Genomic DNA, 72,089 nt, shown 5'->3' with positions numbered 1-72,089 from the left:
TCACTTCATAAATATATCAAATGTCTTATTTTTTGGCATACGCTCTAAACAAGAAATTTTTTTCTTCACAACATTATTTAAATCAAAATACTAAGATCTCTCTCTAAAAAAACAAAAGAAAAAAGAGTGGACCGCTCATGGGGGAGCGGTCTGCTTGTGCTGTGACCCGCCCGTGGGCCTGGCGGTCTGGTGGCATTTTTGGGCCGCCCATGGACCTGGTAGTCGGGGCATTTATAAAAAAAAATGAAATCGGAGGGCATTTTTTTTTTTTTTTTTGTAGGATATTAATAAAAATGGCCGTCATATTTTTTACATTCTTGGATATTCATGGACACAGTGAGTCACAGTCAAAGAACTTTCAATACGAAAAAAATATTATTACAAATTTTAGAAAACAGTAAAAAAAATTATACCGAATAGCCAATCACCACACTTATGTTAAGTTATTTATGATTTTTTTATTTAGATATCGAACACCATAAGTAATGAGGTCTGACTATATTTAATGAGAAATGGATGACTTGAAGTTTTAAATAGTATAATTTTTATTGGAATTTAGTACTGAAAGTAAGCAGTTAACTTTATAATTTAAATACGACATATTTATAAATTTTGAATATATTCGCTAAGACTTTGTAGGGCATAACAATTTAGTTATAAGTTGGCATTTTTGACAATACATATTCAAACTGCTAGAAAAGTAATGTTTCATACAATGTGAATATTATTTGATATTCTATCAAAAGCTATTAAATATAGATCGATGAGTTTTAAATAACTTGATGAACGTCAGAACTTATATTAAATTTATTATATTTTGTATGTACAACATAATATAGTACAGATTGTGTTTTAAATACGGCATATTTTGACAATTATCTTATTTGTAAGCTAATATGTTGACAATAAATCCTCACCTTTAAGTATCCTCTTCAAAAATAAAGGAAAAAATGCTGATCTGTACTGCTATGCGCCAACTGGCAGCTAGGATTAGACTAGGGGTGTCAACGGGTACGACATTTTCATATATGTACCTGTTATGATAATGAAAAAAAAATCTTTATCCTTAACTGTCTTTTCGAATACGGTACGTACGGGTCGGGTAAATGAATAAAATTTTTTCATAACATCTTGATTTGTGTTTTCGATAAATTATTTTTCAAAACAAGAAAAAAAATAACGAAGACAACTAATTTGTATTATAAAAATTTAATAAAATACAAGACTTTATTATATCATATATCATCTTCGTACAAATATATTGTTAGTTTGTAATAATATAGAAATTAATAATACGATAAATTTATCATATATGTTTTGTTCATGAATTGAGTGATTAATAAAATATCATTTTGTTGCCCTGAGTATTATTACATTTATGAATCATTTCGAGTTCATAACTGGAATTGTGAAACTTCATAATATAGATGATATATACTCTTAAAAGTCTCTAACCGAGATAATTAGCAGGAACACTAATTAACCGTTACAAGGTTAGTATGTGGATTAAAAGATGGTTAAGTTTTACAAACCATAGACAAGAAATGTCATTTTAATCACATAGATACATGTTCCAGGAACATAGTATTTGACAGACCCCGAATGAAATATTAAATGGAATTGTGTTCGTGTCATTAATGCTTTCTTCAGTGTTAAGTTCTACAGTACGAGGTATTCATCTTTCCTACTAAAAGATGTGTATGTGTGAGTGTTATTTAACATTGTACGTAAAAAACAGCTATAACGGTAGCACTTTGGTATACATAACTTATGCTGAGGAAGAGATGGTTTACCAAAAGTACTATTGTCTCTCGTATCTCTATACGAGTTATAGTATAGTTAGATTATCTGCATGCGGTATGATAATAAGAGTAATCATATTTGATAATCTGCTCAAGATCAAGAAAAAATTAAGTTTGCAAGGATGACGCACACCTACATTGAAACCGATCTGATCTGATGCTATGAGACAAAAGAATTAATACGAGTAAATAGTTTACTAGATCATAATATTGTACAGTACATCATTGATGACTTGAAATGAGACCACTAACTTTTAGTATATATAAATATATACTTTGTTACCCTAGTGCTACTCTGTCGGATTACAAGCGTATAATCCTACTGTGTAGTAGTGTCGGGTGTCGATCCATAGGGATAGATCTTAGTAGTTTAACAATAATAACACTAGTCTAGGTTCTTAGACTTTATTTGATACGCGTGAATACTAATTAAAATAAATAATAATAATAATAATAGTTGTAAGTTGATTTTACAGTTTACTTTGGCTAATTTATAGGTGGAGATGCTAATTGCGGTAAACCAAGTTTAGGGAGCCTTTAGGATTTTGGACGAATTCCTTCTAATTAACTCAATACAATATTTATGGTACTTATGTCTACCCATATACGGCACTGTCACTGCCCCATACGGCCTTCTGTCACTGTCGTATGCGATATAGACCACCTCGCAGAGCAGAGCCGCATACCGGTACTATTATTCCCCACGGATTACTTGGGTTCGGTTCTATGTGTATTTGAAAGGTTCTCTGAATCTAAGGTCGGCTTGTGAGGGACAATTCTGATTATCACATGATATAATGTAATTAAACCACTCACACCAATCTAATTAATTATATTCCCCTATTACTCGCTAAGTAATAACCCTGAATCCTATTCATTACAAGTAATAAATAAATTCCTAATTAAACCTCGAGATGCTATCTAATCTATATCCTGCCAAGGGAGCCCACTGGGTTCGAACCCTAGTCTTTGAACCGCGGTCAGGCCTCGTTAACCGAAGTCTTTATAGTACTTACATGTAGCCCCTCTCACACCGAGGTACAACGACTTACAACACTTATTAGTATGTGGAGGACACTGGACCATCTGTAGACATAACTATGTATTCAAGGACATATTTCAATAGCATTCTAAGTATAACGAAATCTCAAATAGACATAAAAGAAAAATAAATATTATAGTAAAGAGCAATTAGAATTCATTACATCCATCCCTAGAGAGGAGGAGTTTAGCTACTCAAAGCCATGACAAAATAAAAGAAGTAATAAAAGAAAGACATAACCTAGAACCTAGAGCACCTCTTCCTTAGAAAACTCCTTCTTCTTCCGCTTTGGACTTCGAGCGCCTCTTCTTCTCCACGACTCCAAATATTTCACGCAATATTCTGCTCTAAACTATGGACTTACATAACTAAAAGATGCACACTAATTCCTATTACAAGAGGGGTTTATATAGCCTAGCCTAGGGGTGAGGAGTCATGGAGAACATGGAGATCATGGGTGCCAAATATAGCATAAAATGCTATATTTGGAGCGCTAAACTAGGGCTTCAAGGTGAGGCAAAGCCTGCCACATCTAGAGATTCGTCCTTTTAGAAGGTTATTGTTCAAGGCCTGAGATTTAATCCAAACTAGACAGTCCATGGTTTCAATCCGTGTGCCCCTACGGCACAGGCATTTATGCCGCATGCGACATAGCTGAGGCCGTAGGGCACTGTACTTAGCCGAATTTTAGTGAATTTCGCCATGTTGCATGTTATGCACTTTGTGTGAGGTGTTTGCATACTCCATGTGTTGCCCTATTTTGACGTCTTCTTCAGAATCGGCCTAAATATGACATTTTTGCTCCGTTTTCGGCTTAAATTCGCAACTTTCTCCAAAACTTGCCAAAATAGCCTAAAAATATGTTTGCGGTGAATAATTCGGGAAAATGGGTACTTTGCATACACATTTCTACCATTTTTCGTACTAAAAGGTAATGATTTTCGCTATATGTTTTAGCGTTATTAAGCATCATCTGTGTAATTGGATGGTCATAATGCATTTTTTCAGATGCACCTTATGATTTGTAGAAGTTAAAACAGTTTTAATTCTATTTACCAACATAACACAGATCCTATCGGGTCACACCGTATAGGAGCTAATTGGAGAATCTTATTGATTAATTATAAATTGATTATAATTAATAATAAGATGATTAATTATACGTGATATAATTAAATTATAAATGCCATGTAAAAATGACAAGAAAAAACAAATGTTAATTTATAAGCGTACACGGTACGTTGTATAAAAGTTACCGAAACAACAACTCAAAGAAATATAATTGTTCAGAACAATTATATATATTTGATTTGGATTTTAAATGTTAATTATAAATTTAAATTTTGGTCCTAAAGTCCATTAACATTAAAGTCTTAATTAATAATTAAAGCCCAAACTAATCAAAGCTTATTGGGCGAGGGTTAAATGGTCATTTCACCCCTAACCGACCTTGCCAAGGGCATTTCGGTCATTTTCCAAACTGCCACAATAGGCTATAAATAGAGGGTGAGGGGTAGAGAGAAAATTTGCTAATTCACTTGTATCGTATCAGATCGATTCGATATTCTATTTTATCTTTTTCTCGGTTTTTCTCCCAAATAGTGTTTCGGGTTAGAAAAAAAAGTTATACGTAATTCACGTATAATATTTTGGGTTGTTGAATAGTGTTTTCTTGAATTTCGTGATATTTATGTTTTTGCTTATTAGTGAATCAGAATAACCGTAGATTTGTGAATAGTGTTATTATGCCTTTACGGTGAACAGTGTTTTTGCGAATACCGTGGTTTATGATATTTCTGGTAAGAGAAATAAACTGATCTCCGGTTAGTCCTGGTGGATAACTGATAGAGGCATCAGACGTCTGGTGCTTTGAGGCGAGTTGGTCTTCATTTCAATTGTAATTTGGAAACAAGGTATAAATGTTATATTAATTTATTTAATCATTAAATAGATTTAATTTTTAGAAATCAATAAAGGAGTAGATCTTAAAGCATTAAAATGGTTCTTGCAATGAAAGACTGGAAAGTGACACTTTCGATGGTCTTTCCGGTACACCCCTTTTAATTCACGGCTTGAGTTAGAAATAAAATTTTTGTTTTACGATCTTTCTGCAACTTAAGTTTAATGGCATTGGGTAGCCTCAAAAACCCAACACATATATAATTATATATATAATTTTATTTTTAAAAATTATCTTATACGATAACGGATAAGATAATGAAAGAAATCATTACCTGTATTCGATAAGATAAATTTTTTTTTATCTTTATCCGTGTTTTCGAATATGAAACGGATCGAGTAAACGGATAAAAGCGTGCCATTGACAACCCAAAATTAGACATCTTATTTTTTTTAATATTTCATCAAATATTACAGAGAAATTGGAAGGCTGTGGAGCCATCCAACGAGAGCATGCATATTAGGTGAATTAATAAATTCAATATTTCCTAATGATCACCAAGTAACGACGGAAATTTTTATTAATACCCTAAAAAAAGTTTCTACAAATCTACCCCGCATTTGTTTTTTGTTTTTTTAAATACTCCAACCGCCCCTATATATTAATAAAATAATATATATGTTTTTGGATTTCTTTGTAATAAAAATAAGGTGAAATTTCATATATTCCCCTCAAAAACTTCAATATTACGTATTTCCCCCTCAAAAAATTATAATAACATATTTACCCTTCAAAACATTAGAAACTCACATATTTACCCAAAATCAATAAACTAGTCAAATTTAATACTTAAAATTAAATAAACAATATTAATTAATGAAAAATGACTAATATGCCCTCCATCCCTTCTTTCTCTCCTCTCTTCTGCTTCTCCAAAACCTGGCGCTAAAAACTCACTCTAAAATTCTCCTCTCTCACCATAAATTTATCTTCCTATCTCACATAAATTTCTTCTTCAAAGAAAACTTAATGCCTCGCCCCTCTCGCATATGGCATCATCACCCCAATATCCACTTATTCCGAGCCTCCATGATATAATATCAGACTTGAATGGCCAATCTTTACTTGCTCCGCACAGTTACGTGGACTTGGTTGCAAGTAATCGCTCGAGACCTAGATGGGAGAATATGCCTAATTCACCTATTATCGAGTAAGTACTAATTTAGGTTTTCAACGATTTCTCTGATAAGTGCCTTGCCCTTCTCTGATATCAACATTTTTTTTGTTATTTGAGTAATTTCATCTATTTCTCTTATATCCATTGAAACATAGTAGGTATTTTTGTGATTTATTGTTTTAATGTATATCATAATAGAGGCCTCTGACATACATTTGATTTAAGGTCGTATTCAAAATGCAAGCAATTCTATGGGAATATATTGGGCAAATACCATTTTATAACTCCAATCTTGTACTAGAACCAGTATAACATAATTTCTTCATAACTAAAAATAAAAACTGAGGAAAAAAAATAGGAATTTGTGTCGCACATAAGGTGTTTGTGAAAAAGCCCAATAGAAATTGTAATAAAAAGGGGCTAGCATTACATAGGAAAACTAAATCCATACACTTGCAAATCATCAAGATTCTGGTTTTTATTGACGTAGATACCAGTATATACATGTTTATTGTCTTTTTTAAAATTAATTGTTGGTTCATGTTTATTGATACAAATCATTGAACTTGTAGAACTATACTTCTTTTGTAAAAACTAACAATATATATTTTTTAAATTAGGGGACGAGAAAAGAATTCACAAGCACGTCAGAGTAAGAAGTCAAAGCCGTGTGATGTCATGAGTTAATAATGTTTGATTGTCTAATAGTTGTGATGTCTACTAATTTTTGGTTGTGATTATGATTGCCCATACTTGCATTTTATATGTTTTAAACTATGGATTGAAATGGTTTGATTAATTATTTTTCACAAAGCATACAAAAAAATATGCATCAGGTGGTTTGTTGTTTTCCGAGCAAGTATCCTCGCAGAATCTCACGTTTCTCATTATTTGAGTAACTAATTTTAATATTATTTTTTGGATTATTGAGAGGGGAGTTATCTAAGTATTAATTAAGGAGATTTGGCGCCAGGTTTTTGTGGGAGAGATTTGTTTTGGCGCCAGGTTTTGGAGAAGTAGAGAGAGAGGAGAGAAAGAAGGGAGGGAGGACATATTAGTCATTTTTCATTAATTAATATGATTTATTTAATTTTAAGTATTAAATTTAACTAGTTTAGTGATTTTGGGTAAATATGTGAGTTTCTAATGTTTTGAAGGATAAATATGTTATTACAGTTTTTTGAGGGGGAAATACGTAATATTGAAGTTTTTGAGGGGGATATATGAAATTCCCCCTAAAAATAAATTTAAAGATATCGACGAATAAAATTCTAAGATTTTCGGTGAAAAATTATGACAAAAAAAATATATGTTATTAGACTTCTTTGTAGTAAAAATAAATTTAGGGATATCGGCGGATAAACTTCTAGGGTCTTTGGTAAAAAATAACCATAAAATAAAATAATATATTTCTATTTAAACTTCTTTATAATAAAAATTAATTTAAGACTATCGGTGATTAAATTTCTATAGTCTTAGTTGAAAAATTACAACAAAATAAAATAAAATAAAATAATATCTCAAAAATTTGAATTTGCATCCTCTGAGATATTTCAAAAGTTTGAGGAAAAAAAATTAATAGGGCCACACTATGATAATGCGGCACTATTTACGGGTCCGCATTATCACGCGGTCCTCATTAAAATGGGGCTGTATTTCGATTTTTTTTAAATATAATTTATTTTAATTATTTTAACGGAACAATCATGCTTTGTGCGAAATTTAGAAAAATAGCCTCCACCGATACCTAGGATGGTGGAGTAAGAAACCCATTTTCTCTACCGATCCTAGGGATTGGTGGAGCCATTTTTGCACCTCACCACAACATTGCCACAGAATGCCACAAAAGATCCCATATTTAGCTGCACCGATCCTAGGGATCGGTGGAGCCTTGATTTACAAAATTCCGCCCGACATGTTCATCTCTCCCTTACAAAATTTACAAAAATTTTGGGGCTACAACGATCATAGAGATCGGTGGAGACATTTTTTGAGGCTCCACCGATCCACATAACCGATGGAGGTATCTGGTGTGACCAACTGTGCAAAATGCTATGGCAGGATGAAAAAATAGCTCCACCAATCTCTAGAATTAGTGGAGGCTATTTTTCTAAATGTTATACAAAGCGTACTTGTTATATTGAAAGTTTTAAAAGTAATTCTATTTATAAAAAAATCTCCTGTGTTTCTATAGTGCTACTGTGATAAGTTTTGAAATTTCTCTTTAAATTTGATTATATTTTTTTTTAAAAGAAAAAAGAAATCTGAAGTTGGCTTTTAGACCACACCAACCTCTCTTTCATGTCTCTCTCTCTCATGCCATTTCCATTTATTGACCAGTTGGAATCCTGTCAGTAGGTCTGATAAAATAGTTACAGTGAGAGAAGGAGAAAAGAATGACTTGGCAAAAAATTATGGGCCTGTTTCTACTACACAGTACTGTAGTACAGTGTCTCTCTCTCAGTTCCCAGTCTTTTGGGCTCTTACATCCCACGCTTTTGATTCTTACTTCTCTTCATCTCTTGGATTTTAGTGCTTCTCTCTCACCTCCTCTCCAATTCTCTCTCATTCCTTTCCTCCTTTTCACAATTCCAATCCCGAGCTCTGTTTCTTGATTTCTAATTCTCAATCGTCAATTCCAACTAACTGTTCTGGTTTTCTCGCTAATTATACAAAAGCCATTTTGTTTGATTTAATTTCTTCTCCTTTTAAATATTCTCCTTTTTTTTAGTAAGTAGTCAATCGACCACTTTTTCAGTTAACTGAAACAAGAAGAACATATTCCCTTTATCTACTTCTCATACCACTCTTTTCTCTTCCCTCCTTCCCTTTATAGCAGCTCTGTCTCCTCTTATTTGGTTTGCCTCTTTCTAGCCAGAAAAATAGAGCAGAGCTAATCTAAAATGGAATGGGAAACCGGTACCAAAATGGCCTCTAATTGGGACTACGCTACAGATTTAATGCCTCAGAGCAGTTCTTCTAAACTAGAACTCACGCTAGGAGCCATTTCTGATATCCGATCAAACCAGATAAACCCCATTGTGGGTCTCACGAACCAATCTCCACACCTGACACAACCGCCGGCTCTGTCGAGGAGGTCAAGGGACAGAGAGGTCTTTTGTTTGGTGGAGGGTTGCAAGGCGGATTTGTCAAAGTGCAGGGACTATCATAGAAAACATAAGGTCTGTGAGGCGCATTCAAAAACCCCTGTTGTGATGGTAGGAGGGAAGGAACAGAGGTTCTGTCAGCAGTGCAGCAGGTAATTTCTTAATTTCTTGGGTTAATTTGCATAAATATCTCTTGTTCTGATCTGTTATTTGGTTAAGAGGTGCAATACAATGGGTCTATTTTTGGCAAACTCAGGATATTTCTGAAAAAAAAAAAACAATTGTTTATTTTCTTCATGTTTTCCTAGCATGTGTTTTGTTTTGTTTTATTCCTCAATTTTGTTAGTGTGGGGTTAATTATACGCTTTTGAAGCATTGTGGTAGAAAACATCTGGCAAAGTTTGGGTCTATTTTATCTTAAAAAAAAGAGTTGGTGCTATGAGTGTGCGTGTGTGTGTGTGTGTGGATGGTGATGGTCTTCATCTCTGTTTTCCAACTTGGTAATTATTGTTATCTCTTTTGGAATAAAGTTTCACTGGAGCCCAACCTTACTAGGAATGATTTCCTTGAACTACATGTTGCTTTTATAGTTGTATTATATCAATACTTAATTGTACTTTCTTTGTCATGTGGTGTCCGCTTTTTTAGGTAAAAGTTAAATCGGCGGGGTTTTTTTTGCAATTTTTTTTTATCAGAAATTAAGTTATCCTTTTTGCTTCCTTTTCTGCTGATTGGTACTTATCCTCTGTAGTGATTTCGGTTTTGTAAAAAAAATTGCCCGAAACCTTTTGAAGGAATATATCCATATTTTGTGGTAATAATTTGATTGGAATATTTTTCTTTGGTTTCATCTTGTCAGAAGTTATTGGTCCCCTGTGCTTTTCTTAAGTTCCCAATTTTCCCATACTAATGATTTAAATCTCCTTATTTAAATACAGGATAAAACCACAATTTGACTGTCGATTAGACAACAATCCATCTACATATATAACCATTATTTTGAATAGATTTATCATGTAACTGTTTCAGCTCTTTGGGAATTAGTGCATTTGATATTTCTCACATCTTTGTTACCATTGTTGTTAGTAACATTATTTTTGTTGATACCTTGATATTATAATTATGAATTATCATTGAATGAAGAGAAAGTTCCCAGTTGCCTTAGATGATGCCCCTTAAGAACTGTTCAGTACTCTTTATTGCTACTAATTATTAGGCTTAATATGCTTTCCCTTTTGATAATAAGCCAATTGCCTCTATCAATTGAAAATAGCAAAATTAATAACTTTTTATTACAAATGGTTTAAAATAGGTTTCATTTGCTAGTTGAGTTTGATGAGGTGAAGAGAAGCTGCCGGAAGCGCCTTGCTGGCCACAACCGCCGCCGAAGAAAGCCACCTCAGCCAGACCCTCTTTCTCCTGGGGGCATTTTTGTAAATCACCATGGTAAATCATGATACTGAGTTAGTGACAATCACTCTAGACTCTAGTCTTTTTTTCTCTCTCTCTCTTTTGTTGCCAATTAATTTTTGATGACTACATTATCAGTTAAAGTATAGAATTGGATCCAGTACAGAAGTACTGTACCAGTAAAATACATACAGTACTAGTACTGATATCACCAGTATTCGACCATACCATCCTGGAACCGAACCATCAATTTATCAAAACCATGTCAAACAGTGTTTCTGCAGTACCATAAGGGAACATAATAGTCTGGTACAAATCATCTACGTCAGACCAGTACTAGAGAGAAGGAATAGAAATGTCAGTGTATAGAGCTTGATTAGAAATGTCATATTTTCAATTATTTCACCTACATATTTATCTTCGCAGGGGCAAGAATGTCATCGTATCCGCAAATGTATACCTCTCCTAACATTACACAAGAGTCCACCAAATGGAACTCCATGCAAAATGGCCATAATTCAACAATTCGAAACAGCTTATTCAGTCAAGCCAGTGTGAATCTCGGAGCACTACAAGTGATGCATGATAACCTCCATACCGGGTCAACCTGGCAAGGAGCACCTGAATCCACTTGTGCTCTCTCTCTTCTGTCATCTACTACCTCTGTTGCTATGTCTATGGGTCAGCAGCTCAGCCCGCAGTTGAACTTGCACGAAAACGAGTTTCGTGCAGGTCTGAATCCAATGCATTCCTCAGAGAATGTATCTCTTGTTGGGTTTCGGTACTGTAACGGGTTGTGTCCATATCCTGTTGGGGAAGGTTCTGAGAATGGCTCTGCGCATAGCCTTCCCTTTTCATGGCAGTGATAGTGGTAGTTTTCTTTAATTTGAAATTAGGAATACCAAATTAAAAGGTCCTTTATTAACCGTCTCTCTTGTCTGGTACATGCCATTTTCATGTTTCACATGATGGCTTTGTTATTTACCAAAGAGGGTCTTCTAGTTTAATTTTATTTGAGGCGTTGTTGTAACAAACTAAGTTTTAGATTAAATATTTCATCTCTCTTTTTGCTTTATGAGTAAGTTCTATTGAATAGTTTTTCATCAAGTGTTTTAATTCCATGCTTTTTATGGCATTTTTGGAACCATTATCAAGTCACCAATTTGATAATTTCTGTTTTAAATCAATCACCTTAGGTTAAATTTGTCCTATCAATTGTGAAGACTTGATTAGTCTATCTAGTCTATGTTTGAATGAACAAGTTTTGAGTTCTCTACGCAAAAGTTGTCTAAAGACTAGCAAAGCACAAGTCAAAATAGGGTTGTACTTTTGAATTGAATGCAATGCAGTTAGTTTGACAAAAAAAAAAAAAAAAATCTATTGAGAAAAAAGGTAAAACATTTGTTAATTAGCAAGTAGAAATTCGTGTTACTTCAAAACAAGAAAGAAAAATGTAAGTAATATTTATACTATAGTAATCTTAATCTATCCTTGTATAAGCTGTCTGTTTTGAAGTTCAATTATCCTCCTACTAACAAATGTATGTAACCAACATCACTTGCGAGCTACTGATGAAACACCTTCATGTTAAAAGACCATTATGCCCTTTGTAGCAGCATCTGCACCTCGGCCAGCATGATCTCTCAGTCATATCTGCCATTGCTGCAACCTCTTTGCAGCTCTGAATTTCATGAATTCTTGTAATGGCCTTTATGCGTATTTATTTGGGGCAGGAGGATCATAATCGATTCTGTTCATACCGTTGTATATGGATATCCCTTTTAATTAACAATACAAACTTCTAAATTTATAGGTGACATTTCATTCATTTTTCTTATTTTTTCTTATGAGGATCAAAGTCCTTCAACTCACTTCCAATGTAGGTCCTGGATTTCAAACACGTGATTTTCTACATAGAGAACAATACATATATCACTAGACTAGACGTGATTATTTACATTTCATTTTTGTAAATGTTACTTGAGCAAGATTCAAATACCTCATGTTTTTCATGCCTCACTCGATTCGAACCGCTCAACATGATTTCCATATTAAAATGTGCTTGGAAATCAAATTATATATATATTTTTCAAAATTGGATACCATTTTTTAAGGAGTAAGGCTACGGTGCTATGGATTGTATAGAGGGTTATGGTGCTACGACTCAATATTCAAGTTTTCAAAATCCTAACGGTCGATCCAAACCGTTCATCTTGTTCTCCATATTAATATTTGTTTAGAGACCAATTTTTTCATTTTTTTTCATTTTTTATTATTTTTTTAGACAGGTAGAAAATCAAATATCTAAATGGTGCATAATTTTTTAGATCAAGTGATTTTTTACCTATCTAAAAAAATAATAAATTTTTTTCAAAAAATGTAAAATTTGGTCTCCAAACAGATTAATATGGAGAATTAGATGAATGGTTCAGATTGATTGTTAAGATTTTGAAAACTCGAATATTGAGCTATAGCACTACAGCCCTCTATACAACCCATAGCACTGTAGCCTTATTCTTTTTGAAGATATGTACAAAATTAATCATTGTTTTTTAAATTATGGACTATCCAAAAATAGTAAAAATTTTTTTAAATTTTTTCAAGGTTCTAAATAGCAATTATTGCGTCATTGCGGAAAAACTACATAAAACAGCCATAGCTAGCTATTTAGAACTCTATTAAAAGAAAAACGGTTAATGAATACGTGAGGCATTTGAAACTGACATTTTTATTTTTACCCATTTTTAAAAATATTTTATTAAAAATAACCAGAGTTTAGCCAAAATTTTAAAAATGCCCAACCCGTAGAAAAAATTCACGGTCCAAAATTTTAATTCGGAACCGTGAATTTTTTCCATGGTTTTTAAAAAAAAAAATACCTATTTACTATAATATAATATAGTAAATACATATATGTATATGTATATACTAGTATCATGCCCGTGCGTTGCAACGGGACTGTAATTTCATTTATCCTTTTACATAATCATGTTTGATGCATATATTTGTATATTTAAGAGAGGGTTTGAAGTTAATCCCAAATATAATAGATGCATCCAAGGCATAGAACAAAGTGGTGACAGTAGTGGGTTTTCACTGGTACTAAAGTTATCTAATATCGTACCGGTCTATTGGTTTCCAGTAACGTAGTAACAATATGAGAGCACCGCAATTAATGCTAAAAATTCTTGAGCCATGCAAATTGTTGAAAAATAACCCATTTATATGTCACTTTAAAACAAAAATAACCTAGAAATTACAAGTAAATTAAAATCAAATTATGTACAATTTTCTATCCCTAACACTGATCAGAACACTCTAGTTGGAGTTGAATTGATTTCAATTCAATGGTATTCAATAGAAATGATTGTCAATTGAATTTTGTTAATCGGAATGAAAATAAAAAAGAATTGGTACCATTTCTATTTTTTTATTGGAAAATCTATATAATAGGAAGGAAATAATTTTACTCAAATGAAATTGACACCTTTTCCTTTTTCTTGCTTGAGTGTTTTTACTTAAGAGTAGACCTGGTGATTCACAGTAGATGATACTGTAACTGGTACACTATCTTCTTACTTGGCCGATCGGCCATCTAAGCATCTCCCAGTACTAGTAAAGGCTGAGAATTTTGGCTCCTCTCTGACATCTTCTTTTGCTGAGATTATAAAATAAATTAGACAGAGAATTATAACAGGAGACATCCAAATTGAGTTGCATGTCAATACCGATGAATTGTTAAAACTTAAAATAAGAAAATTAACCAAAATTAAGAAAGTCAAGATGTAAATTTTTGTTAAGAACATATTCATTACAGTTCGGACTTAGAGATTAAGGCTGATTGATAAAGGGTAAAAATTTTCAAAATCTAATATTATGCCTTCACCATTACACCTATATACCCCTAATTCTTTGTTCCAAATATCACAGATGCTGAGTGTCAGTTGGAAAGCGGAAACAAATGTTGAGTACATATTTGAGTAAAACATTATACATAATTTACAATAATCTTATAATGATTTATTTCCCCTCGCATAATCAGTAGGAGACTTTTTGAATCTTTGATCGTTGCTATTTCAATAAATAAACACAGTAGATGCTTAAACATCAAGATGAGGCACATCTATTAAAAACACATGCACATAAAAATAATTAATAAAAAAAGAATACTGAAAACTTCCACAGAACCATACCGGCACACCATACTGACAAACCATACTGAAAATATATGTATATGCTCAAAAATTAAAAGCACCACTTTGACACACAGTACCTGCAGGGCCAATAGGATCAGCAGACTTGGTATGCACTTTACACAAGAAGCTCCTCAGTGTCTTCTCCAACCTACAATAATGTACCACATGGACATTATATTGTGAGAAACTTTTAAAATATGAACCTTCAAAGCACACAAATAAAAATATATATATATTTGAGTACTGGAGGAAAACTAAAAGGATTTTCAAGAATTATAATGACACTTGTGCCCTTTAACTTATTTTTGAGAAAAAAAATGAATAAAAAGATTATAACATTCATTTCGAGCCAGTGCTTAGAGACTTCAGTGTTCGCTTTTCAGTTTTCACTACCTTCTTGAATACCAGCGCCTACTGGTACATGGTTAATTTGCAATTTGGCCCTTCACTTTCTTCATAATTTGTCTTGTTATAAATTGTGCTGAATTTTGCAATGCAGTGCTTGGAGTATTGAGTTCTCATTACCAATTTCTATAGAAGTGACCTTCCAATATCCATTATCAAACTATGTTATGAAATTAGAAGAGCATTTAATCAAGCATACAACAGATCTGTAACAGTATACTAAAAAAATGAATTAAAGAAGAAATTATAAGAGCCTTTAATCAAGCAAGCATAAACCTTAGCATTTGGAGGGGCCTTGCAACAGCCATAGCACAGTCAGTGAAAAGGTCCCTAAAGGTAGATTATAATTGTTCAAATTGAACACATATAATAAAATTAGAAAGGTTAAACTAATATTCACATGTGGCCAAATCCATCTTGAAATAATATTACTTCTGGTATTGGTTCAATTATTTAATATTTCACAAAAGGTCCCTATTCAGAGACTGTTTTCTAAAATAATTTTATTTTCTGTCACAGTTCAGTCCTTGAATACTGCCAGACACGAAATTTCTAAAAATAAAATTATATGTTTAATGAAATTCTAAAAATAAAAATTCTATGTTTATTCCTGTGTGACTGATTTCTATGTTTAATGAAATTATAGAAATAAAAATTCTGTGCCTTTTCTCATGAAAAAAGAATTTTACACAAGTTTGCTTGGTAAACAATAATTTTATAGACTTGTGGTACCCATTTTACAGATTATGCTCTTAAAGCTCTTGAAGGCAATATGGTACTTGATAAGAATAGTTATATAAGAAGCATGTACCTGATCAGGCATGTTTCTAAGAAAAGAAATGAGTTCGCTAGGATGGTCTTCACTATCCCCACCAGCTCTCACTTTATCAGGGGACGCATCAAGTACCCAGACCTTCATTCAAATTTGAGCATATAATAAGAGGGCTAAATTTCTTTTTATTTTAAAATTATCTCAGATAGCTAGATAAGGAAAGCAAGTTGAATACTGGCAAATGCTCAAGGAATAAAATTTGAAATTTTTAATTAAGCTTGGTGAGATGCTTACCCGAACAGGTCGAGCAAGAGGTTTTGTAGCCTTTTCAGCCATGCTTAATGCCACTAATCGACAAATGATAATGCGAGTTAGTCCAAGGAAGTTAGGTCACTGGCTCGTTAGTAACGGATTTGAACTCGCTCGACAGAGTGCGGCAGGGAGAGGAGGGGCAGGCTGTTGGCACAGGGGCTTCTTCAGACACTTGTGCTATGATGGGTCGAGTGATAGAGCGAGAGAGAGAGAGAGAGCTGGGCGCGGGCTGAGGCGAGAGAGTGAGAGAGAGGTGGCTGAGGCGATTATTTTTTTCCCTCTGAGAGGAAGGTATCGGGGAGTAGGTTTTTTTCTTTCCAATCCTTTGGGAAGAAGGGATCGCTGGGAGAGGCGCCTCCAGTGAATAGCGCTCCAGCGAAAAAATTTGCACATCTGAGATTTAATATGCACGATTTTTAATTCAAATCCAACAGTTCAGAGTGAAAATGCGTGTGGTAATACGTGTGTCTATATATGTGGTGGGTCCAATTTAAACTAAATATAGACTTCTACACATATAAGAGATGTATTTAATCAAAGAAAGACATATTATTTGACTAAAGAGTTCAGATTCAATCTGAATTTAGATCAATTAATCTCAACTGTTGGAGTTTCTGGACAGCCAATTCAATTTAAGATACATAATATAGAGGAGAGATATGATAATTTCTTATTCATCTACGAAGAGGGTTCAAATGTACTATGATTCTGTGTTCCAATATGCTTTACATTTTTTTTATCTTTGTTTTCCGTTTTCAAAATCCGAACAATCGATCCAAACCACTCAACATGATCTTTATAATAAAATATTCTTGGAGACCAAATTTTTTATTTTTTTGAATTTTTTTTACTATTTTTTAACATAGGTACAATATCACTTTTTCGGATGGCTTATATTTATAGATCACAAGTTGTAAATGAAAAACCATCTAAATTAATTCTAATATAAATGAGAAAATGAATTCTAATAATAAATGACAACATGAATAGAGGTGATTAAGAGTTGCACAATGAAAGAACATCCACATTTATTCATAACAGTAGACAATTAAGTTTTTAAGTACAAGAGAATTAAATTTTCATTTTAAAAAAAATATATATATATACAACAAATCTAAATTATATCTCCAACTGGATGCGCCTTGAGAATGCTAAAATATCAAACAAATGTTTCCACTGCTCCCTGACATTCATCGTCATGCAGCGTTCCGTTTTACTATCATGGTTGAGACTTGAAACGACTTCTCGTGCGAAGGATATAATCTGAAGCTGCGGCGTCAATGTCCTCTTCTCTATCTGCTTTTCTTGTACCAGTTTTATTTTCATGGTCGAGACGAGTTCTCGTACGAAGGATATAATCCGAAGCTGCAGTGTCGATGCCCTTTTCTCTATCTGTTTTCCCGGCACCGGTTTCATTCTCACGGTCGAGACGACTTCTCACGCGAATGATATAAGCCGAAGCTGCGGTGTTGATCTCCTTTTCTCTATCTATTTTCCCATCTGTAATTGGTGTATCTATTACCTGTTTGAGAGCAAAAATTTCTTTTGTAGTTCACTAAATTTAGAAGGACAAAAAGGACAAAATGGTTCCTCTACGGTGGTTAGATTTTTGCCTTACTCATTTGCTAAGTATGAGTAAAACTAGGGTGTTCTTAAGCTCACTAAGATGTTTGGTGAGCTTAATTACAAAATATATTATATCGGTTTCAAACGACAAATTCAAGCATTGAAATTTATCTACTTCACAAGTGATGAATTTACATACAAAGATTTTAAGTTTTCAAATTATTCTGGTATAAAGTCAAGCGGTCAAAATTAGAAAGTTTATAATTTAATTTTAGTGCATTCATTTTTTTTGAATATTTTTTGACCACTTGACTTTATACAAAATTAATTCAAAATTCTAAAAGCTTTACACATAAATTCATCACTCCTGAAGTAAATCAGTTGCAACGGTTTGGATTTATTATTTGAAACCAATTTAATAGGTTTTCGAGTTAAGCTCACCAAACACCTTGGTGAACTTAAGAATACCCTAGTTCTACTCCAGATAACTTTAATATTATAAATTTATTCTTAAGAGGCGACTAATGCTTGAAAAAAATGAGTACAACTAAAGTGTTCTTAAGTTTATCAAACTCTTTTGTGAACTCAATTCTAAAACCTCTCGGATTGGCATTAAATAACAAATTTAAACTGTTAAAACCCATCTACCTTACGAGTGATGAGTCTACACTCTACATACGATAATTTAAATTAATTTTGTTTAAAATAAAGTGATCAAAATTAGAATGTTTATAAATTAATTTTAATATATTTATTTAATTTTTTTTTTTTTTTACTTAAGAACACCCTAGTTCTACTCTGAAAAAATAATCCCTCAATCAAATTGGTAATCATTACTTACAATTAAGAGAGAAAAAAAAAAAGGAAACGTTATCCATTTTTACTTCACATGATGTTACTAAAGAAAACCAAATTAAGAGAAATATATACCTTCTTCTGAAGCGAATCCCTCTTCTTGGTTCCACGAGAGCTAGATTCTGAAAAACTCTTAGACTACAGCAGGAAATACAGTTACCACAAGGAAAAATTTCTAGCAAGGAAATATTATACAAGGAGTGAGGCTATGACACTATGTAGTGTATATTGGTTCATGCTGTGAACTTAAATTTTGGTTAGAAAATTCTAATGGTTAATTCAAATTGTTCAACATGATCTTGATATGAATATGTACTTTTTAACTAAATTTTACATTTTTTAGATTTATTTTGTTATTTTTTAAATGAATACAAAATTACTTGATCTGAAATTTCTGAACCATCCACAAACAATGATTTTCTACTCTTCTAAAAAAAAATAGTAAAAAAAATTCTGAAAAATATAAAATTTAGTTTACAAGTACCTTCATATAGAGACCTTGTTGATTGGTACAGATCAACCGTTAGAATTTTGAAAACAAAAATATTAATTTGTAGTACGAACCAATTCGCTCTGTGCATATATAGTACCATAGCCTCACTCTTATACAAGATATTAAATTATAGATATATATTTTACCTTGGTATCAGACATCTTAACTAATTGTGCGCTCTTTTACTTTGTGCTAATCAAAGCCTCCTTTGTTTTTCTGGTACGAGGGTTCCAGGATGCTTATATAACAATCGATTTGAAGAAGAATTCAATTAAAAGGGAGGTACATAGCATTTGCACTGTGGTTTCTTCTAATTAATTGGACAATTTACCTGCATTTACCGTCACAATTACATGAAGTCAATTCTTAATGCTTAAGTCACAACATGAAGACAATTTAGCTGCGTCAAATAATTTACTTCTAAAGTCGATCATATCAAAAGAAAATAAATTATCTTTTACATTTCTCCTTGATCTTTGCATTAATTCTGATACACCAGTAAAACTAAACCCAGAAGTGTGTAGCTCGCATAAATCAGAGAAGCACCTTTTCTTTTGTTAGTCAACGCATTAATGATCGATCAAAATACAAACCGCAAATTTCAGCTTAATAAATCCTTCAGAAACTTCTGAAATTTGGACCCCAATTTCTATCCATGAAGATTTTTTTTAGTCAACGTGTTATTGCTCTATCGAAATACAAACCGCAAATTCCAGCTTAATAAATTCTAGGGAGAGTTTCATGTAAATTCTTCAGAAACTTCTGAAATTTGGCCCCAATTTCTATCCTAATTGAAGAATTTGTTAGTCAACGCGTTATTGCTCTATCGAAATACAAACTACAAATTCCAGCTTAATAAATTATAGGGAGAATTTCATGTAAATTCTTTAGAAACTTCTGAAATTTGGCCCCAATTTCTATCCTAATTGAAGAATTTGTTAGTCAACGTGTTATTGCTCTATCGAAATACAAACTACAAATTCCAGCTTAATAAATTATAAGGAGAATTTCATATAAATTCTTTAGAAACTTCTGAAATTTGGCCCCAATTTCTATCCTAATTGAAGAATTTGTTAGTCAACGCGTTATTGCTCTATCGAAATACAAACTGCAAATTCCAGCTTAATAAATTATAGGGAGAATTTCATGTAAATTCTTCAGAAACTTCTGAAATTTGGCCCCAATTTCTATCCTAATTGAAGAATTTGTTAGTCAATGCGTTATTGCTCTATCGAAATACAAACCGCAAATTTCAGCTTAATAAATTCTAGGGAGAATTTTATGTATACCCTTCAGAAACTTTTAAATTGCGTATTTTTCCCTCTAAAATTCTAATATCATATTTACCACTTTAAAATTTTAGTTGTATACATGATACTCCCCCAATATCAGATCTGCGTTTTTCATTATGCTACAGCTCCAGTGTCACCCTGGAAAAGCTCAATTGATCAAATCTATTAAAAATAAGCTTATTGTTGAAGGATTATTACTAAAACTCTTGTATATTAAAAAAATATACAACAAGACTGTGTTTAACGAAACAAATATAAACGATAAATAACCCTACAATAAAAAAAAAATAATTATAACAAGCCCCTCACCCCTGTCCCTCCATTTATTCCAGCACTCTCTCACTTCCTTAACTGTCATATCCCCTCACTTATTTGGCTAAAAATTTTCATTTATCCCCGCATTAAATTAGAGTCATTTAATACCAATCCCTGCATTAATTATGCTTTCCTCTAATAACAATTCCCGCATTAATTATTCCTTTAAAAATAATTTCCGCATTAATTATACTGTTATCTAATAACAATCCCCGTTAATAAATGTTTATTTGTTATTTCTGAGAAATATTTATCCATGTAACATAAAGTATTTATCCATATAACATAAAGTATTTATCATTATGTATGAGAGTATTTATCATTGATGTTTACTGTAAGTTGCAATTATGTTTGAAAAATATTTATCTATGTAACATAAAATATTTATCCATGTAACATAAAGTATTTATCCTTATACATGAGAGTATTTATCATTATGTCTAAGAGTATTTATCACTGATGTTTTACTGTAAGTGCAATTATGTTTGAGAAATATTTATCTATGTAACATAAAATATTTATCCTTGTAACATAGAGTATTTATCCATGTAACATAGAGTATTTATCATTATGTCTTAGAGTATTTATCATTGATGTTTTTACTGAAAATTGAAATTATGTCTGAGAAGTGTTTATCTATGTAACATAAAGTATTTATCATTATGTGTGAGAAGTATTTATCATTGGGTGAGGGGATTGTTTATTTAATGGTCCCCAATTGTGCGGGGACAATCCAAAAAAAAAGGAAATTTTGTGCGGGGATAACTGACAAGTATTTATGAGGGGATTGTTTATTTAATGGTCCTCAGTTGTGCGGGGACAATTCAAAAAAAAAGGAAATTTTGTGTGGGCACAATTAATGGATTGATTTATTCAGTCATAAATAGAGATCATTGCATAGGGATTAATACTTTGCAAATTCAGGATAAATACTTTGATGCTTCAAGTTAAATACTAACATTTATTGCGGAGTATTAATGATTTAGCGATCCCCCCATGACTTTTTTGGCAGTTAGTGCGAGGTTTTTTGCGGAAATAGATCTGCGGAGATTGTTATCAGCATCCTAAAAAAAATGTAGACACAAAAGTTCAAAAAAAAAAAATGCGAGCGTCAGATTTCGCCTGCTTGAATGGCCCGTTATTGACTTGAAGGAGAAAAATAAACTACGAAGCAGCTTCTTGCTCAAGGCAAAGAAAGACGCTCTTTTACGTCATTATCTTCGCACCAATCTGATTGAATGCAATATAGATTTATGAACTGGGGGAGGTCCAATAGAAATTGAATGAAATTGGATCTGATATCTGATCATCTGATAAATTATAACGAACAATTAAAATGACGGAAAAAGATAAATTTAACCAATCCAGCGTACTGTAACCTTTATTTTCGCAGTGTTACAAAAAAATTTAGGCCCGGATAATATGGGCTTTCAAATTTGGGCCGGGCCGAACAAAATCCTTACATTATTTAGTTTCAGGTTCTTATTACATTCTCCATAAAAATGTTGTGATGTTATAAGTTTAGATTCCAAAAATAATTTAGTGAAGAACTTTTTAATAAATACCGATATTTCTTTTCTATGTATTGGCTAATGGCTTGCTCTTCTTGTCTCAAAAATAAAATAAAAATAAATACAAAACAAATATGCAGGACTCGAAGTTCATTTTGCTCTGAACTTGGAAATCTTTGAATGGGCTACCTCTCTTACACCTTTTGAAATAAAAAGCCTGAAAATGTGCTTATGTTTGAGATTCCTTTTTTATGGAATGACGGGTTTCTTTGTTATTTTTTAATTAGCAGAGCCATAATTTTACTAATTCCTTTCTTTATTTTTTTTTTCCGCAAGCAATTCGGAAACTAATTTCAATAACTTCAATTTTGAAAAATATTGTAGGATAAGATTTTTCTCCAAAATAAATAGCCATTGAGGGAAAATTTCTTTTATACCTTCTTACTTCCAATTTCATTTAATTTGAACATTGGTGATGATATGATGGAAGAATAATTAATATTGAAAAAAAGGGAAAAGTTCCTTAAATTAAAAAAATATGTGATGATATGATAGAAGGATAGTTACTGTTAGTTACTATTGAAAAAAAAGATAAAAAGTTCCTTAATTCGCAAAACATGGGTACAATTATCAACTGTTACATGAACATGATTTTGCTAAGAAATTGAAGCCACAAAAATCAATGGAAGAGTACCTTATTTTGAATCAGGGGCCACATTAATTATCCTCCTACTTACAAATGTATCATATAACCAACATCACTTGAGTCTACTGATTAAACACCTTCACGTTAAATGACCATTCTGCCCTTCGAAACAACATCTACAGCTCTTTGTAGTTCTGAATATCAGGAATTCCTTTGTATCCCTTGTAAGGCTTAATTAGTCCTCTAACGGCCTTTATGCGTATTTATTTGAGGCATGAGGATCCAAAATCGATTCAGTTCATATCGCCATATAAAGATATCCCTTCTAAATTTTTAGGTGACATTTAATTCATTTTCTTACTTAATTTTAGCATGATATGAGGATCAAAATCCTTCATCTCATCTCACCGGCAAATGGTGAATCTCAAACCTGTAATCTTCCACACGGAGAGCAATATCTTCGCCACTAAACTCCACATTTCATTTTTGTAAATGTTGATTTTCATATATTCCCTATTTTGTAGAAAGTTGGATATATATAAAAAAAAAAGATAATTTGCAAATTAAAAAATAAGGCACTAGATATATAGCTAGGCACACTTTATGTACAAATTAATACTGTAGGCCGCTTATCTATACCTAAAATCCATTTTCCAAAACCAAAATAAAACAAATCTACATTAATTATATGTCCACTGGATGCCCCTTGAGAATGCTAAAATATCAAACAAATGTTTCCACTGCTCTGTGACATTCATCGTCATGCAGCGCCAGTTTGATTTTCATGGTCGAGACGACTTCTCACACGAAGGATATAAGCCAAAGCTGTGGTGTTGATGCTCTTCTCTCTATCTATTTTCCCATCTATGATTGGTATATCTATTACCTGTTTAAGAGTAAAACATTGTCCCATTTTTTATGTTACTAAAGAAAACTCAGAGATGCACAAATTAAGATTAATACCTTCTCCTCAAGCAAATCCCTCCTCTTGGTTCCAAGAGAGATAGATTCTGGAAAGCTCTGAGACTAAAGCAGTAAAAATAGTTACCAGAAAGAAATATTTCTAGCAAGGACAGATTATACAAGATATTATCTTATTTATATCTATACCTTGGTATCAGACATCTTAGCTTGTGCTCTTTTATTTTGCGCTTGCCGAAGCCTCCTCGGTTTTTCTGGTGCAAGGAAGCTTATATAATAATAGATTTGAAGAATTAAATTAGGTAAATAGCATTTGCATTGTGGTTTCTTCTAATTAATGGGAGACTTTGACTAATCGTTTTGTTACAGCGTGATGTCAATTCTTAACTCCTAAGTATTGGTATTTTTTTTTTTTTTTTTTAATCTTGAAAATAAATTCTTAACACGTAAGTCAAGTAGTTTACTGTACACTCATATCAAAAGAAAATTAATTAACTTTTACATTTGTTCCTTCATCTTTGCATTAATTACAATACATCAGTAAAGCCCAGAAATGTGTAGCTCGCTCATCTCATACATTAAATCAGAAAAAGTACCTTTACTTTTACATAGACAAATAAATTGCAAGAGATATATAGCATGTTCTTTTGTCATTTTTGAAATGTATGGGTAAGGAATTTTTTTCGTTATTGGATATGAGTACGGGTAAAAAAAAAATTTCATTAAATAAACATGTATGAGTACGGGCAAAGGTTATTCGTATCTGTTGGATAACGAGTAATTATATAAAATAAGTTATATCATGAGAAAATGTATGCATTTTATTGTAAGAATAATATTATGCTAAACGTTTAATTTTTTATTTGAATGTTTTGTTATTTAGTTAACGAATTGAATTTGTTAGAAGAGATATTTGTGATTTTGATTTTTTTTTGCTTTATTAAAAAACTATTAATTAGAATTGATAGCATATTTATATTTTAATTTTTTATATTAGTAATTGTGATTGTATACGTATGACATGATAAGTTTTGATGATTTATTTGTAAAAATAATAAAACTATTATATTTGTATTATTCGTTATTCATCCGCTACCGTTTTATTATCTGCTAATTATAACAGGTATGGATAGGGTATGGATAAGGTTAATTCTTAGTGGGTATGTATATGAAAATGGTTTCACCCTACCTATATCATACCACTACTACAAAAAAACACTTTTCTAATGGTTAGAATCGCGTTCCGACATCGGGTTTTGAACCGTTGCATATCGCCCCGATAGGAAATCTACATACATATGCTATCGGCTCAAACCGATGGTGTTAATTAATATACCATTGGCAGCGAACGTTCGGCCATCGGGTTTGGCGAACCCAACGCCATCGCTTTCATTTCGCCAATTGACGGCAAATGTGATTAACGCTGTCTACTGAATTTCAATAGCCGATTGCAATAATGTCTTGCACCATCTGTTTTGTCTATGTTGGCATTGGCAAATCCTATAATTCTACCGAGTCATTAATTTCTAGGCCGATGGTGATGTATATGTAATTATTATTATTTTTTACTATTACAGGCTAGCCTAGCCATTTTTAAAACATATAATATAATCCACAACATATAGGCATCAACAACACATGGATCAACAACACTTAGGCATCAACCACATATATATTATACATGTACAAGTCGTTCCCCTAGATAGGAAATACAAGAGTAGTTAAAATTAACTTGCAAGTCGTATTCAAATCATACAATATGTACAAGTTGTCTTCATCCTTCCCTCTAGCCTGCAGCCTTTGTGCTTCATCAAACTCGTTAAGTGTAGGAGTGACCTCATCCGACAGTCCTCTCTAGGAATTATCTCCATATATATTCCCTACTAGTGGCTGAAATTGGAACAAAATTTGAGTGCATAAATTACTAATTAAGTAACAATGAATATTTTTCAAAAATTAAAACAAAATACGAATGATTGGCTTTACTACCTTTTGGAGATATTAATTGCAGCTTTTGTCTTTTCCTCCAATATCTCGTTGAAGTTCTCCATATCAGCCACTAACAAATAGAAAAATCTGACATGCATTACCATTTTGTTATAATTTAGATGATCATATATGCCTTATGTTTAATGCCATTCTGGGTGTCACATTCAGATAGGAGATCGATGCAGGTGAACATACGTACAATAATTAACAATGAATATTGTTCAAAAATTGAAACAAAATACAAATGATTGGCTTGACTACCTTTTGGAGATATTGCAGCCTTGGTCTTTTCCTCCAATATCACGTTGAAGTTCTCCATATCTGCCACTAACAAATAGAAAAATTAACAAACACTACCATATTATGTTATAATTTAGATGAACATACCTTTTGTTCGATGCCATTCCGTGTGCCACATTCAGAGAGGAGATGTAGGTTCTGAATTGTATTGGAGCTCTCCTTGATAGATGAAATGTAGAAGAGCTCCAAAATAACAAGGAAACCTAAATCACCACCTGAGGATTGAAACTGTAAATCAACAAAAGAAATTGGCTCAGATCGAAAACTCGAAGTCCTAAACAAAATGCGCACTGTTCGCTTACAAAGGTATGCTACAAAGTCTCAGGTACAACAAGTTGTACCAGTTTAAACCTTGAATCTACTCTCGTCTAAGGTTGCAAGTGCACAACCCTATCCGTATAGCATAATAAGGTATCGATCCTCAGGGACGGTTTAATTCGATTCTAAATTTCTACAAATCCGAGCTAAGTACTAGAAGTGTGAAAGGTTTGGTTTGAATTCGTTTTAATTTCTCAATTCAATAACAAAAGATTGCAAAAGAAAGTAAATGTTTGTTTCAGTCAAGTTTAAAAGGATGTTTCCAGGGTTTCAGATTTCATCCTCAGCTTTGCCTCTCTGGACCTTCACTCGACTCGCATCATCTCTGATGCGACCCTAGTGATGCGACCCGCATGGTCTCCCATGCGACTCGCATGTCCATCGAGTGAATGCAGCATTTCACCTGTTTCTGAGTTATTTGATTGTGCAAGGTTCTACTGACCCTACCCACGATTCCTGAGCCTCAACTCTCGTTTATTAGCACCAGTAACCTAGTAGGGAATTGCAATTTCACCTTCTTAGATCTACAACTTTCAACTCTCGTTTATTCGTGTTCAATCTAAGTCAATTGATCGGTTTGCTAAAGGTATCCACTATCTCTCAATAAATGGAAATCTCACCTTTCGGTTCAATTGATCTATCTTTTCAGATTTCTAACCTACCTCAAATGCTTGATTAAATTGCAAGAAAGATCTAGATCAAGATATTAGAAGAGATGAAAGATTCATTCAACAATAGTCAATAAAATGCAATCACACAATCTCAATCAAGCTTTAAAAGAAAGATACACAATCAATTGATCACAAGAACAACTCAAATCCAAATGAAATACACACAATCAAAGCTTTAGACTACATCAACCCTAGAAACAAAGAAAGATCTACTCAAACAACATCATAAAAGAAGAGAGAAGAGATAGGATCATGATAGAACCAAATGAAGAAATCTTGCAAGGATCTTCCCTCCTTCCTCTCTTTCTTGATCACCACTTCAATTCTTGAGGCTTTGAATCTTCAAATTTCGGAACTCCCTCTCTGGTAGCAGAGGTGACCTATTTATAGGCTTTTTAAAACGAGTCTTTCAATTCTGGGCCCTTATTGGGCCTTTGTTGTCTGCTCTGGAAACTCGCGATGCGACCAGCGTCAGGTCTGATGCTACCCGCATCGACCCTGATGCTACCCGCATCGACCCTGATGCTACCCGCATCGACCCTGATGCTACCCGCATCGACCCTGATGCTACCCGCATCGACCCTGATGCTACCCGCATCGACCCTGATGCTACCCGCATCGACCCTGATGCTACCCGCATCGACTCTGATGAGGGTCGCGTCAGATGTGATGAGGGTCGCGTCAGATGTGATGAGGGTCGCATCAGATGTCTCAGAATTCAGTAACTTCCCTGATTTCGCCCGTTTTCTGCAACATAAGAATGAAATCGCAGCAGTACCACATTCTATGGATATTCAATGTAAAATACGCGATTTGGTGGTTTAAAAAGCAGATTTTGGTACAAGAATTGGTCGGAACAATAGATCAAATATGGAGATATCACGCACAAAACCCCAACTCTTAAACCCATTTGATTCCTAATCCTAGATAAACCCAAACAAAAGATATTGGCTCAGAAAATAACCTAATTACCTCTAAAAGAACAAAAAAATTAACCTTTTGGAGATAAATTAATAAGTAACAATGAATATTTTTCAAAAATTGAAACAAAATACAAATGATTGGCTTGACTACCTTTGGAGATATTGCAGCCTTGGTCTTTTCCTCTAATATCATGTTGAAGTTCTCTATATCAGCCACTAACAAATAGAAAAATTAACAAACATTACTAAATTATATTATAATTTAGATGAACATACCTTTTGTTCGATGCCATTCCGTGTGCCACATTCAGAGAGGAGATGTAGGTTTCAAATAGTATTGGAGCTCTCATGGATAGATGAAATATAGAAGGGCTCCAATACCATTGGAAAACCTAAATCACCACCTAAGGATTGAAGCTGTAAATCAACAAAAGAAATTGGCTTAGATCGAAAACCCTAAGTCCTAAACAAACTGCAAAACCATAACTCCTAAACCCATTTGATTCCCAAACCCTAAAAAAACTCTAACAGAAGACATTGGCTCAGAAAATAACCTAATTACCTCTAAAAGAACCAAAAAAATTAATCTAAAGCCACTAGAAAACCACTAGAAAAAACTACATTTAACCAATAAACTTTAAGTTAAAAAAAGAACAATAAGATCTTGACCTAGGTATTTAATATAGGTAAAAACTACTACAAACACTACATAAAACCCTAGATAAAAAAAACCTAGACGGAGAGTGCTACGAGCAACCTTTGGAGGAAAGAGAGCTTAGATGGCGAAAACGTTTCTAGTGAGAGAGGAAGTTTCAAAATTTGAAATTGGGGTCGGCTAGGAAGATGGAAGGACAACACACACAAAATGATCCAATATTTATAAAATAATGAATCTGCTTTCGCCACCTGTTGAAAATTTAATGTTGTTCCAAAGGGATAACCATACCCTGTTAATTTTATCAAAACCGTCCAAAGTTTCTCATGAGCGAATCTCAAGGAAATATGTCTTTCGCAATCGAATCTCAACAAAGGTCACGGCTATGATCAGAATAACTGAGTTTTGTGATCCTTTTGGGAATAATAGCATATTTATTTACGCTGGTAAAAAAATATTGAGAAGACGAAACGACAACACATTATCGCCATCAGTTTAACCAATAGTGTACCTCGTTAACACAATAATCGCCATCAGTTTAACCAATAGTGTAGGTACCTTGTTAACATAATGATCGCTATCGGTGCATTACGATGGTGATTCAATTTCTGAGGAGGCGCGCCCTTCTTTGAGAAAAGACTATACTGCGGAGTTGGGTCTAAGGTACTTGACATTTTTATTTTACATCTTGTCCGTTCGTTCTTTAATTGCATGAATTAATATTCGTGCTAGCTCAGATGCAACAGTTGGATCTAAATTTAAACCATGTGTTACTTGAAGAAGTTTTAACTTCTGAGATGGTTAGCTTGCTTTAGACTCTTCGTCTTCCGATGATCATTTACTCTATCATCTGATCTTTCATATTAAGCTCTGTGATCAAGTACCGTGTGTTACTCTCAGATCTCTCTATATTCCTCTTTGTGTGATCACATTTTTCTTCCTCTCTTCTCACTAATTCCCCTTCAACTTACGTAATCATGAGGGGTGCTGGACACCAGGGAGGTGGTGCGTACGACCGTGCTGGCGAAGAGGTGGAGCAACTTGTGGACCTCTTTAGTGCGAGGGATTCTTTAGCCCCAACTTCTATTAGGACTATTTTACTGCATAAGGTTAGAGGTGCTCATATTCTGGAGTTTTACCTCAGGTGCCATCTGCGCATGATATGCATATACTAGCTCAACCATGGCTATCAAAGTTACATATTTCTCAGTATAATGCATATACCTAGCTCGATCGTATCATTTTTACTATATACTGCGCATGCATGCATATAAAAATTGACCCATAAATTATGATCAATTGATGAACCCATCTTTAAATTAATGATGTGATAATTAATTAAAAAGTTTCAATTGATATGCATACATGCAAACATACAGGTTGATGCTAAACCAAATCAGTTAGATTATTACAATTAGTTACATTGCTAAACCAAATCAGTTAGTATTTTAACTAGGGTAATGCAAGTTGACAAAGTCAAAGATCTGTGTTTTGACTAGTCAAACATGCTAAAACAAATCAGTGAGATTGTTACATTCCGAAATTTTTAAAACTTGATTAAATTGATAAATCGATCAAATTGCTTAAATGAAAAGTTTAATTTACTTAACGATCGTTCAGAAATTTTCTGACCGACTAAAACGAAACAAAAATTTCGTAATATAAATAATGTATAAAATAATGTATAATAAAATTTAGAGATTTAGAAATAAAATAAAATATAGAATTTATAAAGCTCGTTCATTTAGAACTTTTAGATAATTAATTGAATATACATAATTATATAAAAGGAAATCAAATTATTCGAATATTAAATTGAGAAATAAATATACGAATTTTATGTACAAATATAGTTACAAAAATTTTACGAAAATTCGATTCGAATTTATAGGAGAAACAGATTTTAAATCAATAAAAAGGAGTAGGAATGATATTATGAATTATTTAGGCCATTGGATTTTGCTGCAGCACGAATCTTGATGCAGCCCATTAAACCTCTCCTTCTCTCTTTCTCTCCTCTCCCTCCCTGTCCGTGACACACCCTCCCCTCCCCTCTCTGTTACGCCAAAGGAAAGAAGAAAAAAAAAGGGGCTCCGCCCTTCCACCCCCGCCCGTCGCCGGCGACCTGCCCACGCTCCACGGCCACCCTCTCCTCTCTCTCCTTCTCGGTTCGAACAACCCCAGGCCGCCCCTCTCTCTCTCGGTTTCTGCCTCCCCTCCCCTCCCATGAAACCCTAGTTTCTAGGGTTGAGGTATGTGCTGCCTTGGTGTTCGATTGGTGCTGTCCCGGTGCTGTTCTGGTGTTGATCTCTGACGGCCGTGTTGCTATTCTCCTTTGTGCTAGCCCGATTCGGGTAATCTTTGAAGTGCTCGTTTAATTGATCGGATTTTTCTTTCATTGCTCGGGTTGTTGATTTTCCCGGAGGCAATTTGTCGGGTTGCTTTTCCTTGTGCCGTGCACTATTGTGCTTGGTTTTCCTTTCTCTGTTGATGTTGGTTTTGGGCAAATTAGCCGAATTAGGTTTGATATGATAATTGATATCGTGCTAGCTTGTGCTTGCTTCGAATCTGACTTTGCCATTGCTATTCTTTTCCTCTTTCCTTATACATCACCTATGTGATGCCATTAGTTCATGTGATTGTGCTGGTTTGTGTTGTTGGCCGAATTTCCTGTTTGAGGGTTGCTGTGCTAAGGGTTGACTTGTATATTTACCATAAATTGAATTGGTAGGGGCCTGTAAGTAATTTAAATAAGATAGAGGGGTGTGTTGTAAAAGCCCTTGAATTTTGTAAATTAATTAAGTAAGAATGGCCTCTATGCAAAATCTGAAAAAAAATTGAGTATGAATTCGGCTTTGCATTGATGTATAATTAATTGGGCATGGGCCTTGAATAATAAATAAAATAGAAGAAGGCTTTGAGCCTTAATGAATTGGGCTTGTGAATAAATTGATTTAAATGATTGGGCCTTTGAATTGATTTGATGAATGACATGATGTGTGTATATGAATAATTGGGCCCAATCTTGGAATATAAAATTAAATTGAAATGGTTGATTGTTTTGGGCCTTAGTAAATTGGACTTGTAATTTCATAAGCCTTGTGATATTAAAATGGATATGGCATGATGTGTATATGTAAATTTAGAATTGGACTTGAATTAAAATGATTATAAATGAGCCGAAAGGTATAAAAGAATTGACGAATTGAAAGACGGCTTTTGGAATCTAAGTTTTGAGCATGTAACCGAACTAAACCAAGTAATCGTATAATATAGGTGTAGGCTCAGTCGAGACAGATTTCGCGAGGCAATTCGAGACGCCTGATCTTTAAATTAAGCGGTACGCTCGTCATAATAAGGTGCGGGATTCTTGGACTTGTTTGATACTTTATTTTCAGGAATTAAACTGTTTATTCGTTTGTCATGTTGAATGATTAATTGTTGCATATTTTGGAATTCATGCTGTAGATTGATTCTTGCATAAATGAGAATGATTTAATTGTTCGGTTAAGGTTAATTGGCATGTTGGTATGGTTATCATTTGATTAGTTCTATTAATTGTTCTTGATGTGAATGAATCTGCCAGGCCGACCTGTTTAGGTGGCTGGATAAGGTAACGGTGACCTACCCGTTGACCTGTGTTTATGAATTTGTCAGGCCGACCTGTTTAGGTGGCTGGATAGGGTGACGTTGCTGACTTATGCGTTTGACCTGTTAGAATTTGCCAGACCGACCTGTTTAGGTGGCTGGATAGGGTGACGCTGCTGACTTATGCGTTTGACCTGTTATGGATTTGCCAGACCGACCTGTTGAGGTGGCTGGATAAGGTGACGGACCTATTCGTTGACCTGTTTTGTGATGATTGTGCGAGGCTGATAGTTGTTTGTGATTCTATTTGAATGAAATTGCAAGGTTGAGCGGTATGGCTGACTTTGATTCCGTGTGTTTACATTTGTGTCAAGTTGACCTGTATAGGTGACTTGTAACCGGACCTTAGGAAATGGTTAAGCCAAACAGCAATTGCAGATGGGTGTCTGATAAAGGGTCCAGCTTGGTTGGCCATCTGTAGGCGTCTGTAACCCTACAGATGTGGGTTTGATAACGGTTCAGCTCGAAAGAACATCTGTGGTTGCTACCAGTCATAATGAAATGAGTTAAGCCAAAATATATGTTGTGTTTTGAAAACCATCTTCGAAATTCCGTAAACTGTGTTTCAGGTTGATTAATTGTTGTCGAGTATTGACATTCTGTTATTTATGATTATATATATCTGTTTGCATTGTTATGGTTTGGGTTTCATTGTTGAATATAGAGTTTGATTGCAAGTTCAATAGTCTAAACTGTGGCAAATTTCGCGCTGAGAATTTATTCTCACCCCCTCTCCCCGATTATTTTCAGGTTTGTTACTCGGACGCAGCGAATGAGGATATTGGTAATGCATATAAAAGATCCACTGCCTTGCGTGTATATGTGACGCTTGATTTATACACGCGGCAGGCTGTCAGACCCGGTGGATTTGGGGTGTGACAGAGATTATTACAATTAGTTACATGCTAAACCAAATCAGTTAGATTATTATAATTAGTTACATGCTAAACCAAATCAATTAGTATTTTGACTAGGGTAATACAGGTTGACAAAGTCAAAGATCTGTGTTTTGATTAGTAAAACATGCTAAACCAAAACAGTTAGATTATTATAATTAGTTACTGTTAGATTGTTAGTTAATTATTTGTTCCAAAATCGATGTACATCATTAATTGTTAGATAATTGTGTATATATATATTTATATTATTTTTCCAAACATGTGTAGGCCCTACTTTTTGATTAGTTGCTGAAAAATCACCCCAAATTTGAGAACTTGATGCGTCTTACTGTTTTTATTTGTTCTTATTCATGTTTGGGAATGCAAGCTTGGATCTTTGAGAGTTGTCCAAATTTGACAAAGCTTATAGTGGTACAACATCAGCTTTGTGTAAGTTATTTTTCAAAATACATAACTTCTCTTTATTTTTAATGTAATGTTCAAAGATCTAGTTATCAACCGGCCAATTATTTGTTGCAGTTTTGTCAATAGCATTATCATGAACCATCAGGGCAAAATTAATTTGGATCTATTTAATTTGAATGTTAATTAAGTTGGTAAAATTAATTAATACAACTAGTTATGTCCAAATACATAGATTCTCTTCATTTTTAATTTGCTATTTAAAGTGTTTTTTTTAAGAAAGATTAAAGTACAAAGATCTAGTTATCAATATTTGATTAATTATTTGTTGCAGTTTTGTGTCCGGGATTGTCATAAACGACAAACAACTATAGTTCTAGTCAAGCCGGTTGAAGCATCTAACAAAAGAAATCTCAAGATAGTTGAGGTTTGATTTAGGAGGTTTGATACTATGGTAAAATGAGTGATACGGAATCTCATGTTTTGTACAGGGGAATTGAGAAATTTTATGAACTTTGCCACAACAATTGTTTGTTCTTAACACTATTGTAGAATGACGTTTCCGAATCTGGATGTTTCAGGTTATATCCATCGGAAATGGATATTTTTAAATGTGATGTTTGAACGATTAGGTCATATTTGTTGTCTAAGGACTTTGGAGTTTTACTAGCTGGATGGTTGTTTTGGATTTTTGATCAGACTCAGTAATTGGCATGTTGCTTTGGATGCCTGAATGATTAATTACTATGTTGTTTTGGATGTCTGAAGACTGGCTATTTATAAATGTGATGTTTGATCGATATGAATGTTGTTGCCTGAACACTAATTTGTAGTTATATATACTAGCTTATGTACTTCTGTGCATGTGTAGTTGTTTTGGATGTTAATTTGGTAATATTAATTATTATACCATTAGGTGCATTCCTTATTGGATCTGTTTTAATTTAACTTTCTTATATACATAGTGTAACGCCACGTTAAATCAAAATACTATATAAGGTACAATATAAATAATGTATATATATTTGTTTATCCATATATGTCAATTTTCTTCGTTCATTTATTTAATTGAACTACTTAACAAATTATTCAAATTAAACCACCGTGAAAAGAAACAAGTTCCGATATCACATATAGTAGATCATTTCAAACATTGAAAGTCCAATACAACCCAATTGGTTCATCAGCCAAAAATTGTATTCTGTCAAAGGTTGCGACATAAACATGTAAATTAAATTGAAAACTTCTCAAAATAACTGACGCCTCTCTCTAGTCCCTAAGTGATCAATTTAAAAACCGTTCTTATTTATATATATGATTAAAACCGGCCATTGTCTGTATATTTCTGTCTCTCTCCGCTCGTTATTCATAGAAAAGATTAAGAAAGAAAAAGGTTAGATATCTGTAGTGATGATTTTCTCCGCTGATTATATCTCAGTAGTTGATGATTTTCAATTATTATACTTATTTATTATATCAGAATTGTATCCTATTATATATTCTTCTTTATGTTATACTTATTTATTTGATAAAGATTTCAATAATTTCTGAAATTATTTTATTTATAGGGATGTATTAATATTATTTGATAAAATCTCTTGATAACCGCTGGAAATTAGCAATGATTTTCAATAGTCATTAATTTTTGAAATTTCATGAAGTGTAGAGTTTTGACTTGTTTTTGAATGAATAGTTATTTTTAAAATGATATATTATGGTCATAATTACAATTGTCAGAAGTTTTAATTTGTTTAGATTGTTCTTGGACATAGACCGAATTTTATCAAAATCTTTGATTTGCATTTATTATTTTATTTAGATTGTAATTTTTCACCGATAACCCTAAGGATTTATTCACCGATAACCCTAGAACTATTTTTATTACAAAGAACTATTTTGATTTACATCAGTTATCTTATTAGATGGTAATTTTTTTAGCGATAACCCTAAAACTATTTATATTACAAGGAACTATATTTTAAAACATATCAATAATATATATCTTTCTTCATGAGAAACAAAGTCTTTATGTATATCACCCCACAGTAACAATTATGTTCTTATTTAAATATTAGGCAAGGTATCCGGTCAAATAAATTTTAGTACATGTGTGATAGTATGATAAAATTATACTGTTTATTTTTGGATTTACATTTCGGATTGTACTTACTCAACAACAGTCGGCCTGGTAACTGACAAATAAAAATATGTATAAAATATTAATTTAGAAACTGTGTTACATGATCTAGGTCCGAATTATGAAGTAAGAAGTAACGTAGAGGCAAGAGTGAACAACCACACGACAACAGGTACGGGTTTCCTGGATATTGTCAAATTGTTACTTACCATTTTGTGTGCATTTTATTTATTTAGTTTTGGAATTGTGCATGTTGAATCGAATGATCACTTTTGAATTGTTTAGAGATACAATAAAATTATTCATATCGATTATGAGACTTATAAGTAGGATGTGTTGAGCATGTCATTGTGTAGTGTTAAATAAAACAAACATGAATTGTAACGGATACGTTAAAGGAAAGGGGCCAACATGGGTTGAACTCATGTTGGAATGTATACATTGGGTCTAGGTTCGACTAGATCCCTCGTCAACGTGGCGTTGGTTGGATTTCCCGTCACGGGTCAAGACCTAGCGTAGGGTGGATTCCCCGTCTAGTGAGACAGCCAATATCTAGCGTAGGGTGGATTCCTCGTCTAGTGAGAAGTCTTCCGTTGTTGGATGGATTTCCCAGCGGAGTGACGGTCTTCCAGTGTTGGATGGATTTCCCACTGGATTGGCAAATAAATGGATTAACAGAAAACTTGAAAGATATTTAAAAAGGGGTGTGTGTGTGTGCGTGTGTGTGTTTAAAATATGCATTAGTCAGACTGCATGTGAGGATATGTTTTTAAATGTCATATTTGTGTGAATAAGTCAATTTTACAAAATCCGGGACTGGAACTAAATCCCGTACTGAGAGACTGTTCGATCTCTCACCCGTTTCCACTTATGTGGGTTCCAGGAAATGATGAAGCCAAGGGCAAGTACGAATAGAAGGAATATGGATCAACAGGACAACAAGGAGACGACTCAAGTATCTTTTTAATTTTAGTTTTAGTTATAGACTTTTTAATATTCTCTTTGAAAGTGGATATATTGACTGACATGGCACTTATCGATTTGTTTGCCATGTTTGTCTTGATCTCATGTTGAATTTATGTTATGTACTTGAACTACTTATGGTGTTAAAAGATTTCGTTTGACTTTTAAATATTGCATGAGTATTTATTATTGATAATGTATGTGATGTGCACACGCCTTACGTATCATTACGTGACGGGTTGTCTCGGGGTGTGACACATAGTAACCTATTTGTTTTTAATTGTATGTATAAACTTATGATAACAATGAGTATTTATTCATTATGAACTAATTGGTACTTTAATTAATTTTGGTAACAATAAGCATTTTTAATCTTGCTACTTAATTTAATCTTGATTATGAATTTATGATAACAATGAGTATTTATTGTTTTTAATTTAGCTAGCTAGTGATATTTTAATCTTGGTACTTTAATTATGAAATTTTTATGTTAACAAATTATGACACAAAAATTTCAGGAGCCCGTACGTTAATCCTTATTATTTAATTATATATTATTGAGTTGGTATTATATATGTATGTTATTAAATAATTATCTCATTATATATAATTGGCAAGTATAACTCCAAATTAACTTAATGACACAATACAACACAAGGAATATAGTTGAGAACATCGTCATCCGTTCAACAAGAAACGTAGTTGGTTTTGATCAAACTAATGCTGACGGCTCATCTACATCACGGATGGTAGAGATCATCACATCTACACCATCGGTTAATAGCTCAACCGATATTTGAGAGACACTCAATACTAACTGCTCGTGAAATTTAACCGATGGCAAAGGAGGGTATCAGGAGGGGGTCCATCAACGCCATCGGTTTTGTACCTAGAACAGACGGTAAAAAGTTCAAAGTAATTACAGCGCTATCACTCGTGATGTACACTATTTGTGCAGAAGTACATCCGATGGTAAATGGTCGATGAAAAAAATGTTTTTTTTGTAGTGTACCCATTGACACCCCTAAATTCAACCAACTTTGTAGTCAAGTACTTGACTCCATCGATATAAAAACTGCAAATTCCAGCCTAATAAATATAATTGAAGCCTAAAAAGTGCAAAAGCGAACTGGTATCTATGATATATATATCAGATGTGCGTTTTTATTTCTGCCTCAGTATCACACTAAAATTAATCAGTTTTAATTGACAATATGAATCAATTCCAATCAGCATTTCGGTCTCTCTTGGATTTAAAGACAACCCAACCAAGTAAAAGTTGCATTACATCAATCGAGTTTGTTAATTGTTTTACGCCAATTGTTTTTTTTCATTTTTTATGTAATTAATTTCGTCACTCCTAAACGAAGAACGTAATATTTTTGGTGTCGAGTTAGATTAATTTTGTGTATGGAATGTTTTGTATTCAGGCCTTTTATTGCTGGTGTTGGATCATTTTAATGCCCTTTGTCATCTTTTAAGTTTAAACACAGCATTTTCTTAGAGTAAAAGTAATTTTGACGCATCCGATTTATACTTTCTTTTATTTTAGATCAATGATTCTTTTTGTATATGATTTTTTTTATTAGAAGTCCATTGGCGTGTAAAATCTGACATATCATTAAACAGAAAAATTGTCTTACTAAAGATACAAATCAAGACAAAGAATAACAAAATAGATGTCAATGTAACAAACAATCATTAAATATCTTAAAAAATATTGTTTAATATAAAAAAAAGTAAGTAGATGTGTGCTCCATTGTTTGAATATGACGTGCTTCACAGTTTCAACAGTTTAATTTATAATTATTTTTTTGATAAATTACCAATCATTCAAATTGATTTTGTATTTATATGACAATATCTAAATCATAAAAAAAAAACATATTTATACTGGTAATTATAATTTGAAAAAATATATTGTAAAAAAAATAAAAATAAAAAAATATATGCTAGAATAACTGATACAATATAAAATAAAAATCAGTTTAAAAATAGAATAACAGGTAAATATATAGACGACAACCGCACCTGAGTTGTGAGAATGCCTTTGGAGCAGGACTGCAGGAAGCATTTTTATCAATTTTTCTTAAGGGAATGCAGAGAGAGAGAGAGAGAGCTACAAAAAGAAGGAAAGGGTATAGGTGTAAATGAGCCGAGTTACCTCCAACTCGAACTCGGCTTGTTTAATAAACGAGCGAGCCAACTCGAGTTGAGATGATAATAACGAGTTGTAGAGCCAACTCGAATTCAGCTCGTTATCAACTCGAGTTGGCTGACAACTCGTTTAACTAGTGATAATATTACAACACAAGTTCAAACTCAGCTCGTTATCAACTCGAGTTGGCTCACAACTCGTTTATAACTCGTTTAACCAGTGATAGTATTACAACACAAGTTCAAACATATTTTACACGAATCTCAAAGTACAAATAACAGTTTAGAGATTCGGGTTTGATTATTTTAGAATTTATTGTGACCAATACTATGTAACTTTATGTAACTCGAGTTATAAATGAGCGAGTTGGGGCCAACTCAAACTCAGTTCATTTATTAAACGAGTTGGCCAACTCGAGTTGTAAATGAACTGAGTTATAAATGAGCCGAGTTAAATGAGCTGTAAATGAGCAAGTTACGACTTTGAACTTTTTTGCCTAGCCCTAGGTCTGATGGAGTGCGCATCCTCTGAGATATCTGAAATTTTGCATGACCGACGTGTCCGGTTCTTATTCGGGGCCGATGTGGGGGATCAGTATTATGTGTGCTTTGAGATTAGCGCAGAACATATTTAAACGGTTAGGATTTTCCACAAAGTCACGCAAAGTTTCAGATATCTCAGAGGATACGAATTCGGTCCGATGCCCATCTTCACGGAAAAGTATCCTCCACCGTAAAAGATTCCCTTCATTTTTTGAGATTCGGGCTAGCGCAGGGGCAGTAAGTCCAGAAGAAATATGAAATATCCAACAACTATACTAATCTCATCCAACGGCCCATAAGTCCAGCTCGTTCGGCCTGGTTTAGCGCACTATTATTTGTCAAGTACCCGGTCCCGGTATCACCGGCTGTAGTCTAGTCCCTCTCCCAAGCAAGCAAAGAGCTCTCTTCTCTCTTTACTCTTCGATCCGAGAAACTCCTCTCCTCTCCTCTCCTCTCCTCTCCTATTTGTCAGGTATGGCAATAGCTCTGCAATGTTCTCCTATTTTCTCTTAATTTATCAATGATCTCGTTTTTTTAGGGTTTTGTGACTTGTTCTGGGAAAAAATGGATATTTACATTTGATCGTGCTTCAGTAATGGTTGAACAGTTAGTATTCTTAGGTTTCTGGTTTATGCTCTTTTGGTACCTGCGTGCACAGTTACTATGGTATGGATTTACTTCTGTTGTTTTGGATATGATGCTATGTCAGGTCCCTGATCTGACTTGCTCAATCAACAATCATTTTAAGAAATAACTCAATTAATTTTTAGAAAATGAGAAAACTGGATAAAATGGCGAAAGCCAAGAACACCGAGACAGAATCACAGAAACACAAATCATTGGAAGATGAGCTTACACAGAATCTCGCCCTTTTATAGTGAATATACCTGTCTAGATACATTTGAACCTAACAGTAAATTTAGCACCAGTATTTGTCTAATTAGCTAACTAATTTCCAAATAATCTTCTTTTGGTTCTGACTTCTGAGAGAGAGTAGCTTCTGAAGCTGCTGGCCCACTTGTCATCTTCTTTTAAGTCTTTAATTGCCCTGGCCCCATTTGTAAGTCACTTGGTCAGCTTCTTCATTAAACCCAACCGCCCTGACCGTGAGTGCTGCCGATCTTCCCCAACTCCTTCCTTCTTCTTCACCAATAACATCGACCAAGTAAAAATCAATTTCATTTCCTTCTAACTCGATTTGGGAACATGACACGCTAGTGATCAGTTTTCTGATACTGGCAATTGAACTGTGATCTTTTGTAACTCCTTTAAGTTTCAATATATTGAAACGGGCTTAGGCCTTTTTGTCAAAAATAAAATAAAATAATGTTTGAACAGCAGAAAACACTGAAAGGAAAGAAAATAATAAAATATTTTAACCGAATGATGAGGTGCAAACGTGATTGCATAAGTATCTGCAGGAATACGAGATTCAAGCAATTTGATCTATTATTGATTTTCGATCCTAAGACAATTCTGTTGGACTATGTTTTTGCCTAAATGTGCTTGTTTAGACCTCTTAAGTCTTTATTACTCAGTTTTGCAGTATGCACACTTGAATTATCTTTTGTTGACAAAGGGATTAAGATGTTTTACTTCTTTCCTGATTATCCTTTTATGCACATAAATGTGAATGATGTGAACATCACGAGAGCATAGTAACATACTAAACTCTCTAGATGCACATGATATCTTAGTAATTATTAGCTAGTTAAAGTGCTGTTGCCTGAGAGTCCAGGTCTGTTTTGTAACATAATCTTTTATATAATCAATATTATGTGGATACAATGTCTAACCTTTGATAGCTGTCTTTCCCTTCTCTGTTATTTTTTTCTTGTAGAATGGTGAAGATGACAGACTTACCAACAAAAGGTGGCTTCAGCTTTGATCTCTGCAGGAGGAATGAGATGCTGCTAAAGAATGGAGTACAGATGCCCCCTTTTAGAAAGACTGGTACAACCATCGTCGGTCTGGTTTTTCAGGTTTGCCTTTGTTTGATCTAGCATCTTCATTGTATTTTAACAAAAATCAAGGATTTAAAGCACAGCATTGTTAGGTCCTAGTTTGGATGAAGTAATAGTATGAACTGATAACTTTATTCCATTGTGCTACTTTTGACTGACTCATTCTTACTTCATAATAATGAAGAATAACATGAGGTTCAATGTGTGTTATCGAGGTTTAATTGAGACATGTATTCACAATTTGGAGTGACTTGATGCTGAATTGGGTTAAATCATGGACTAGTTAGACACTTGAGGGGATACTCAAGCTTGATCGAGGTATAATTGCACAATTTGACAGTAAACTGACTTATATTTAGTCAAAATGAGTGGTTTTTGCTTTGTAAAGGGTTAACTGGGGTCCCCTTTTTGCACATTTGAGGGCTTTTTTCATTTTGCTCGGAAATAAGATTGCCAGTTTCATGTTATAACATATATCCAAATACTAACTGTTTGACACAACTCCTTACTATGTGATATGATACTATTAGGATGGAGTGGTACTAGGCGCAGATACGAGGGCAACAGAGGGACCGATTGTGGCAGATAAAAATTGTGAAAAGATACATTTCATGTCACCTAACATTTACTGTTGCGGTGCTGGCACTGCTGCTGATACCGAGGCAGTTACTGGTTCGTGCAAATCAACTCATTTATTCCCACACTACCAACCACCCTCTTTTCTTTCTTTTTGTTTTTCTTTTGGCTTTTAGAGTTGCATACTTCCAATACTTCACAGATTTTACTAGAGTGTCTGGGTTCTATGAGGTACACAGAATGTGCAGCATCCAGTTATGTTAATTTGTTAGTTTTTGTTTTGTTTTATTTTCCATTCACATCTGGTAGTAGTATTTTGTACCTCATGGTTATACCTTTTAAACTGAGAAAACAGCAAAGGAAGCTTTGCCCTAGTTTACCTAAAAGAGTCCATCATTTGCCTTAGTAGAGCATGTATAAACTCGTGGAAGAAAAGGCTCCTGGCTGGTTGAAGCAACCATTATCAACCAGTACTGACCTTTAATCTGGTACTGCGATGCGTACTTTAAATTTTTTAGACAAAATTGTATATATATTATATCAGTATAAATTTATTATTCATTATCTTTTTTTCCCTCTCTAGACATGGTCAGCTCACAGTTGCAGCTTCACCGATATGCCACTGGCCGTGAATCAAGAGTCGTCACTGCTCTTACTCTCCTCAAATCACATCTGTTCAAGTACTCCTTTTGTTCTTTCATTTGTACTTTTCCTATATCTCGTCCGTCATTGATATTTAATTAGTGGGCCATTGAGCTCCAATGTCCAGGCATGTGCTGGTATGAATTTGTTGTCTAGTTATTATTGGGATGACTTCTCATTTTTTTTATTCATTTTCTAGTTAAGCTTTTGGCCGGATTATGTCTTTATCCAATACTTGTCATAACAACTAATTTGGCATTAAAAACTAGTAATAAAAGAATTATTATGCAAAAGGACCTCTATTTGAGAACCAATGTAGTATATGTAAATAAATATTTAGAACTTCAATTGCAGCTACCAAGGTCATGTCAGCGCCGCTCTGGTTCTTGGTGGGGTTGATGTTACAGGACCTCATCTCCATACAGTTAAGTATTGTAATTAAAAACATAATATCTTTGCACTTGTACCCTTCCAAAATATGATGTGCCTTGCATAAAATGACATCTATTGTTGAGAACCACATCTAGCATAGTGGCTGAGCTATTGTCCCCTATATGGAAAGTCACAGGTCCAAAAACTCAATGCTTGCGCTGGAGGTGAGTTCAAGGGCTTTGACCCCCATCTCATGCTACAAAAAAATACGCCAATTGTTGTCATCTAACCACCAAATGATGGAATTACCGTCTTTTGTGTATTCCCTTTACAATATGCTTTAAAAGAAATTAAAGTAGTAACTCCTTGGATTTCTTTTAAAAGGAAAGGCAGTTGGAGTATATTTCCTGTGCAAATAATGAAGTTATAGTAAGAATCCGGAGGCAAGTTTAAATGAATCTCTCTCATATTTGCTAGCTATAATGGTTGTTGTTGAATTTAGGTTTATCCACATGGATCAACTGACACTCTTCCTTTTGCAACCATGGGTTCGGGCTCTTTGGCTGCTATGTCTGTGTTTGAGTCCAAGTACAAAGAAGGCTTAACTGTAAGCTCGCCTTCTCTATAATAATTTTTTTTTACATAGAACTGCAAGTCCTGCTTGTTCCCTTTGTATTATCCTTTTGGGTTATTTTCTTCAAATATGGATTTTGATTAGGGCTTACTTTCACATATGCCTGGGATATGCAAGCAAGCAACAAACAGGCCAATGAAATAGCTGGAATGTACTGGACATTGACTGGTGCAAACTAGTAAATTGTTGAATTAACATTACTTGTTATGTACCTTTCTGGTCCTTTGTTTCAGAGAGAAGAGGGCATAGAACTAGTTGCCGAGGCAATATGTGCTGGTATCTTCAATGACTTGGGCAGTGGAAGCAATGTTGATGTTTGTGTTATTACCAAGGTACACAAAGATATATGTATGTTATCATATGATTACATTTTTTATTAGTTTTTATCAAAAAAAGAAAGCTATTTATTGTTAAATCTTTTATTGCAAGCATGCCGTATAATTATGTGTATAAATAGCACTTAACATTTCTGATCATTTTCAATTCAATTTACAAATAGCGCTTCATCTTAAACTTAGTTTAAGGAGAATGTGATAGGCTGGTCACCTGGCTTGAGATACCAGGGCAGGCTGAGTATAATTATCCACCCAGCATGAGAAATCAGATTTTGGCAGTATGCACAAATCATTTCAAGGAATAACATATATCTTTAGTTGAGAATGTAATTTAACAACTTTTATCAACAATTCTTATTACACTGCTTTAAATAGACTGAAAATTCAAATACTTAAATTTCAATGAAACAAAAAGTCGATTAAAATAGAGTAGGCAAGGCAAGGGGACCCAACCCAGGCCAGCCTGAAGTTCACCATGAAAGAGAAATGCCTTGGTCAGGTTGAATGAGCTGGCCTTGTGAAAAAGGATGAGATTACACTTCAGTTTTTAGCACCAATTTTCAAGTAAATTAGTAATGCAAAGACAAAATATATTACAACTCCTAAGAAAAATAAATTTTAGGATTTTATTTTGAGTTTAACTGTTAGGTCATCATTTGTGGATAACGTACAGTGATAGCATGTGAGCAAGAACCCCAATATGAAAAATATTGGGTGCTGCTTTCAAGTGTTGGAAAATATCAAATTTTCAACAAGACATTTTATGAAGTGTGGATCTAATATGTTGTGATCTAATTAAACATTTATTTTGCAAGCAGGGTAAAACAGAGTACTTGAGGAACTATCAATTGCCAAATCCCAGGACCTACATTAGCTCCAAGGGTTACACCTTTGTCAAGGGCCAGACTGGTAGGACTTCTACATTATCTTTCATAATTTGTGTGCAAGAGAATAAAGTGCTTGTAGCCAGAGATGTTTTGTTGTACTGCTTGCATTCTATTTTAGTTCAAGTGTTAACATCATGATTTTGAGGGATGATATTACTCTGTTGAGAAATCTGAGTTTCTCTTAAGCAGGTTTTGTTACTAAAGTCAAAATTGGCTTAAGGGTAAGCTTGCTTTTTTGCTATTGAGGGTTAATGGATGCAATAGGCTTAACTGGGTCTCATAATTCAACATTTGGGTAGTTGCACTGTCAATGTTAACTTCATAGAGCTTTAATTTTCTGTGTAAATACGTTTGGGAGATCTGTGCCTATTCTGGTACTTAATGTACTGACTACGTGCAATTTTCTGTTAGTACATGAAGATTTATTTAGTTGTGAAGTTTGTCCTGAACTTACATTGGGTGGTTTTGCAGAGGTACTTTCTACCAAGATAACACAAATTCAGCAGAAGGTTGAGACTGTAGAAAGTGGAGATGCCATGGAAGAGTGATGAAAATTCTTTCAATGCTTGTGTTGTTATTTGTTTACATCAAGTTTGAATTAGAGATTCTTATTCCTAGTTATCAGATATGTACATTTTGTCTTGCTTGTTATTATGATACTTCTACTTTGTGCCTTCTAAGTTAACATGTACTGGGTTTTGCGCGAGGTAGAATAATTATTTTTAGTTCTGTTGTATTCAAAGTTCTTTTTTATCAAATTTAAAATAAAGCACCAGAGATGTTGTACTGCATGAGTAGACAAATATAAGCACCAAACGACAATTTAAACATGCAAATCCAGTCGCGGGTTAAATATAGTTATCGGTGCATAAATCGGGCTAATAGGTGGCAAACATTATCACTCAAATGGATGTCAGCTCAAGGCCTCTAAGTTATTGTTTCAGCATATTCAATAATAAGAATAAGACTTGAGTGTTATGGATAGCATAAGACTATCTGTGCTACGGCTTTAAAAATATATCAAATAAGTTTCAAATTCTGATCTAAGTAGTTTAGTAAATTAGTTATATAATAAATTTGTAAAATATTAGCTTTTACTATTTTTAATTTTTTTTTACTATTTTTTATGATTTATGAAAATGGCAAAAAATAACTTAAAAAAATTTATCAATATTTTAAAAATATGCTGAAACTACATTTCATAAATCATAAAAAATAGTAATTTTTTTTCAAATATAATAGTGTCAAAATGTATATAAAATAATGTAATTAAATTCCTCATATAACAATTCTAAATAATTATATCTCCACTGAATGCGCGCGCCTTGCGAATGCTGAAATATCAAACAAATGTTTCTATTGCTCCTATTTCACAAATTTTATTTTCATGGCCGAGAGTCGAGACGACTTCGTGTGCGAAGGATTTTAGCCGATCGAAGTTGCGATGTTGGTGTGTACTTTATCTGTTTTTCCATCTATAATTGGTATTATGGTATATTTATTACCTGTTTACGTGCAAAAAAGTTGTTTACTCAAAATTAGCTTTAAATTTAGTAAATTTAAAATGACAAATTAAGAAGACAAAATGGTTCCTCTCTGGTGGTTAGATTCTTGTCTTAAGCATATGATAATTGTGCGAGTTTTAATTGTCGAACACCAATAATTTGTTTGAAGACTTGAACCAATAATTTCCCAACTCCATGAAATTTGGTGGGAAAAAATTAAGTCAGACAAAATTACTTTTCCCCACTATCAATGGATTGCTCTATTACCTCTGTATTGGTGTCATTAAATTTAAACGGGTCAGATCGATTCACTGCCTATCTTATGCGAGAAAATAACAAACAAGGACAACAGCTCGCTCTCAAGCTCATATATAATTATACTTAGTTTCTTTTTCTTTTTCTTTTTCTTTGTGAAACTAACCTTAGGCCCGATATCTATAATTGTTATAATTAAGAAATATTACTTGTTACACCTTAAACAACTTTGTCTTCTTCATCAAATAGACTTAAAAGCAACTAAGTATAATTATAAAACTAAGGAGAAAATTATAATGTAACATACTTGTACAATTATTTTATTTGGTTTTAAATTTAATTATATGTTAATTTTGAGACTTTAATTACAAAATTATGTAATTTTTAATTACAAAATTGATACTGATAATAAGTTTAAAAAAAAACATCCAATTTTCATGAATATTTTTTTCAAATTAGATTTTCCATCATATAACTGAACATTCATTTCAGCATGTTTCCACAATTATTTTCAGGCAACTCATGGACATAGGTTCCCATATATTAGCTTGTGGATTCCAGTACTCAAAATGTCCTAATCCACACAATCCCGTAAAAAACAAACATGCTCTTAGATACCTTCAATATTTTAATTTTCTTCGTAAGAGGCGACTAATGCTTGTAAAATGATCCTAAAAAGAAAAAAAAAATATAATCCATTTTTACTTCACATGCTATTATTAAAAAAAAAAAAAACCTAGATACACAAATTAAGAAATATATACCTTCTCCTCAGGTGAATCCCTCTTCTCGGTTCCAAGAGAGCTAGATTCTGAAAAGCTCTGAGACTAGAGCAGGAAATACAATTACCACAAAGAAAGATATTTCGCATTCAAAGATTATACAAGGTATTATATTATATATATCTATACCTTGATATCAGACATCTTAGCTTGTGCTCTTTTATTTTGTGCTAGCCAAGACCTTCTTTGTTTTTTTGTGGTACTTGGAAGCTTAGACAACCCGTAATTTTTGAAAGTACTTTCATAAAAAATATTTTATGAAATAAAATAAATCAAAAGACCACTAATTTATCAGAATTTCAGAATTACCCGCAATTTCACATTGCGGATCTCAAGAATAGAGCTACCATTTTACGTTGTGGACTTCAAAAATGAAGCCGCAACGTGAAATTACAACCCTGGTAATTTTGAAATTATGAGAAATCAATGATCTTTTGGTTTATATTTTTTTATGAGAGTATTTTTAAAAACTTCGGCTTAGATAACAATAGATTTGAAGAAGAATTCAATTAAGTGAGGTATATTAATAGGGGTGAAAACGAAGTGGATAATATCTGATCCATATTGAAAAAAAATAGATATTGATATCCATATATAATATCCGTGTGAATATGGATACAAATATGGTTATAAGTTTTAATTATCTGTATTCGAATAGTAGATATATATCATATAATTTAATATATATTATGAATTTTTTTAATCATTTTCACCATTATAATTTAGGTAAATGTTATGAATTTAAGTATTTTTTTTTATCAAATATTCGGTTCGATCTGTATTTATATCCATATTTATTTAATATCCGAGCTGTATCCATATTTAAAAAATAAAAGAGTTAATTTCTTATTTATCCTTCAACTTGTCTTGACTTTCTTATTTGTCCTTCTACAGTTCAATATATTGTATATGTCCTCCAACTCTTCGGCGTATTTCTTATTTCTCCTTGTAACAGTAATAAAAAATTTATCCTAATCAAATGATATAAAAGACCATAATTTATATTTGGTTTAAAAGAAATGAACGAAAATGCCCTAACACGGTTCTTTATTTTTTCTGAGAGATGAGCAATTTCTCCTCTATTGAAGGTTTAGAAACCTGCCACCAAAACTGAGTCCAAACCAGAATCTGAAATCTGTTGAACCTTGTTGATGTTTTCCGTTTCGCGACACAGAGTTAATTTGAGAGGAGAAATGTAGTTCAAAGCTTGGGAAGAGTAAAAAAAGCGCTAGCTCAACATCTCCATGAGGAGACTTAATTTCACCTTAATATTTCATTCTATCAAATCTGGATTGCAAAGTTTCTTTAAAAATTTAATATCTGGTATGGAATCGTCAAAATCTTTTTTTTTTTCTTGAATTCTTGCTCTTGATATTATTCTAGCAACTAACGGGAAGACAAAAGAATGGGTTAAGAACCAATCTGGTTTATAACTGGAAGACGTGAGAGATGGAGAAAGAAGGACAGAGGAGAGTTTAAGAACCAATCTGTTTTTTTTTTTTTTTTTTTTGAGAAACAACGAGAGTCACGCCTTTATTTATGTTAACCTCAATTAGTTATATGGATTGAGTTTTTGAGTGGTAGAGAATCCGGAAAAGAAAAATAAAATGAAAAACTGACAATAAAGAATTATTAAAAGACTAGCACAAAAGAAGACAATGAAGATAAGAAAAAGTGAGAATAATAGAAACGAAAATTATAATCCGAGGCCTCAATTGTCAATCGCCATTTCATTGTGGTTTCTTCTAATTATTAATGGCACAGCATGATCTCAATTCTGAACGCGCAAGTCAAAAGTACGTACCATGTTGTGTTATTGCTCCATCGAAACACAAACTGCAAATTCCTGCTTAATAAATTTTCGCGGGGAATTTTATGTATACCCTTCAAAAACTTTAAAATTATGTATTTTCTTTTCTAAAATTCATTTTGATACTTATAACGAACACATAAACGTATATCTAAACGTTATTGTGTTTGCGTCACAAGTAGAAAAATGAACCATTTGTCACCGAAAACTGACCAATTTGAATAAATTGAGTAAATTTCTGAGTTTTTGAGATTTGGAAGGGTAAATATGATATTATGAATTTTAGAGAAGAAATACGTAATTTCAAGATATGCTTATTGTTGAAGAATTATTACTAAAATTTTCAATTCTTGTAACTATATGAGTATGTTTATTTATTTACAGCTGAATACTTTTACATACACTCATTGTCTAATATCACGTAACAATTAATTTGTAACTTTTTTTGAAATTAATACAAATTGTCTACGGACTTTCAACCAAAAATAAAATCAAATAAAATAAAACTTTCAATTCAAAGAACATACAACAAGACTATAGTTAGCAAAACAAATATAAAAGGTAAATAACCCAACAGTTTAAAAAAGTTGACACAACTTCAGAGAACATATGCTAATGCTAGCGTCAGGTTTCTCCTGCTTGAATGATCCTTTATTTTGACTTAAAAAGAAAAATCAGATTTGAACACACAAAAGAAACTACGAAGCAGCTTCTTGCAAAGAAATTTATAGTTGTTGTTGGTGCTTGATAGTTGATGCCTTGATGGGGATGGAATGACTCTGATCTGGCATGAGACCTCCCCGGCGTACTGTATCCTTTATTTCGCTGTGTTACAAGTTACAACAAATTTTAAGGCCCGGATCATATGGGCTTTCAAAATCATTACATTGTTTAGTTTTAAGTTCTTATTACATTCTCCATAACAAATTTATGCAATGGAAAACTTTAGGGATGTTGAGATGTTTATATTCTCAGTCTGTATTGAAGTTCAATTTTCATTCTCCATAATTAAGTTTCAGGTTCTAAAACAAGAACGGACACATTAATCTGATACCAATCAACCAAGCTGATCAGAGAAAAAAAAAAGTAATATTTATACGATAGTAATCTATGATAATCTATCCTTGTATAGAGCTGTCCGTATTAAAGTTCAATTTTTCAACAGTTATTTATTTACCTACTGAATCAGGGGCCACATTATCCTCAAATTGAGAGCCTACTGATGAAACACCTTCATGTTAAATGTATCAAGATCTCTCAGTCATCTCCTCCTGTGCTGCAACCTCTTTGTAGTTCTGAATATCAGGAATTCCTTAGTGTATCCCTTGTAAGGCTTAGTCCTGTAATGGCCTTTATGCGTATTTATTTGAGGCATGAGGATCCAAAATCGATTTAGTTCATACCGTCATATATAGATATACCTTCCAAAATTTTAGGCTACATTAATTTCACTCATTTTCTTACTTTTTTTTTAGCATGAGATGAGGATCAAAATCCTGCAACTCACCTCCAATACAGGCACTGGATTTCAAACCTGTAATATTCTACACATAGAGCAATACCTTCGCTGTTAGACTAGACGTGATTCTCCACATTTCATTGTAAATGTTGCTTTTCATATATTCTCTATTTTGTAGAAAGTTGGATATATAAAAAAGAAAATAACTTGCAAATTCAAAAATGAGGCACTAGATATATAGGCAATAATATCTCTCAAGTGATATTCTTTATTGCAGTTTTGAGAGGCAAATTATGGACTTAGATGAATCTGGTAATTTCAATTTTAGCTTTTAACCCAGAAGTATTTTTCAACTTATTTTGAATGAAGGTATAATTAAATTTCTGAGAGATCAGAGTACAGTACTAAAAAACACAATAAAACTAAAAATAAAAAGTGCATGCACACTTTATGTACAAACAAGAGAAATTTCCAAAATACTGTAGGTCGCTTTCCTATACCTAAAATCCATTTCCAAAAACCAAAATCAAACAAATCTACATTGTATGTCCACTGGATGCACCTTGGCCTTGCGAATGCTAAAATATCAATCAAATGTATCCACTGCCCTTTGACATTCATCGTCAATTCGTCATGCAGCGCCAGTTTGATTTTCTTTGTCGAGACGACCTCTCACACGAAGGATATAAGCCAAAGCTTTTGTGTTGATGCTCTTTTCTCTATCTATTTTCTCATCCATGATTGGTATATCTATAACCTGTTTAAGAGTAACCAGTTGCTTACTCAATATTTGCTTTATTATTAACCAAATTTTGCAGGAAAGAAGGACAAAATGGTTCCTCTCCCGTGGTTAGGTTTTGTTCTTATCCAATTGTTAAGTTTATGATAATTGTGCGAGTTTCAATTATTGAAGCAATGATTTGTTTGAAGATTTTCTACCGAAAGCAAAGAGAGAATTATACTCTTGGTTTGAATTTTAGAATTTTTGTGTACTTGTGCCAGAAAAGTTCATAAAGATACCTTTAATATTTTAATTTCTTTGTAAGAGGCGACTAATGGGGGTGGGGGGGAATAATCCCTCCATCAAAATGGTAATTTTACTTAAAATTAAGAAGAAATATAAAACATTGTCTCATTTTTTATGTTACTAAAGCAAACTCAGAGATGCACAAATTAAGAAAAATATATACCTTCTCCTCAAGCGAATCCCTCCTCTTGGTTCCAAGAAAGCTAGATTCTGAAAAGACCTGAGACTAGAGCAGGAAATACAGTTACCAGTTAGCACAATGAAAGATATCTAGCAAGGAAAGATTATACAAGATATTATATATATATATATATCTATACCTTGGTATCAGACATCGTAGCTTGTGCTCTTTATTTTGCGCAAGTCAATGCCTCCTTTGTTCTTCTGGTATGAGGAAGCTTATTCTGTAAGTACAAGGTTATGGTCTCAGAAATATATAACAATAGATTTGAAGAATTGAGGTATAAATAACATTTGCATTGTGGTTTCCTAATTAATGGGAGACTTTGATTAATCGTACCATCACAGAAGTCAATTCTTAACGCTTAAGTCAAGTAATTTAATTGTACACTCGTATCAAAAGAAAATCAATTACGATACATCAGTAAAGACCAGAAATATATGTGTATCTCGCGCATCTCATCTAGACATTAAATCAGAAAAAAAAAGTACCTTTTCTTTTCCATAAAACAAACAAATTGCAAGAGATATATAGCATGTTCTTTTGGCATTTCTGGGATGTTTACTTCTGAAATTTATGTCCTAATTCAACCAACATTTTAGTCAAAGTACTTGGCCATGTTGTGTTGTTGCTCCATCGAAATACAAACTGCAAATTGCAGCCGAATAAATCTAATTGAAGCCAAAACAGTGCAAAAACGAACTAGTATCTATAATATACATATCAGATGTGTGTTTTTCTTTCTGCCTCTGCATCACACTGAAAAACTCAGTCGATAAAATTTATTTTTTAAGAAAAAATAAAAAACATATTGTTGAAGGATTATTACTGAAACTTCTCAATTCAAAGAACATACAAAAAGACTATGACAAAACAAATATAAACGGTAATTAACAGTTTAAAGAAGTTGGCACAGAAGTTCAAAAAGAAAATTCTAGCGTCAGATTTCTCCTGCTTTACTGGCCCTTTTTATTGACTTGACTTAAAACGAGAAACAGATTTAACACACAAAAGAGAGGAAACCACAAGGCAGCTTCTTGCTAAAGGAACAGCAGCACGCTTTGCGGATCATTCTCTTCACACCAATCCAGGGTTGACAAAAAAAACTTGTAGCTCATGGTTCATTCGAGAATAGCTCAGAATTTTTTTATTATATATAACCTCGATCTATTCTGGCTCAGCTTGTCATTAACGAGTTCAAGGTTGACTCAGCTCGGCTCGTTGTCAATTCTTTCACTATTTCTCTTTGTGCTTATTATGAAAACAATAAGTTCGTTACAACTTACAAGAAGAAGATGAAGTTTCTTTTCAACTCGTGGTCTATGGATGACTTACAACATCAAATCGATAAAAATCTTAAATCTGTGTGCAACTCATAGCAGAAGCTGACTCAGGCTTGTTCTGGCACGACCCGAGTTCAAACTTTGCATTGCTTGACTCAGATCGGTGACAGCTATGCCTTTCTTTAGCATCTCATTGTATTTCCATTCCATTACAAAAAAGGTATTTTGTATGGCTAAAGATGTATTCTCTGATTTTATGAATGAGGCTATGACCTCACTTTTGTCAAAAAAAAAAAATGTTGGTGAAATAGCACATTAAACATAAACGATAAAATGTTAGTATGATTTTTTTATTAATATCTCCTAGAATACAAAACATGAATATCAGACACTTTGTGCCCTCCAACAAATTATATTATTCGCATAAATCCCTAAATATTTGATATCTTGGATAGTGTAGACACCCCAAATTGCATAATCTTGACAATAAAAAAAACATGTGCTTGCACCAAATGCAAGTTGAAAAACCCAAGACAAATGAAGAATGTTATCTCGATAAGTATGCTCTGCAATCAAATTTCTTTCGATAAGTATCATTTTTATTGCCTAGTCTCGAACTGAAGATGTGCACTATAGGTTGAACAAAATTCAGCATGAGAATATTATGAAAGATACTTCAAATATAATGATGATTATTACTGACGGTTTCCTATCCATGGTTTTAAGATAAATTCTAGTACTATGTACCACCTCGCAAAATTAAGATAAAATCTAAAAAATATATATAGAGTGAGAAAAAAAAACATATCTCAAAAAAATATTATCTCGCAAAATTAAGATAAGATCTCAAATTATGACATGAATTAGTTATTTTGGTTTAAATTATGAATTGCATCATTCAAGCCTGAACATACGTTCGGTACACCAAAATACCAGTTCTAAGCAAGTACCACATTGTCTATTATGATAGGAACAAGTATTCAACCCTCGCTTTGATAAACTATAAATATCTAAACATGTAGTATGCTATATATTTTTTTAATCTGAGATAAATATTAGCTTATGTCTTTGCATTTAGATGAAGTATAACTGCGAATAAGAATCTTATAAAAGATTTATTTCTTATATCCTCTTTTAAAAGTTAAGCTAAGGATAAGGATTAGTCAATTAATTTGGTTTTAATAGTCTTAACAAGCTGCATTTAGTAAAACATTTTGGATGAAACCACTATGCATATTAACACTGTGATCGGAACCACAACTTTCTCGTTAAATGAGAAATAGAATTGACGTATTTCAAAATTTGCAGATCGGAAAACTCTGAGCGACGAGAAACGATTTCTTTCGACGCGAATTGGAGGGAGATTTTTCGCCAAAAATTTTCCCGTGAAAAACCAAGAGATTCGGCGGGAGTTCATTTGTCAAAATTTTGGCGGTATTTTATTTCCAGCCATACCCTTCCTCTTCCTCTTTATATTCTGCTTCCAATCCATGATCTCTGCAACTCTACAAAGCAAAGAAGAGAAGTTCCAGCGAGCCCTAGTATCTCTTCGCTTTGTGGAAATCAGATTGATTAGCGATACCAAAAGTTGAAGCCACTGGCAAGGGCGATTCATTGAAGAAAATTTCAGTGTAAGCTCCTCAATTTTGGATACCTTCTTTTTTGTGGTTGTGTTTTTTTTGGTAAAATTGAAGGATTGGAGAATAAAGAGCACAAAGTTTGAATTTCTCTTGTAATTTAAGATAATAAATTTGTTTACTTGCTAAATTAGATGACAAATTGTTGTGTGGTTGTAGAGCGGACAGTATAAACAACAATCCTTATGTGAAGTTGATTCATGAAACAATGGCTTTTGCATGATACTGGTACGCGGACTGGTACGGAGGCGTGGTACCAACCGCCCTGACAAGGGAGCCAACAGTACATACAAGAGTAATAGCGAGGGACAAAAGAGGCAAAAGGGTCAAAAATCACCCACTGGCGATGTAACATGCAAGACCGGCATGGGGGTTATGATGCTAGTAAAGATGAAGAATTACCACCCTGCTGGTACGCATACTCACTGATACAGCAAAGAGAATATCAGGGACGTTATTGCAAAAAAATTGTTTTTTCCTGTTTTCAGCTTCTTCTTTGTTTTTTCTTTTCTCTCGGGCGATTGGACCCTTTTATTTCTTACTTCACTTTTCTGTTATGACTCAGATGTTTGTGCTGTTACCATTTTGTGTTTAATTTTGTTACAAAACTTTTGTAAGTTTACCATTATTAATGGAATTAAGTAAGGGCTTGACCCATACTTTTTCTCAAAAAAAATAATGGTTGAGGACTGGCTTCTTAAGAAGGCAGACCATCAAGTACGGTACCGTACCAGTGACGTGTCATCAATACATGATCATTATTTCAACAAAGAAACACAGCAAGGATAAAAGTGTCATTTTTATTTAATTGAAATCATTTCCTTCTATTATATAGACTTTTCAATCACAAACTAGATTTGAATTCAATTCCTTTTTACTTTTATTCCGATCAACAAATTTCAATTGGAAATCATTTCTATTGAATACCATTGAATTGAAATCAATTGAACTCCATCAAAGTGGTGGTTCCGATCACACTGTAATTGTCACGCATCCAAAATTTTAAGCAATCATTTGTTGAAAATAAAATATCATATCGTCAACATGTTTATTTTTCACCCTCATCTTTTTATGATCAAATGATAATTAATTATTGCTTCATGTATAAAACTAACATCGGTTTGCATCATCATGCCATGCTTCTCTTTTAGCATATATAGCAAAAATTAGTAAGTCACGAATGCATTTTTCAAGAAGATAATATATAATCAGATCTTATCAATATTACTAACCATGTTTTATTAAATATGTGCAAACCCTTAATATTCATGCTTAGCTTCGCAAGACATTACTATTTATATCAAGCGTATATTTTTCTTCTCCACAAAGAAACCTTTTTAATATATAAAGAATAACCTTTTGTGTCATTTTATTCTAGATTTAATACATATACCTTCTGATGCTATGAAAATCCAGAAAAAATACATCTAATATGCTTCATAAGTTGTGAGCATGATTACACTACAAAGCCTAAGAAAAAAATTCAGAAAAGTTCACCAAATAAAGTTAGTAGCAAGATGACAAGTTATGATTATAAAATGTATAGTCAAATCACTTGTGCAAGTGGCAAAACCAGCCAAGGAGCAACTTGAAACTCCTTTTCAGCTGGATTCTAGCTACAATTTCAGCTTAATATTTGACTATTTCACATGATGTTGCCTTTAAATATTAAATTAATTAATTTTTTCTTAAAAAGGTGATATATATACTGATTCATATGGGTGAAAAATCATGCCATCCCAAAAGAAAAATTATTTCAAAAGAGTTAGCATTCCGATTCTGGTAAAACATAAGTGATCACCTAAAGTATAAAAAAATAATATGGTATTATCTATTTGCCTAGCTAGAAGTTGGTAAGTGTCATACCCCGAGACAACCCGCCACGTAATGATACGTAAGGCGTGTGCACATCACATACATTATCAATAATAAATACTCATGCAATATGTAAAAGTCAAACGAAGTCTTTTAACATCACAAGTAGTTCAAACACACAACATAAATTCAACATGAGATCAAGACAAACATGCCAAACAAACCGATAATTGCCATGTCAGTCAATGTATCCACTTCTAAAGAGAGAATTTAAAGTTTAACTAAAGAAATTAAAAAGATACTTGAGCAGTCAGCTCGTTACCTTCCTGATCCACATCCCTCCTATTCGTGCTCCTAGCCGGCTTCATCATTTCCTGGAACCCACATAAGTGGAAACGGGTGAGAGATCGAACAGTCTCTCAGTACGGGATTTAGTTCCAGTCCCGGAATTTGTCAAATTTACTTATTATTACAAATAGGATATAATTATTATATCCTCACATGTCATGCAATATTTAAAACACACACACACACACACACACACACACTTCTTTAATTATCTTTCAAGTTTTCCATTAATCCATTTATTTGCCAATCCAGTGGGAAATCCATCTAACACTGGAAGACCGTCACTCCGCTCGGAAATCCATCCAACAACGGAAGACTTCTCACTAGACGGGGAATCCACCCTACGCTAGATATTGGCTGTCTCACTAGACGGGGAATCCACCCTACGCTAGGTCTTGACCCGTGACGGGAAATCCATCCAACGCCACGTTGACGAGGGGTCTAGTCGAACCTAGACCCAATGTATACATTCCAACATGCATTCAACACATGTTGGCCCCTTTCCTTTAACATATCCGTTACTTTTTACGTTTGTCATTTAACACTACACGATATCATGCTCAACACACCCTACTTACAAGTCTTATGATCGATATGAAATAAACCTATTGTAATTCTAAACAAGCCAAAGGGATCGTTCGATTCAACATGCACAATTCCAAACAATTAAATAAATAATATGCATACAAAACGGTAAGTACAATTTGACAAGGTCCAGGAAACCCGTACCTGCTATTGTGGTGTAGTTCGCTACCGTTTCTTCGTCACTCTTTACTTTAGAACTCAAACCTAGATCATGTAACACGGTTTCTAAATTAGTATTTAATATATTTTCATTTGACTGTCATTCAAGATATAATCAAATATATTTATTGCCATCTAATCTAACTTATATAAACAAATTTAATAACATAGTCGAATTCCAAACTAACTGTCGGACTATTATCAAATTAATTTATATATATATGTATATAATATAAAATACTCAAATACAAACCGAAAGGAAACAGAAAAAAAAACAGAGGAGACATACATGAAAAGACAAGGAGGTATAATATGACTATCTACACGGAGGCATGAAATATATATATAAGTATTATAAAATAATTCAATTTCAAATCCGAAATGCAAACAGAGAAAAACTAACGACACAAGTTTCTATATTGATTAAATACAAAAATTGAAACGTATCTGACTATCTAAGCCAAGGCATGTTTATATAAATATAATATAAGACAATCCAATTCCAAATGAATGTAACAAAAAGAAACAAACAAAACGCAACTCAAATAACTATTAGTTTAATGAAATTGAAAACATTGGTTTGCACGGATTGGTCAGTATATGAATGAAAAAGAATAAAAAAATTGACAACAAGGATAGAGTTTGATGACCTCTGTGACTATGGCGGAAGAAAAGGAATAAACAATTGAGAAGAATACAGAATCGGTGAAGATGCGGAAGAAATAAATAGAGAGATGCGAACAGACGGTTATTATCACATATATAACGCGGCTTCTAACTTGAATCAGGGGTTAAGTGCCGACTATTCTGAGCAGTTGCGACTCTTATTTCGAGTAACTAATCAGATATATATATATATACACACCCCTATATATCTATGTATTGTGGCTGTCGGTTATTTATACTAAACTTTGAGTCTTGTGTTTTCGGGTTATAATCATACCCTATTTACATACTATTTAAATACTGCTACTGCTACGTCCAAGACGTAGCGAAGCAACAGAGATCGTGAATTGAACACAAGATCAAGCAATTCGATTCAATTTCAAAGAATTGAATCTAAGATACCAGTAAAAAACAGTAGAGAAAATGGATAGATAGAAACCTAGAAAATCTTATTTCATTTCATAACCTTGTTTCAGGATTACACTGGCCTTATATAGGCGATTACATTGCAACAGAAATAACAGAATTTGGTTGAGTATTATTCAATCCTTCAAGCTGTGACACCTCAATGGAGGGTCCATTTCAGTTTCCCTTTGACTGCCTGCTCCGTTTTCTCTGTTTAGTGGGACCCTATCATCAGCGATGCCTTCCTAACGGCACAGCTCTTTCTAACGGTACGTTCTGTTTATTAAGTGAACAGTGGGACCCGCTGTCAGTTCCTTCCTCTTCTCTTTTAAAATCAACGGTTGCCCCCAATTCTGCTGCCTCTCGTTGCATTCCCTCCCCCTTGAGAAATTGCTCGCCCTCGAGCTTAAGTTTCTTGTAGCCCCACCCTATTTCAAGGTTGCCTGACTCATTGGTGTGCTCAATATCGTGTGAAATCATATGTAATCCCAAATTCTGTCCCTCGTGCTTGATAGGTTGTAGCCCGGTCACCTCTAAGCTGAATAAGCTGGAAATTGCATTTCTAGGATCGTTCGCCTTCAATTCTTCGTAAATGTCCTCACACATTTTCGCATCTGCAAACGGACCTCCTGAAATTAACTCGATTTTTCTACCCTCGTGTTTGATCTCACAGGTTCCTTTTTCAAAATCCATTGTTACGGGTCCGACCTTTTTCATCCAGCTGACTCCAAGTATTACATCGTACCCTTGTATATCTAATAACCTGAGATTAGCTACTAATTCATGGCCCTGTAGTTGAAATTTCAGATTATTACACACGGACTCCGATATCATCCGCCTACCATCCGCCAATTTAACCTTCAAGTGCCTTGTTTTTTCAATTGGGAGCTTCAAGTGGTTAACAACTTCAGGGTGGAGGAATGAATGCGAGCTCCCACTGTCCAGTAGTGCCACTATAGGGAATTGACCAATCTTTCCATCAACTCTCAGTGTTGTGCTGTCGAGATCATCTCCCGGCTCACAATTAGCAATGGTTGCTTCCTTCTCTTGCCCAGTGCTGAGTTCAACCATTTCACTGCCCCATTCTTCTTCTTCCCCACCTTCAGCAATCAAGGCATGAAGAGCTTGCTTTGAACACTTGTGGCCCGGATAAAACTTATCCCCACACTTGTAACAAAGACCTTTGGTTCTTCGTTCTTCCATTAAGCTTTGAGCAGGATTGTGGTGTCTGGTGTTTTGATTTGTGGTGTCTTTCCAATTTTTGTTTGGTTCTTGATAGTTGGTAGTATCACAAATTTGGGTTCTAACTGAATTATGGCTCATCCTTCTGGAATTTGTGCTAAATGAGAGTTCTAATTGCCTTGCTGTCTGGAAAGCGTCATCTAGAGAGCCAGGTTTAAACAACCCAATTGTATTTTGAATTTCTTCCTTCAACCCGCTGATGAAACACTCTCTGAAAAACAACTCACTATCTATTCTTACTTGGCTCATCAATCTAGATTTTGCTCTGGAGAAGTTCTTGATATAATCATCAATACTGCCTTGTTGTTGGATTTTCTTGAACTCTGCTATTGGATTAGCACTGATTCTAGCAAAATACCTTAGCACTTCTTCAATTAGTATTGGCCATGGTGGTTCTGGTTTCGCCAATTTGTAGCCTTTGTACCATTCTTTTGCTTCGCCCGTGAAGTGCATCGTGGCCATTCTCACTTTATACATCTCCGATGTCTGGAAAACATCGAAATAGTAATTACTTTCCTCAACCCAGTCAGTTGGGTCATCACCATTAAAGGTTGGGAAGTCGAAACGAGGAATGTTGAATCTTGGTTCTGGATTGGAGCTATTGCCATGCCAATTATCTCGTCTTCGTCTTGCATCTTCTTGATTTTCATCAAGAATTGGAGGTCGTTCCTGATTGCGCTTCGGAGGGTTGACGGGCTGACTATGGCTGGTCTCTCCAATTTCGTGATGTTGTTTAGCGGCCAGCCCCTCCATCATCTCCATCATCTTGCTCATGCCAACCTTGAATTCATCTTCAATTCGCCCCATTCTATCACTCAGCTCTCTTTGAGATGATTCAGACCTGGAGACTTTATCACTAATTACAGCCATGTCGAGTTGGCGCTGCTCATCATCCCCTGAATTGGAACCTCGTGTCTTCCCCGCCATTGATGAGTTCTTGGAGTTCTTGCTGCGTTGCCTTCCCAGGGTTGCTTCGAACGGCTCTGATACCAATTGCTACGTCCAAGACGTAGCGAAGCAACAGAGATCGTGAATTGAACACAAGATCAAGCAATTCGATTCAATTTCAAAGAATTGAATCTAAGATACCAGTAAAAAACAGTAGAGAAAATGGATAGATAGAAACCTAGAAAATCTTATTTCATTTCATAACCTTGTTTCAGGATTACACTGGCCTTATATAGGCGATTACATTGCAACAGAAATAACAGAATTTGGTTGAGTATTATTCAATCCTTCAAGCTGTGACACCTCAATGGAGGGTCCATTTCAGTTTCCCTTTGACTGCCTGCTCCGTTTTCTCTGTTTAGTGGGACCCTATCATCAGCGATGCCTTCCTAACGGCACAGCTCTTTCTAACGGTACGTTCTGTTTATTAAGTGAACAGTGGGACCCGCTGTCAGTTCCTTCCTCTTCTCTTTTAAAATCAACGGTTGCCCCCAATTCTGCTGCCTCTCGTTGCAGCTACATACATATATACGATTAAATTTTATTTTTTTGAGCATAACTTTACATGATTTGTGACTATTCAAAGATGATAATACGTTAGTTCTGGGTCTCTGGTTTTGAGTAATCATAACAGTTTAGAAAGAGGAGAAATATATATATATAGAGATGGGCTATGGTGCATTGCAATGCATAGGCCATGGTGTGCATTGGACCATAAATCACCGATTCAAAGTCCAAATGACCGATCCAAACCGTTCATCTTGTTCTCCATATTAATATGTGCTTGGAGACCAAATTTTATATTTTTTGGAATTTTTTTACTATTTATTAAGCCACTTTGAAAATCGCTGATCCAACGGTGACTGTTTGGAACAGTAAAATCAGAAGCCACCGTTGGATCAGCGATTTTCAAAGTGGCTTAATAAATAGTAAAAAAATTCCAAAAAATATAAAATTTGGTCTCCAAGCACATATTAATATGGAGAACAAGATGAACGGTTTCGATCGGTCATTTGGACTTTGAATCGGTAATTTATGGTCCAATGCACACCATGGCCTATGCATTGCAATGCACCATAACCCATCTATATATATATATATATAATTATTAACATCGTACCTTAATTTAATATTTTAATTTTCGTGGTATTACAGTAAGTATTAGAGATTATTTGATGCTTAGTTATCCAAGAAATTATCAATGAATATAACTAGTAGGATACAATATATAGAAGTCATATGGTACAATAATCGTTTGGCAATGAGCGAGTAGTAGATGTCCGTTTAATTTCAGCACATCAACTCAGTGAGTTTGTGCATTATTATGAGAATATACTATTCAACTTTGTGATAAGGCCTTGTTCTTACTTGCTACTTCAAGCTAAGAGAGCAACTCCAAACATCATAACAAAAAAAGTATACATTTTATGTCTAAGAGTATGGTGAGTACCAGTAGCCGCCAACTATCTTACTTGAAGCAAAAAATTACCTATTTTAAAATTCATCATTTAGGTCTTAAAATTTAAACCCTAAATTATTTACCTAAACTTACAAATACTAACAATATTTTTCTGATTTAAGTCATATGCAAAAAATCCCAGCAGCTAGAAAAAAAACTCGGCAGAAAAATTCCAGCAGCACAGTTTTTTTCTAGCAGCAAATTCAACAGCAAAAATTGAGATTTAAAGCAATAAAATTAACTCATTTATGCATATTAAAAACATATGGTCTAGTCATGTCCTTGCTGCAAATTTTCATCTTTTTATCCTCTTGGAATTGATCAAAGAAGAAGGCAAATTTCTGAATTTTAGCAGCAAGAATTCTGCTGCTATGTTTCCACTTGTTCTTGGTGATAAACATCATTAAGATGTGTAGAATGATCATTAAAATTAAGAAAAGCCTTCTAAGTACCTGTAGGCATAGTTTGGATTCTTCTCCTGCATTATAATCATTATATTTCAATGTTTTTCACAGCCTTTTTCTAATTCTAGTCAAATCTGTTCAAAATAGGTTCAGTTGTGGGGCATGGCTTCTTGCAGCAGATTAAGTACAATTTTAAGCTTCAAAAGGCTTCAAACTTCACCTATAAATAGCCCCCTGCATCTTCACTTCATCTTCATGGTTGGTTAGAGCATCTAAAGCACAAAAAAGAGAGTAAAAACGTCCATAATTCAGTCCACAGAAAAAAAAACAGCAAGGAAGAAAAATAGTTTTTCACAAATATCCTCATGAAACCCTAACATAATGAGCCTAAAAAAATCATGAGTGACAACCCTGCTATGCTATTCCATTAACCAAGTTCTCAAAATACTAAAACCATCCATCCAAGCCATCAAAGAAATTATCATGACGTTCTAACAACGAGAATGAAGACCAACGTGGCTTGAATTTTTTTTGATTAATTTCCATTTTTAGTTGCTTTGTTTCTTTTTTTTCTTCTTCCTTCCTTCTTTTTATTGTTATTGTCAAGCTTGGTTATCTCATTTTGTAACATATATTATCATTGAAATATATTTTTGAAAGCTAGAATTAGTAGAGACCAATTTATCGGATGAATGTGGTGCCTAACACCTTCCACATTCATAACCAAGACACGAACCTAGCTTATCCATGGACATATATAAATTAGATTGTGTATTTCCCATTGCATAATAGGTGGCGACTCCGAATAAAATTTAAATTACATTTAAAAGGTTGAGTCGAGCGTTGGTTTCGTAGCACGGTAGCTACATATAGTTTGTTAGGAAGTCAAACAATTACACCTCATCTAGAGGTTAAACAATTAAACTCCATCTAGAAGTAAAACACTTATACTCTGGGGAGGAGAAATAATTTTCCACCTTAATTCTCATGATTGTCTTATGCCAAAGCTGATTCAAAACTTAAAGAACTGAAGTGCAAAATTTAATACATGATTCCATAAAAGTTCCTATTGAATAAGTCGATCTCTTGAGACCAACTGTCTCCGCGAGCACAAGACTTGTCTCTAATGGCAAGAGGCCCTTTTTACTGTGTAGCCATCTAGTTGTGAGAATAAGTCTTCCAAAATATCAATACCTTACTCTTGAGAAATCCTCCAATTCCTTTATGGACCTCTCCTCTCTTTCTTAGATAGTGGAAGAAGAAGAGAATGCCATATATCTGTATATCTATCAATAACCTCTCAGAGTCTGTGTTGTGTGTTATGATATCTTACGCCTTGGGAATCAATCCACTTAAATAAGGAAACATAAATTCTGGCAACGCATCTTCGATCGCATGACCAACCAGATTACATGAGAACTGACTTACCATAATTAACCAGAGCTTTGTGCGGCCTGCACAACTCTCTAAAAATTATCTGATTTATGTACTTTGTATATGCATTTCTCCTTAATTGCAAATCTCACAATCAGTCCATCAATAATTTGAACTTTGCTCGTATAGATCTACACATTTATAAACTACACCCTAATGAATATATAAATTGTCGAATATCCTTAATCTTTATAGATCCCTTTAATAGAACAATCATACATGACAATATACAATTCATAATTATATCACATATATAGGGGTGCAAATGGATCGAATAGTGGCTATGTTGCATAGATACGGATACGAGTATCGTATCAGATATGATACGGATACGGCGATATGGCAATTTTCAAAAATGAAGGATACGATACGGCTATTAATATTATTTTAATTATATGATTAATTCAATATTTATATTACAACTCCACAAATAAAAAAAAATTAAAACTTTGCTATAGTATATGTACACATTCATCTCACCCAAATTTATAAATTTATCTAAAAAACTAATTTAAATTAAATAACAACAATTACAAACATACAATTGATAGTAACAACCGAAAATTATAATATCAACAACATAAAATTAGATCCATAACATCCATTCAAATTCAAATCAAATAGACTAAACACTTCATAAAATTCAAAGTCCATAAAATTAAACTTAAGTTCATACTTCATAATAAATTAGACTAATTAATTAAAAGATCCAACACAACAAGTGAAATACTAAATCTCCAAAACAAGTTCATACTTCATCTAATACAACACATTATTGCCAAACACTATCATCTCAAACTCCGGCTCATCAAGTGAAAGACTTGCAACGGCAAGTTGCTCGGCACCATCAAATGGCTCATGTGCATCACCCGCCACATCCCAAAACCTACTCTCTCCTGTTGAATATTGGGGGGATCTTCTAGAAAGAAGTCTTAAGTTAGAATGCACAAAAACCAAATCCTCGGCACGCTTGGGTGTCATTTGATTTCTCTTAGCATCATGAATAAGAGAATAAGTTTTCCAATTTCTCTCGCAACATGAAGATGATGACGGTTGATTGAGCAACTTCAAAGCTACATATTGGAGATTAGGAGTCGGCCCACCATAAGTCACCCACCAATCAAGTGGCTTTACTACTCCCCTATCCACAATAGAATCATGTACATCAAATCCGCCACCACAAATGGAGAATCTAACAAATTCTTCTTGCACGCATCTCATTCGTCATTATTTGGAAAGAGTCTTTTAACACATTGATTTCTCATGCTTGATATCTTTCCGCCCAAATGAGGAGGCACACGATTTGAATTAACATTAAGCCATTGTGCACTATAGTACCTATTACAAAAATATTTAAGTAAAAACATGCATTAGTTGTCAAATATAGTGAATTCTTTGTTAAAATCAGATCTGGACAGAATGTCTTAATATGTTTTTTTTTTCAAAAAAAAAATACTTAAAATGAAAACACAAGTGTATCAATACCTTGGGTTCAATGAGTGAGCCAAGCAATGAAGAGGAGTGTTGCTTTTTGCCCATCTTTCGTTCAAAATTGAGCTCACCACATTGAAAAATGTTGATTCTTCATCATCTCTCTTTCCCTCATGACGATAAATGATGGCTTTCACTTTATCAATCAAAGGATTTAAGCCTCCCACTTACAACGAGCTTAGAACTACCCTCCTAGATAGAGAGAGGATTCATTTTGGTCGTTTACTCGAGTCACTTAAGAGCAAATGGGTACAAAATGATGTATCTATTGTAACCGATGGATGGACAGATGTACAAAGAAGGCCTTTAATAAACTTTGTCACAATAACCGATGGCAGGCCGATGTTTCTAAAGGCTATTAATTGCCAAGGTAAGGTAAAAGATAGATATTTTATTTCCAAAATGATTAAAGAAGTGATTGATGAGGTTGGGTCTCAAAAGGTGGTACAAGTAATTACAGATAATGCTCCAGTTTGTAAGGCAGTGGGGATGATAATTGAAGCCCAATATCCTAACATCTTTTGGACACATTGTGTTGTTCACACACTTAACCTTGCTTTGAAAAATATATGTGCCGCAAAAAATACCCAACCTAATCAAATTGTCTATGATGAATGTAGTTGGATTAGTTTGGTGTCCTCGGATGTGTTTTCCATCAAGAATTTTATTAACAATCATTCAATGCGGTTGCATATGTATCTTGAGTGTTGTGAACTCAAGTTACTTTCGGCGCCCGAGACACGTTTTGCTTCAGTAATTGTTGTGCTGAAAAGGTTCTTTCAAGTTAAAAAGGGGCTAAAAGAGATGGTTATAAAAGAATGTTGGAGTAATTATCAAGAGGATAATATTGATAGAGCTAACTTTGTGAGGGAAAAGATCCTAGATGAAGCAGGGTTTTGGAAGAAAATTGAGTATATTCTTGAGTTCACCGAGCCGATTTATGAGATGTTGAGAATTGCGGACACCGACAACCCTGTTTGCATTTAGTGTATGAGATGTGGGATTCCATGATTGTTTTTTTTTCCCACTATTTGACAACAAAACATAAGAGTTAATGAAATGGGGGTTTCTCGCAAAATTAAAAGAGGGACATCCCGTGTAAAATGCCCTAGCAATCTCCTCCTTAATTTCATTTCTTTTAGCCACATCATATGCTTTATCGATAGATGTTGGCATCCTTTGCCTCTTTCCTTCTCTCACTCCCATGGAAACTGAGGTAGTAGGACACGAGGAAGAGCCACTTGCACTTGGTAGTGGGACATGGTTGGGCACCTTCGCATTTTCCCTCAAATCTGCCTCATCTTGCAATTTCTTTAGCCTGCTAACCTCCTCATGTGTCACCTTGTCACATATTTTAATACCTTGTCCAGTTATTTTGAGTAAATGTGCCTTCACTCGAAAGTATGACCCCTTGAATGATGCCTTGCAAAAATTACAAATGAACGCCTTATTACCTCCAGCACCTGACCTCTCTGTCATCACCACATATTCCCATAATGGTGTGAAATTAGTAACATTGCTTGAGACAGTACTACCTATGCTATCCGGGGTTGAACACATTAAAGAGGACTGCATGATGTTAGAGAATACATAGAAAATTAGAAATCAATTACAAATAATAATAATTAATAAGAGAAAACAATTCCCAAATAAAATACATAATATAGAATGCAACAGGAATAAATTTTATTAAGTTCAGTCAATCAAATTAACTACAATGGTACAATATATAAGATTACAACAATTTCAATCTGTTAAACGGCAGTCCATAATTTATTATAAAAATCATTCAATCTGAAATTGAACTCTCAAATATTAATCAAACAATAAATGATATAGGCATATATCATATATCAACAATGATTTTACCTCAGTACGTGATTTTACGGTATACTTGTTTAATGCACAAATTCAAGGTACAAACTTCAAATCGATTTCTGACCTTGAATAAAAAAAATCAATTAACAGTTGAAAGGTACATAAATGACAAATAATGATTCGAGACAGAATCTAACAGAAGATTATAACTGGCCAATTGAAAGAAAATCGAGCTGTAAATCAGAGGAGGATATACGGAGGAGAGCCGAAGATGCACTTAAAAGAAAATAACTTAGCCGGAGAGAGAAGACAGAGAAGCAAAGGTACGGCGAAGAGAAGCCGAGCGTCGAGCGCCGGCCGGAGAGCGTCGTATTGCACCGAGAGAGAGAGAGAAAGTAGAGGGTTTTTTTTTTCTATTTTTTGTTTGGGCTGCGCGTCCAGGAGCGGAGAAAATGAAAACCTAACATTTGAAACGTATCCAACTCTTATAAGCCGTATCACATGATGTATCGAAGGGAAAGGGATACGCCACATAACCTGATACGCCAGCTGGCGTATCAGAGCCGTATCGGGTGCGTATCCATGTCCGATACGCACCCGATACGGGTACGGGGCCTAAAGTGGAGTATCGGGGTAACATAGGATAGTGGTAAAACCATATCTGAATCCGCTTTTATTTTTCGGATACAGATACGGATCGGATATCAGATATCCAAAGATATATACATAAATATTTTCATAATATATATATATTAAATTATATAGTATATATCTACTATTCGAATATGGATAATTAAAATTCAAAATCATATCTGTATCTGTATCCGTATCCGCACAGATATTTGATAGGGTGGAAATCAATACTTATAATATTTATAACCCTATTGTCTAATCTACTGTCGATTCACAAGTGAATGAATCTATCGTATAGTATAAGATTAGGGTGTCGATCCGCAGGGATGGTGTATTAAGAGATCTAAGATATAAACTAAGTTCTAGCTTATCGGTTCCTTTAGGTTAGTTGATTGTGTTTGATTGATTGATCGTTGGTTGTTTGGTTGTAATGTTGAATTACAACAGAAAAGTAGTAGTAGATTAAGTGTTTAGAAGATGAGCTTCTAGGGAATCAGACATTATTTCATTCAAACTTGTGTTTAATCTAGGTTCTAGTTGTTATAACAATTGCGCATGGTCTGTCACCAACCGCATGCTACTGCTAATACCTATCAATGTAAAGTCACTCAATAGCATGCGGCTCTGTCACTGTGACACCCCGAGACAACCCGCCACGTATTTCTACGTAAGGCGTGTGCACATCACATACATTATCAATAAAATTTAATAAAGCCACATTTTATTCCATAAGCAAAAGAGTTTTCACAAGCGATCATGGCAGGCATGGCTAGTAACACAGACACTGCCATGCCTGCTCAATGTATCAATATATAATCATAGAAACAAAATTTAAACAATATGTGGCAATTTATCACTAATATGTCTTCCCGCTTAGTCTCACTCTTGTCCTTGCTCGAATCCTTCCTTTTCGTTACCTGGAACCCACATAAAAGTGGAACGGGTGAGAGATCAAACCTTCTCTCAGTGCAGGATTTAGTTCCAGCCTAGAGTTTATAAAACCTTTACTTATATTCACAAATATGATAAGAAATAAAATGCATATGTATTCCCTAATGCAATGCATCTACTACTATATATTTCCTTAATCATTCTTTCATTTTCTTTTCTTATTTTTCTTGTTTCTCCGACCGCAGAACTCCCGCCCGACGCCGGAAGAAACCACTTAATTTCCTTGTTTCTTCGACCGCGAAACTCCCGCCCGACTCCGAAAGAAACCGCCAACTCAACCGCGGAACTCCTGCCTGACGCTGAGAGGCTGTCGCCCTAACCACGGAACTCCCGCCAGACGCTAGGGTTAGACCCGTGACAGGACCGCTTTCGCCTACAGTCACGTTATCGAGGGGTCCAGTCGAACACTAGACCCAATGTATACATCCCAATATGCAAGCATATTGGCCCCTGTTCAATTACCATATTCGTTTTTTTTCCAAACACATTTATTCAATCACACAGTTCATGCCATGCTCAACACATCCTATTCATGCAAGTCCATTGGTCAATATATGAATCCTATCATTTCATGCAAGTTATTTGTGTCTACTCAAGTCACACGAATGGTTCGACAACAACATGCATAAATCCGACTAATGCAATAATAATAAACAGTTTAATGACAATAGGAAAGTAAAATAGTTTTATAAAGTCTAGGAAACCCGCACCTGTTGTCGTAGGGAAGTCGTTAGGCGTCTCGAGATCTTCTAGGGTTCCAGGGTTCGAACCTAAACGACATGTACACAATACTCCTAAATTAGTGTTGCGCATTAATTATTATATATAAACAAAATAGATGATTTTAGCCTCTGTTAACTTTATCTTTATCATAATTGAGAGCTTTTGTTTTGACTAGATATAATAATAAAAATATATCCAATTAAATATATAATAAGTTTGAAATTATAATATAATAATATAATTTAACATAGACTAAATATAGATCAAAATAATTTATTTGTTTTATTCCAATAAACAAAACAGATATGAAATTAATAAGATACTAATGATGACAATTAGTGAGTTTAGTCAATTTCTATTCGAAGTTATCAAACATAAAAGTATACATCATATTCCGATTTTGAAATCAGATCTTGATTACTTGATGAAAGGAAAACACTGAAACAAATTATATGATTGCAATTGAATAATACCAAAATATTAAGAGAATAATTTCGGATTATAATACCTTTAAAGAACTAAATTTTCAGATTTTAATTAAGGAATACTTATTCATAAATTTATAGAACTTAGAACGAAATTGATTCTATCAACAAGATCCAACTTATCATCTCCTAATCTATTTAATTTATGCAACAAAATAATAAAATGTTTAATAAAGAAATTGTCAGACTTTTATTAAAGTTAAAGAAATTAATCTCTATCAAATTAATTATATGATCTCGGATAATATGAATAATAAACTCAATACATTAAAAATAAAGTTTTCAGATTTCTTTTAAATATAATTTCAGAAATTCTAAAAAGTAAATAAAAATTCAGATTATAATTAGATGTACTTATTCATGAACTATTATAATCTAAGAATAAACTTATTACTTGAAATTTGCAGTTTAGGAAAGGTAGGCGCAGCAGTCACTGTTTTGGACGGTTCTCAGCAGTCGAGACTCCGATTGGGATGAATCCAGCGCTCATGGTTCTGTATCGCCGAGCACTACAACTCTCATGTTGATTGCTTCTCCAAAATATGGACGTACAGGCGGTGGTTCTCTTCGGAAGTTGGCTGGCCGGTTTGGATCCAGCAGGGGTTTAGATCCGAAATGATGAGGGAAAGGGTGCTGTGGCGGCTAGGGTTAGGGAAAAGAAAGCGGGGGGGGGGGGGGGGGGGGGGGGGGGGTGGCTGTGGAGAGGCTTTATATAAGGTAGGGTTAGGTTTAGAAGATGATTTGTGATTTTTGGGCTTGAGTTTAGTGGACCAACATATTGTAAATTCGGATTTGAGCCCATGACAGAATTTCGTTTTAATGTTTGTCTTCTAAGATTGAAATAACTGGAATTATAAGTTCGAAATTTGAAGAAAGTTAAAATGTAAGAGTTGTAAGTTTTTCTGTTACGGTTCTAACGCAATTAGTTTCACCTTAATCCTAATTTCTAGTGAGGAGAAAAGATAAAAATGATCGATAAAGGTCTGCAGTCTCCGAACTGAAATATTTGCTGACTTTACAATTTTATGGAGAATCCTACTTTTGGAATTTAGGATAGTCTTCTACACGAAAGTTGTAGATCATGAAGTTATATTTTCAGGTATTAAATTTCATTTCAATCCGAATTGATATGAGTGATCTGTGATTGAAATACTAACAGTTGTCCATCTGAAAATTACAACTGAAGCTAAATTCGAGAGGTTATCGAAAAGAAGTAACTCAAATCGAGGTTTTAAATAAGGATTTGATTTGTATTTATTTCATAATTGCTGAGACCCGCTAAAGAATATATTTATTTTAAAAATTAAATGGGATATTATTTGAATTTTTGTGAGAGTTCCTACAATATTTTCTATATGGACAATCACACGTGTGATCCTAACTCAAGACGTGTATATAATTATTATTTGTTCCTAAATTTATCGGTATAAAAATAATAATCGATGTAACGGAATATTACAGTCACCATCCGTACATGTCTGAATAAACCGTACAAAGTCTGGTTTATACTCCAGGCAGAATTGCACGGTTTGATCAGAACCGCACACACCCTGCACTGGTATCAATTGCGATTTGAGAGCTACTAATCTTGTTTTAGTGTCTATCACTGGGTCGGCATCATAACACCCTAATTGAGTAAGTCCTGGTTCGGGTACTTAGTACAATTGCATGAAGATTAATGATAAGTCCTAATTACTAATATTTCACAATACCAATAATCAAGATTACCCAACTATTAGTTATGGAATGCGACGTTCGTCTGCTAAACCATATCCTAATGGGGTTCCTTACTGTAGTTCGAATATGAGCAGTCAACTGGTCAGTCATATTCTACTTGTATCTAAGAT

At 33.8% G+C, this 72,089-nt stretch overlaps 3 protein-coding genes, 4 long non-coding RNA genes and 1 pseudogene across 11 annotated transcripts; 2 read left to right on the top strand and 6 right to left on the bottom strand.

Annotated features, from left to right (window-relative positions):
* Positions 1 to 8,257: 8,257 nt before the first annotated feature.
* On the top strand, positions 8,258 to 11,507 carry LOC144561843 (squamosa promoter-binding-like protein 14). 2 transcript variants are annotated; one of them, XM_078310942.1, is made up of 3 exons: positions 8,258 to 9,180; positions 10,341 to 10,474; positions 10,865 to 11,507. In XM_078310942.1, exons 1-3 carry the CDS (start codon positions 8,825 to 8,827, stop codon positions 11,302 to 11,304), a joined length of 930 nt encoding a protein of 309 aa, XP_078167068.1. In that variant the 5' UTR covers positions 8,258 to 8,824; the 3' UTR covers positions 11,305 to 11,507. The 2 variants fall into 2 exon arrangements, with proteins under 2 accessions (XP_078167068.1, XP_078167069.1); XM_078310943.1 differs by lacking the exon at positions 8,258 to 9,180 and adding an exon at positions 9,485 to 9,676.
* A 2,098-nt stretch (positions 11,508 to 13,605) lies between these two features.
* On the bottom strand, positions 13,606 to 16,383 carry LOC144562287 (uncharacterized). Its single transcript, XR_013514039.1, has 4 exons — positions 16,106 to 16,383; positions 15,851 to 15,952; positions 14,712 to 15,369; positions 13,606 to 14,096 (listed from the first exon to the last, which is right to left on the bottom strand). It is a non-coding gene; the product is annotated as an uncharacterized LOC144562287 (long non-coding RNA).
* Positions 16,384 to 17,323: 940 nt separating this feature from the next.
* On the bottom strand, positions 17,324 to 19,325 carry LOC144562209 (uncharacterized). Of its 2 annotated transcripts, XM_078311388.1 has the most exons (3): positions 19,184 to 19,325; positions 18,620 to 18,682; positions 17,324 to 17,645 (listed from the first exon to the last, which is right to left on the bottom strand). In XM_078311388.1, the coding sequence occupies exons 1-3, from the start codon at positions 19,196 to 19,198 to the stop codon at positions 17,343 to 17,345; spliced, it is 381 nt and encodes a 126-aa protein (XP_078167514.1). In that variant the 5' UTR covers positions 19,199 to 19,325; the 3' UTR covers positions 17,324 to 17,342. The 2 variants fall into 2 exon arrangements, with proteins under 2 accessions (XP_078167514.1, XP_078167515.1); XM_078311389.1 differs by lacking the exon at positions 18,620 to 18,682 and having other exon boundaries at positions 19,184 to 19,304.
* A 4,096-nt stretch (positions 19,326 to 23,421) lies between these two features.
* On the bottom strand, positions 23,422 to 24,006 carry LOC144561847 (uncharacterized). Its single transcript, XR_013513929.1, has 3 exons — positions 23,912 to 24,006; positions 23,765 to 23,827; positions 23,422 to 23,687 (listed from the first exon to the last, which is right to left on the bottom strand). It is a non-coding gene; the product is annotated as an uncharacterized LOC144561847 (long non-coding RNA).
* A 15,669-nt stretch (positions 24,007 to 39,675) lies between these two features.
* On the top strand, positions 39,676 to 45,413 carry LOC144561627 (proteasome subunit beta type-7-A-like). Of its 2 annotated transcripts, none has more exons than XR_013513900.1 (9): positions 39,676 to 39,799; positions 41,168 to 41,309; positions 41,822 to 41,963; positions 42,451 to 42,547; positions 42,864 to 42,933; positions 43,384 to 43,488; positions 43,749 to 43,863; positions 44,669 to 44,759; positions 45,209 to 45,301. XR_013513900.1 is itself a non-coding variant. In XM_078310642.1 (9 exons), the coding sequence occupies exons 2-9, from the start codon at positions 41,169 to 41,171 to the stop codon at positions 45,283 to 45,285; spliced, it is 822 nt and encodes a 273-aa protein (XP_078166768.1). In that variant the 5' UTR covers positions 39,708 to 39,799; position 41,168; the 3' UTR covers positions 45,286 to 45,413. The 2 variants fall into 2 exon arrangements, 1 of the variants encoding a protein (XP_078166768.1); XM_078310642.1 differs by having other exon boundaries at positions 39,708 to 39,799; positions 43,749 to 43,847; positions 45,209 to 45,413.
* Positions 45,414 to 50,955: 5,542 nt separating this feature from the next.
* Positions 50,956 to 52,017, bottom strand: LOC144561848 (uncharacterized). The gene is made up of 3 exons (XR_013513930.1): positions 51,896 to 52,017; positions 51,739 to 51,801; positions 50,956 to 51,305 (listed from the first exon to the last, which is right to left on the bottom strand). It is a non-coding gene; the product is annotated as an uncharacterized LOC144561848 (long non-coding RNA).
* Positions 52,018 to 64,856: 12,839 nt separating this feature from the next.
* Positions 64,857 to 67,207, bottom strand: LOC144561898 (uncharacterized; annotated as a pseudogene). The gene is made up of 3 exons (XR_013513936.1): positions 66,724 to 67,207; positions 65,627 to 65,792; positions 64,857 to 65,479 (listed from the first exon to the last, which is right to left on the bottom strand). The product of XR_013513936.1 is annotated as an uncharacterized LOC144561898 (transcript).
* A 1,688-nt stretch (positions 67,208 to 68,895) lies between these two features.
* Positions 68,896 to 70,734, bottom strand: LOC144561492 (uncharacterized). Its single transcript, XR_013513863.1, has 3 exons — positions 70,637 to 70,734; positions 69,745 to 69,804; positions 68,896 to 69,000 (listed from the first exon to the last, which is right to left on the bottom strand). It is a non-coding gene; the product is annotated as an uncharacterized LOC144561492 (long non-coding RNA).
* Positions 70,735 to 72,089: the final 1,355 nt, after the last annotated feature.

Source organism: Carex rostrata, chromosome 11 (assembly GCF_964058835.1).
Source record: "Carex rostrata chromosome 11, lpCarRost1.2, whole genome shotgun sequence".
In the NCBI taxonomy this organism is placed as follows: Eukaryota; Viridiplantae; Streptophyta; class Magnoliopsida; order Poales; family Cyperaceae; genus Carex; species Carex rostrata.
This window is presented reverse-complemented; position numbering and strand designations above follow the sequence as displayed.

Coding starts and splice junctions, on each gene's coding strand:
- LOC144561627 (XM_078310642.1), top strand. CDS start 41,169: ATGGTGAAGATGACAGACTTACCAACAAAAGGTGGCTTCAGCTTTGAT. Junction 41,964..42,450: donor TGATACCGAGGCAGTTACTG/GTTCGTGCAAAT, acceptor TTCCCTCTCTAG/ACATGGTCAGCTCACAGTTG. Junction 43,489..43,748: donor AGTACAAAGAAGGCTTAACT/GTAAGCTCGCCT, acceptor CCTTTGTTTCAG/AGAGAAGAGGGCATAGAACT.
- LOC144561843 (XM_078310942.1), top strand. CDS start 8,825: ATGGAATGGGAAACCGGTACCAAAATGGCCTCTAATTGGGACTACGCT. Junction 9,181..10,340: donor TTCTGTCAGCAGTGCAGCAG/GTAATTTCTTAA, acceptor GGTTTAAAATAG/GTTTCATTTGCTAGTTGAGT. Junction 10,475..10,864: donor CATTTTTGTAAATCACCATG/GTAAATCATGAT, acceptor TTATCTTCGCAG/GGGCAAGAATGTCATCGTAT.
- LOC144562209 (XM_078311388.1), bottom strand. Junction 17,646..18,619: donor GGGATTCGCTTCAGAAGAAG/GTATATATTTCT, acceptor GCTCTCAAACAG/GTAATAGATACACCAATTAC.